Source organism: Vitis riparia, chromosome 3, assembly GCF_004353265.1.
Source record: "Vitis riparia cultivar Riparia Gloire de Montpellier isolate 1030 chromosome 3, EGFV_Vit.rip_1.0, whole genome shotgun sequence".
Lineage (NCBI taxonomy): Eukaryota > Viridiplantae > Streptophyta > Magnoliopsida > Vitales > Vitaceae > Vitis > Vitis riparia.
In genome coordinates this window covers 4611021-4683109 of record NC_048433.1, presented here as the reverse complement: position 1 = coordinate 4683109, position 72089 = coordinate 4611021, and the positions used below count along the sequence as shown (strand labels likewise).

At 32.9% G+C, this 72089-nt stretch overlaps 4 protein-coding genes and 1 pseudogene across 8 annotated transcripts; all 5 read right to left on the bottom strand.

Annotated features, from left to right (window-relative positions):
* Positions 1 to 18152: 18152 nt before the first annotated feature.
* On the bottom strand, positions 18153 to 22143 carry LOC117909443. 3 transcript variants are annotated; one of them, XM_034823500.1, is made up of 4 exons: positions 21880 to 22143; positions 20644 to 21072; positions 19681 to 19934; positions 18153 to 18401 (listed from the first exon to the last, which is right to left on the bottom strand). In XM_034823500.1, exons 1-3 carry the CDS (start codon positions 21982 to 21984, stop codon positions 19707 to 19709), a joined length of 762 nt encoding a protein of 253 aa, XP_034679391.1. In that variant the 5' UTR covers positions 21985 to 22143; the 3' UTR covers positions 18153 to 18401; positions 19681 to 19706. The 3 variants fall into 3 exon arrangements, with proteins under 3 accessions (XP_034679391.1, XP_034679379.1, XP_034679385.1); XM_034823488.1 differs by having other exon boundaries at positions 18177 to 18761; XM_034823494.1 differs by having other exon boundaries at positions 18177 to 18736.
* Positions 22144 to 25602: 3459 nt separating this feature from the next.
* On the bottom strand, positions 25603 to 29170 carry LOC117910519 (probable N-acetyl-gamma-glutamyl-phosphate reductase, chloroplastic). The gene is made up of 7 exons (XM_034824603.1): positions 28938 to 29170; positions 28755 to 28835; positions 27274 to 27353; positions 27083 to 27172; positions 26533 to 26661; positions 26297 to 26422; positions 25603 to 25866 (listed from the first exon to the last, which is right to left on the bottom strand). The coding sequence occupies exons 1-6, from the start codon at positions 29026 to 29028 to the stop codon at positions 26315 to 26317; spliced, it is 579 nt and encodes a 192-aa protein (XP_034680494.1). The 5' UTR covers positions 29029 to 29170; the 3' UTR covers positions 25603 to 25866; positions 26297 to 26314.
* A 5793-nt stretch (positions 29171 to 34963) lies between these two features.
* On the bottom strand, positions 34964 to 38925 carry LOC117909819 (annotated as a pseudogene).
* Positions 38926 to 42438: 3513 nt separating this feature from the next.
* LOC117908887 (probable N-acetyl-gamma-glutamyl-phosphate reductase, chloroplastic) lies at positions 42439 to 50807 on the bottom strand. 2 transcript variants are annotated; one of them, XM_034822710.1, is made up of 15 exons: positions 50635 to 50807; positions 50480 to 50546; positions 49690 to 49845; positions 49295 to 49402; positions 47997 to 48083; positions 47830 to 47880; positions 47635 to 47706; positions 46656 to 46775; positions 45782 to 45842; positions 45593 to 45673; positions 44110 to 44189; positions 43919 to 44008; positions 43369 to 43497; positions 43133 to 43258; positions 42439 to 42702 (listed from the first exon to the last, which is right to left on the bottom strand). In XM_034822710.1, exons 2-14 carry the CDS (start codon positions 50531 to 50533, stop codon positions 43151 to 43153), a joined length of 1197 nt encoding a protein of 398 aa, XP_034678601.1. In that variant the 5' UTR covers positions 50534 to 50546; positions 50635 to 50807; the 3' UTR covers positions 42439 to 42702; positions 43133 to 43150. The 2 variants fall into 2 exon arrangements, with proteins under 2 accessions (XP_034678601.1, XP_034678594.1); XM_034822703.1 differs by having other exon boundaries at positions 50480 to 50806.
* An 829-nt stretch (positions 50808 to 51636) lies between these two features.
* LOC117911179 (kinesin-like protein KIN-12D) lies at positions 51637 to 67057 on the bottom strand. Of its 2 annotated transcripts, XM_034825425.1 has the most exons (38): positions 66732 to 67057; positions 65947 to 66637; positions 64932 to 65087; positions 64759 to 64842; positions 63874 to 63993; positions 63657 to 63770; positions 63481 to 63573; positions 63224 to 63384; positions 63055 to 63129; positions 62871 to 62958; positions 62727 to 62785; positions 62564 to 62627; positions 62407 to 62472; positions 62147 to 62314; positions 61798 to 61902; positions 61471 to 61706; positions 61324 to 61393; positions 61168 to 61233; positions 61005 to 61049; positions 60835 to 60914; positions 60622 to 60706; positions 58645 to 60348; positions 58069 to 58521; positions 54892 to 57876; positions 54705 to 54812; positions 54478 to 54599; positions 54297 to 54384; positions 54055 to 54129; positions 53676 to 53918; positions 53465 to 53563; positions 53229 to 53303; positions 53090 to 53148; positions 52898 to 53009; positions 52694 to 52804; positions 52401 to 52565; positions 52244 to 52309; positions 52031 to 52150; positions 51637 to 51940 (listed from the first exon to the last, which is right to left on the bottom strand). In XM_034825425.1, exons 2-38 carry the CDS (start codon positions 66634 to 66636, stop codon positions 51803 to 51805), a joined length of 9348 nt encoding a protein of 3115 aa, XP_034681316.1. In that variant the 5' UTR covers position 66637; positions 66732 to 67057; the 3' UTR covers positions 51637 to 51802. The 2 variants fall into 2 exon arrangements, with proteins under 2 accessions (XP_034681316.1, XP_034681317.1); XM_034825426.1 differs by lacking the exon at positions 53465 to 53563.
* Positions 67058 to 72089: the final 5032 nt, after the last annotated feature.

The window sequence follows — 72089 nt, the reverse complement described above, 5'->3', positions numbered from 1 at the left end:
TTTACAATTTATGCAATCTTTCAACAATTCATAAATTTCCAATAAAGTGACCCTCAACATTTTGAGTGTCCTTTTATGATTCTTGATAATTTCACATGAATCATCTTTTAATTGGTTCATTTATAATTCTTGTGGGCCTTAATCATCAATTTTCACAAGAACAAAACATATAAGACATGTTACTATTACGAGAATATGAAATTATATAAAAATTCTCACATAATTAGTTTCATTTACATTTATGTGAATTCAACCCCAAAATCTTTAAGTGTCAATTTGCATTACATTGACAATAATATCCATAATGTATAATTCATATAAATAATTATCCATAATAAGACTTTGAATGGAATGGTCTTTAACCCGTAACAATTCTATATCATTATATCACCTCATTTATAAGCATTACATTGTAGGTAATCAATAATAATAATATACAATTTGATAGACACCAAACTTCAAGGTTCAACCACTTTGGTGACTAACAAACTATTTCTAATTAAGCGAATTTCAAATTGTATAACATAAATAATTATTATATAATTCGATATTCAAAACATTATATAATAATTATATAATTCAAACAAACATAGTATGAATATCAAATTAAATAAAAATTTCGATCATGTTAAACCTTCATAATACTATTATCGAAGCATAAAAGACAATTCGTCAAAAATAACTTATGATCCTAAGTTGTACAACATGAAATTTCCTCATAAAAGGATCGAGTTCATAATATAAAGTCATAAAGAATTCAATTTATTAAAATGATCTATTAACATCAATAAACAATTATGTGGCAATTAGAAGCAAATAATAATTGACACAAAATCATAATTCATATGCATATATGTTACATCAACTGTTCATGGCAATTTGAATCATATGGTACATTAAAAATTTTTATAGAAAAAGATAAACAAATCAAACAATTCAAAAACCCAAAAAGCCCGTCAAACAATGATCACAATTTATATAATAACCTTAAACCATTATAAATGATTTCGGAAAGAAATTGAACACAAAATGTCAACAAAACAGTTCAATTGCAACGAAAAAAATACAATCAATAAATTTCATTAATTCTCTCATCAAAATTTGATATCATAAGAGAGAAACATAGAATAATCTTTAGAGGAAAATCATAAGTTCTTGAACCATCACTCTAATACCACATGTAAGTAATTTTTTAATTATGCAAATCAAACCCTAATTTTGCATCAATCATAATAGAAAAGGATTTTAGAACAATATGATTTTCCAAGCTCCATTATTTAGAAAAGACGTAGCTTTAATCCATAGAGAATTCTTGAAGTAACCAAACAATAAGCGTAGTAGAAACCATGTTTCTCTCACTTCTCCCTTTTTCCCTTAGGTTTTATGTTATGCATATTACTGATATAATAGAATGCTTATTTTATAAGTTGGAAAGAGGATTAGTTCCTTTATAAAATAAGTAGTGCATTTTCCACCAAAGAACCTTTAATTTAGGAAACTCACTTATGAAAAACTGACCAATAGGATTTTAACTTTATTATTGATTAGACCATAATATTTAATTTGATATTTAAATAAATATCACATAATAATATACATGTGCGTCATATAAAATTCTTACTATATAAATAAAGATCATAACGAAGGTGCTACATGTCTACCCGATGGACCCAATGTCAGGACTCCAAATGGATGGTTGGAGTCCAATGATCATCCACAAGTTTTCATATCCTAACTAATAAATTTTTGTAACAAACTCCATTATTCATAACAAGATTCACTTTTTTTTTAAAAAAAAATAAAAATAATTGTGAGCTTTATATAAAATATAAGAACTTTAGAAACTTAAATTAAAAATAAAATGGTTTTTAAAATATGGTTACAAAAATTGTGTTAATTTTTTTTTTTTTACTATTTGAAATTTAAAAAAAAAATTAAATAATTTTTAAAGATATATATATAAAGTCGATACTTTTGTGTAAAAATTTCTATTTTTTTCATAAAGAAGTTTATATCTTTAAGACAAAAAAAAATCAGGAAGTGCATTAAATAAAGGGTGGCTATTTAATTATGAGGAGCTTTGCCTTGGACGAAATGCTCTAAGATTATCCCAAACTATTTTGTTTTCATAATCATGTCTTGGGTTAAGTTTACTCTTGCTTAATATATACCAAGAAAATGGGGCTTTTACCCTTAGGGCCGCGGATTGTGTAGCAATTCCTTTCTTCTAGGTTGGTTTGTTTGTACAGCATGTAGGTGAGGAGTTAGTTTCCATTTCTTTTGCATCCACCGGTTTGTGCAAATCACTTGGAACAGAGACCTTGCAAAAGCAATACCCGTTTCTGTCCCTATATATTCAGAATCATACCTTGGAACTTCCAGTTCAACCTCTTGCCTCTTGAGATAGGCCTCAAGGGCCATAACAGTATTGTGAATAAAAGAAATTTGTCCACATATCTAACAAAAAGGTAGGATTAATATTGAAGTGATGACTGCATGGCGACACACAATTCCATCAAATGCACCAGTTTTAGAACACAGTCTACCTGTATACCTCCATACTTATCCACAGAATTTACATGAGACCGTAGTTCATCACCCAACACTTGCTAGGATTATTTGTCTTTTCTACAAAATGGAGATGAACAAAAAGGGTGCCCGAGAAAAAATTCCTACTTCTAAGTCTACTGCAGCACCATGCACAAAAGGGAAAAAAAAGGTAGAAAAAGAATAGTTAACCAACAGGATTAGTGGAAGTAGTGAAATTCCACTATTTGTTTGACTGAAGCAGTGGGACTCTCTCTGGGATTTGGTTCGAGCTGACTATTAAACATCAGTCATTTCTCTGGCGCTTTCTTGAGGTCGATGCATGAATGGCTGATGAGGATGTCTCATCCCCAGCTTCTGACCTGATATGATGTAATGGTGGTGCCGTACAACTTCCTTGCGAGGATAATAAAGGCATGCCCGGGTAAGATGGTGCAGGCATGCGTAGAGGGTTTATGTGACCATAATATGAAGGATCTCGAAGATGATGATCTGGTTTAGGGTTGAACCGTCTAGGGGGGCACTGCAGTAAAATTAAGAGACTGATCAGATGTAATGAGCATTAAAAAAAAGGGCACTCATTGCTCGTATAGTTAATGACATTGAAAGAAACTTCCAATAAATTAAGAGCACCAAGTTGGCCTCCTGCCAAAAACCTTGGCATAAATTTTAGGCTTCATGAAAATGTGTCTGTGTAAGTTATACTACAAAATGGAAGTTACGAAACCCCTCTAAACGGTGTCGTTTGGAATCTCGCATAATGGCATTCCAAAAATTTTGTTCACGTCACTGACATTTCAGCAGATTTAGAACTCAATTTTTGGGTTTATGATGCCCTTTTAAGGAAAAGAAAATATAATTATTAATTATAATAATTTAAATAATTTATTATTGTCTCTCATTTTTCATTAATTTACACTTGATTGATTAAATATGATAGAATAAAATATGCATATACTAAATTCATATATTTTTTATATGATTTTTTTGGATATTATATTTAATAGAAAAATATTTTATGAGATGACATTTATTGATGTTTTCGGATTTTTTTTCATTTTTACAATGAGACAGATGCATCTTACTATGCACTGTTTTATTGGTTATAGTAAACTTTGAACTCATTTAGAGTTGGTTAATTTTTAGGTAGATGACAATAGAGAAATTATTCAAATTGGAAAGAGGCATTCAAATGTCCCAAAGCCATTCAAACATCTCACATGGCCTTCAAATGCCCCTTACCCAAGTGAATTTATTTGCTATCATTCAACTTGTAGTTTTTTTTTTTTTTTTAGATTTATGGAGTTTTAGTGAAACTCTTAGATGATTTTTCTGTATATATTTGGTGTTCTTATGTGAGTTTAGTTATCATTTACTCGTTGTTAAAAGTGTTGAGATTAATTAATGTTATTAAATTACAAATAAAATTAAAGAGTTGGGATATCTTGCATAAAGTATCAATTCAACACACCACAAAAGCTCTTCTCATGATTCTCCATTCATGTAGTAACAATCAAGATTGAAAATATTGGTAATCATAGATATATCGATATTTCGATTTTATGAATATATTAGAGAAATGTCGTTGGATATTTTGATATATACAAAATATCGATAGACAAAAAATTAACAAAAACTCGTGAAAATGTAAGAAAAAAACTCTTTAAAATGAAATTAAAAATATAATGGACATTTTAAAGTTGTTTGGTTGAAGAAATTAATATAATACATAATAGAATTTACAATATCCAACAATAATGTTTATAACTTAAAAGCATAATTATATATATATATATATATCTATTTAATTTGGATATATTTAATGACATAGAAGGAATGCATGATAATACATATATAAGTATTCTTTTTATTAAAATGTTGATAATTTTATTTATTAATTGATATTTATTTTGTATTTAGTTATTATACAAAAGACATGATAATTAAAATTAATTTCTTTATAATAATTTGATTCGATGATAGTTATATACACAAAAAAATAATAATATGCATATATATACTATAAAAGCCTAAATGTAGATTTTATTATAACTTTTTGCTTTTTTTATCCTTATTTTGTTTAAATATTTACCAAATTGTCATTGATCTCTCACTATAGCAAACCAATAAGGATAGCGTATATGTAATTTAATTGAGAGCCAAATGCAATGGTTTTCTCTGCTATTTGGATAAGAGACGCACCACATAATGAAACGTGGATCCCATTTACCCATTCTTCATTGCACAAGGGTTACAATTGTACAAACCCACGTCCTTGTGCACCATTGTTCAACTCTCTTGTGTAAGTTTATTGAAGTGTCAAAATGATTAAGATAAATATGAATTCTCTGATGATTTTACTTCAAATTTTTAATCCATATTCAATTTTTATTATTTAATATTATTTCTTAATTTTAAATAGTTATAATTATTTTTTATGTTAAGGTGAGTAAAGAAAGAAATATGTTGAGATGTTGTTTAAATATTTTTTTTGGTAAAATTTTTTGTATGAAATGTATGATTTTTTTTTTTAACAAAAAGGATGAATTTACTCTATCATTTAAAAAAATAAAATAAAATTAAAGTAATAAAAATCTTTTAAATACCTCTATTTGAAAAAGGAATCTCCCTGAAGAACTGAGATATATATTACTAATAAAGACATAAATTTAGTTCTAAATAAGATAAGAGATGGAATATCAGATCCTATTCTATATTTGGTTGGTGGTGGGATATGATAAGTTATTCCATCACTTATCGTATCTTATATTCAACCCAACTTAGGATATGATAAATGGTATGATATATTATCCACATTTTTTCTTTTCACCCCTTTCACATGAGATATGCTAATCTTATAATAAGATATGAAATACACATATTTCATGTATCAAATTTTTTTTTTTTTTTTTTATCAATTTTTGTTTTTTAATATTCTCATTTTACAAAATATTTTTTTATTATTATAAATTAAATTTAAGATTAAAAAATAAAAACTAAAAAAAATATTTATAAAACAATATTAATATATGATATATAAATTATTTTTATATATTAAATAACATAATATAAAAAAATATTTGTAAAGTTTAAATATTTTAATTATGAATATTGTTAAACATAATAAAATTTTCATTTTTTTAAATAGAAAATATTTTAATGTGATATAATTTTTATTTTAAACATAAAAAATAATATATATATATATATATTTCATATTATTTTTTATTTATTTCACAAATTAAATATATTATCCTATAATATATATATTTTATCATATCCTATCCTCTCATCCAAACGTAACCTAAGTTAATAATTAATAACTTAAGATGAACAATAATTTACTCAAGAAAGAATGATGTTGAGATGTTGTTTAAATAGTTCTTTTTTTTCGTAATAATTTTTATATGAAATGTATGATTTTTTTTTTTAACAAAAAGGATGAATTTACTCTATCATTTAAAAAAAATTAAAATTAAAGTAATAAAAAATTTTTAAATGCCTCTATTTGAAAAAGGAATCTCCTAGATAAATATTATTGATAAACACAAAAATTTATTTGTAAATAAGAAATGTCGGTATATACAGGTGAACAAATTTTTAGAATGTACTTGCATAGAGTCCAAAACGGCACCGATTTTTCGGAGGTTTCATAACTTCCATTTCACTAGCATGGTTCCCGTTTTCCTCCATTTCTTCCTTGAAATGTTCACGACGTTCCTCTCTATCCCTCTCAAGAAGGTCCCTTGATTTTCTTGGCTTCTCTCCTGCAAGAATTTATCTGAATTTCCAATCAGACTTGGAAGACGAATGAAGAAGATCAAGATGAGGACGAAGCAAACAAGGACGTGAAACCATTGATCGTCTCAAGATAAAGGTGGAGGAAGAAGAGGCCCCGAAATCCGCTCTTGCGCTTCTATGGTTATCCTCAATGAGGTGGTGTTGCCAGTTGTCAATTGCTTGTTGCCCATGATCAAGATTTGTTTGAACAATCTTTTTCTTTCTCCTTTCTTTATTTCTTTCTTTCTTCTTCTTATTCTTTTTGTTTTCCCTTTTCTTTTCGGTTTTGGTGCGTCCATTATCAACCCCACTTCCAAGCTTTCCTCTTTTAGTTCTCTTAATTAAGAGAGTACCTATACCTGCTTAAGATTTTTGTCTTATCTGATTTCTTCTTATAGAACTATATTATTTATTTATGTTGGAAATTTTTACTGAGCTACTAATCTCATTGTTTTATTGGGTAGGAGTGATTTTAGAAATATTCTATGCATTGTTTCCTTTATTCTTGTCCTCGATCTTGATTTTCTTTCTTGAATTCTTTAAAGTGGACTAGACAGGCCATGTTTTGTCTGGTCTGTATTATTTCATTTTTGTTCATTTTCATCTGTTGTGCTTTTTAAGTTTCTTCAACTGTTTGAAAGTAGACTCAGTACTACTAAGATAAGTTATAAAGATATCTATGACAAGTTGTGTTGATGCAGTGGGACTGTGTCTCTGGGATTTGGTTGAGCTGACCATTAAGTTCAGTCATTTTCTCTAGTGGATGCATGCATGGCAACAGTCTGTTGTGGAGAGGTTAATTTAAGAATAATTTAAGAATAAGAGTTTGCATCATTGCGAACTCTATCTTTGATGCTGCTATCTTTTGTTGGAGAGATTTTAGGATTCAAATAAGAGTTTGAATAATCTAAAACCCTATCTCTAATGGATAATGGGTGCTCCAAAGCTGGAAAAAAAAGGGAAAAAGAAAGAAATTAATAAAGCAAGGAGAAAAAACAAATTGTTCATACAAAGCTTGATCTTGGGCAACTATCATTTTCGAGGATGTTTTTCAAGACCCTTTGTGAACTACTTTGAAATTCCATCCTATCTAGCACATGATCTATCCCCTGATGCAGGGGTAAAGTTGTCAACAATTAATGTACCTAATTCACAAAAATTATGATATCATCTTTTAGAATCATCACAAGAATGATATTCATGTATGGCAATATGAATCACCACCTCATTTCTTTCTCGATTCCATTTTCCATCAAAACAAGTATATAGAAGAAGAAAAATAAAGGCTACACAAGAAATCATTTAAAATATAGAATATGTTGAGAATTGAGGATAAGTACTAGAAAAGAGCAAGAGCGCATGGGAGATTGTTCATTCTCTGGATTTCGCCTTCTTTCTCTTTCTCTTGAGACAATCAATGGTTTGGAAGGTCATCCATGCTTGCTTCATCTTCTTGTTATGAAATGATACTTGAACAACAGGCAAAAGTAGTTATATGGTAAAATCCCTCTTCATCTTCTTGTTATGAAATGACACTTGAACAACAACTCTTTATCTTTTTGTTATGAAATGATACTTGAACAACGGGTAAAAGTAGTTGCGTGGTAAAATCCCTCTTAATTACAAGGGGACCTCCAATATCCACTATGAAGACACAATTACAACATCTCTCTCAATTATGAGGAGACAACATTAAAGCTTACAAAAAGGATGAAGGCCTCCTTTTATAACACGAGGAGGTTCCTTCTTTTTGTCTTCTTTAAATGTGAGATGACTTCAATCTTAACATTCTCCCACTTGAAGTCATTCTTCTATATCTTGCCCTAACACGTGCATGTTGCTTACATTACTTCTAAGCCATAAGAGGATCTGCACCAGCTGAATTTGTCAATATTAATTGGTTTTGTCAACGCATTTGCTAGATTATCCTTTGTATGGATTTTTTTGCATATTCATGTTCCTTGTTCCACCACTTCTCAAACAAAGTGATATTTAACTCCTGTGTGTTTAGTCCTTAAATAAAAGGTGGGATTCCTTGCAATATTCAAGACACTTTGATTGTCACAAAACAAGGAAATCTTTTTTTTTTTAATTTTATTTTAATGTCATTCCTAATATATAAGAAGTCTAATTAATTTCATTTAAGAGTGATTAATAATTTAATTGCTACTTACTAACTTTAACCTTCGTCAATAGTAAGCAACATCTTTAAAAGTTATAAAGTTAAAGGCAACTTTATTATAATTCCTTAGGTAACCATATTTCATGGTACTTATCACTCCCACTAATATAAACATTCTTAGTGAACCACACATTATTAATTTTAACAATCACTCATGGTACTTCGATTGGGATTGTAAATCTTATAATATTTAGGGTAGTAAGAGATACTTGACATACTTTCAACTGAGTAGCATTAACTTACAATTATACTTGATATAACATAAGTATCCAATGTATAAAGAGTTTAGTAGCAATTATATCTAGCATTTACTACCTTAAAACATAATTGACTAACTTCATACTTTGATTCTATGTGCTTCTTAATCTCATTACATATATACCTTAAAAAAATCATAACCGTATTCATTTTTCTTTTTTCTTTTTAGTTAAAACATGGCAGGCTTGAAATAATATATATATCTTGAAACGTTATATATTATAAAAAATGATTTTGAAATATAAATATTTTACATCTCGTTGGAACCATAATCATTGGTATTAAAACCAATCTTAGAAAATGAAAACTTTAATTAAATATGATTTTAATCATACAAAAGAACAAAACTTAATTGTTCTTTTAAATTGTATTTTACAATTTATGCAATCTTTCAACTTTTCATAATTTTCCAATAAAGTGACACTCAACATTCAGAGTTTCCTTTTATGATTCTTGATAATTTCACAAGAATCATCTTTCAATTGGTTCATTCATAATTCTTGTGGGCCTTAATCATCAATTTTCATTAATTGATCTTGTTTCCTTTCAAAGAAATATGATGACTAATTCAAATATATCACACTCATTCTTAATAGTGTTTAGGATCGATTTGAAGTGGTCTATACTAAAACAAGATTACATAATAGAAAAATTCATCAGTTATTCCCAAGATCTTTAGTATTGTAGTCATATCATTTTGAAGGACTCATTTCCTATGTATCATCAAATTTCATGATGATATTAATTAGTCTTTGGATATTCTTTATTTAGAAAAAAAAAACTTAATATTGGAAAATAATTAGTATTTGAAGACAACATTGTAACATAAAATATCAGGCTTTTCATTATTAAACTTGATAAACTATAAACAAAAAAATAACCAGATTCAAATAAATAATTTAAACAAACAACATATATATTGCGACTCTCTTTTGGCAGATATTATAATATATAATAACTTTATAATGATACTTTTAATATTTTCTTTTAACAGATAACTTCATAGTCCATGTTAAAAATACATTTACAATCTTTGGATGTGCAAATAGTCTAACTAAAGCATATGATTTATCCCATCATATTCATTATTTTTAAAATGGTTAATTTACCTCTAGGTAAATTCTTAAATATCTTATGATTTATGAGCTTCAATATGGTCATTCACGAAGTACTTAAATATGTTGCAAGCATCCATAAGCAATGAGTAATTGAATAACATAAGTATGTATTACATAATCCGAAATTCATGAAACACTCAAGTTCGGCCACTTTGGAGACTAACAAACTTTATATTATATGAATTTTAAAATTTTGTAATAAACATCATTTACATCTGTTAGGAATATGAGGCTAATCCAACTTATGGTAATCACCCTAGAGAGGGGGGTGAATAGGGTGATGGTCTCTTTTTCGCAAATTTAAACAAGTGAATGCAAGAGACAATTATATGCAAGTATATAATAATCAATATATAGACAATTGCATATAAATTAAAGAGTAGAGAAGAGAGAATGCAAACATAAGAGTTTATAGTGGTTCGGCGCAACCCAACCTACATCCACTCTCCTCTAGCTTCAATCCCGAGCTTGAGGTTCCATTAATCCAAGGCTTCCAAACCAAGCCTTCAAGCAATACAATTGGATTATGGTTCCAATTCACCCTCTTGGACTTTTGGCTCCAAGCACCCTTTACACTTCTCAAGAGATATCCCACTCTTGAACAACCCCTCAAGTGATACCCCACACTTGAGAAACTTTCTCTCAAAGATTTACAAATGATTGATCTCTCAAAAATCCTAGCACAAGAACTTTAAGCTCAAATGATACAAGAAAAACTAGGATTGAATGGTGCACTAAAGATATGTAAGTTTTGAAATAATGGTAGACTAAAAAATACTCTTCCAAGACTCAAATATAATCAAGAAAGATTTGGGAAGGTTAAGCTTTTTGAACAATGAAGATTGGAGCATTTTTATAGAAGAGAAAAGCCAAACTAGCCGTTTAGGGGTTTGTCCGGTCGAGCTAGGGGTCGACCGGTTGACTAGCCGTTAGCATTAAATGCTTGGCAGATGACCGTTGGGCCTCAATCGAACCTCAACCGGTTGAGGTTCAACCTTGACCGGGAAGAGAAGGCCACTAGGAGAGAGAAACTTTTTGGCCTCCCTTGACCGGTACTCGACCGGCGAGCACAACCGGTCGACTGGTTCCTCAACCGGTTGAGCCATTTTTTGGCTCAACACCCAATCATTTTCCAACTTAAAACCGTTTAACACAAGTTTAAAAAACATTTAACACAAGGTTTTAGTTGAAAACATGAAATTATCCAATTCTAAAGATATTTAAAACAATATTATTCTTGGATGATTTTGATGCATAAATAAAGAATGAAATGCATGAAAGTCCTAGTGCACCAACAACCTTACAAAGAGATCTTATGAAGCTTGGGTCTTGAAAAACTCTTCTCTTTGAGGTGGTCTTCTTCTTCATGATTTCTCCTTGGCTTGATTTGTCTTTGTGATTGTCACTTTGGAAATTGTCTTGCCTAATCACACTTGAAATATGATCATTAGTTCTAAACCTTGTTTTGTTATCATCAAAATCAAGATTAACCAAACCTCGGTTTCACAACATCTTTAGAGGATGTTCATCAAACTTCTTGGTATGGTTACTTTGGTGACTAACACAGTATAAATGATATGAAATTCAACATGATAATACAATTATCCTATTAACATTACTTTGTGATAAATCAATATTTAATTATTATTATAAGTATTATATAATAGATAAACATATAAGTTTATTGGAAAACCATAATATTACAACAATTTATATGCAAAATTCAATTTATTATTGATACAAAATCATAATTTATATGCATATATGTTACATCAACTGTCATAAGGTATATATATATATTAAAAACATTAGCAGCATAATCTATATAAAATATATGTTATTCAATTCACACACACACACACACATATATATATATATATATATAGCTATCTATTAATAATAAAGATACAATACCATAAACAAAATCATGCTTATGATTCAATCAAAAGTGGTTAATGCATAAATCAACTCAGTAAATTTCATGAATCAAGAAAGTCATTCACTTCATATATTAGCCATTAAACATACACTATATTTTATTTAGAATTCCTTTTTAGGTCTAATGGATTTATTTTCTATCATTCAACCAATAATCTTTTTTTATAAATGCATCCAAGTTCGATTGACCCATTATTCTTATAAATGCACCATTGCACTACTCACTGATTTTATACACTACCAATTTTATAATAGAAAGAGTATGAATTCCCTTGTGCTCTTATCAATTACCTTAAAAAGTTTAAAATTTGAGATAGTAAAATTTTCCGTAAATTTTAATATTAGATTAGCTTTTAGGCACATGTTTATAAATAATTTAGATCATCAGATAGAAATGATCATCGATATAAACTTGTTATCCAAGGGAACTCATGATTCATGTGTGAGCAAATAAAAGGAATTTGTCCATATATCCAACAAAAATGAAGAAATACTCAAGTGATGACTGCATGGTGACACACAAGGCCATCAAATCTTATCTGATGAAGCTAGCCTGCACCTCCACCTGCATTATCTAAGATCTTATCCACATCCACAGAATTTACATCAGGCCCTACTTTATCAGCCAACATTAATGCTAGGATTATTTCTCTTTTTCTATAAAATGGAGATAAACCAAAAGAAGAAAAAAATAGTGGTTAACCAACACTACCTTCAGTTTGCAAGACAACAGTTCCTTGCTGCTGAATGGTTGATTGCAGCTGGAGCTTGATGCTATAGGATGAAGGGAATTAAGCCGAATTCCCAACCTGTGAGAAACAAAAAAAAAATAGAGAAAACACACGCCAAAGAAAAACAATCACACGCACAAAACAATATTTACATGGTTCGGCAATTTGCCTACGTCCACGGAGTTGCAGGGATATCACTATTATCAGGGAAGAATACAGAGTACAACTTGCGGCTACAATATTTTCTCTCTATATAAAACACGACAACCACACCACACTAAAAAAACCCTAATTACAAAAGGCGGTTCCACAATGGGCTAAACAGACCCAAAAAATATTGCACGAATATTGCACATTAAAAAAAAACCACGCAATATTATTCGGGTCGGGTCGTCAAACCAGATCAAACAAAACTAGGCTCTACAAAGCCCAACAAATCTCTCACTTAGAGACTAGTTCAATCACCAACATCAAACCGTTATCCTCCAAGAAACAATCCATCATCCCTACAACTCATCCTCCTGTCCTCAAGCTAGAAGACCAATTGAAGCTGCGTCCAGCTTCAACTTCTCAATAGTGACACCCTTAGTTAACATGTTTGTTGGGTTCTTAGATCCACAAATCTTCTCAAGTATTACCAGATTATCTTCAACAAGATAACGGATAAAGTGGTATTTTGTTTGTATATGCTTTGACTTTGAATGAAAAACCGAATTTTTGGCAAGAAAAATTACACTCTGACTATCATTGTGTAAAATGCCTGTTTCCTGCTTCTTACTCAATTCATCTAAGAAATCATGTAGCCAAATCATCTCATTTCCAGCTTCAGTTGCTGCAACATACTCAACGATCAGAGCACGAATCTCATCATCAAAATCAATTTCTACAGACGACAATTGATTTGTGATTGTAGTAAATTCATTCAGATGTTGTGCTACTGATGCATTCTCCGCCATCTTCAAATTGAACAATTTCTTCATCAGATGCACTTTATTGTTTGCAGACAGCTTTTCATACATACCGGACAAAGCCTTCATCAAATCTGTTGCGGTATTCTCCTTTACAACATTGTGTGCAACAAACCTAGACAGAGTTAACCTAATAACTCCTAGAACCTATCTATCAAAAAGCACCCATTCCTTAGCCTTCATACTCTCAGGTTTTGTCTCCAAAAGAGGCAAATGCAATTTCCTCCCATAAAGATAATCTTCAATTTGCATCCTCCAATACGCAAAGCCTGTGCCATCAAACTTTTCTATTCTAGACGTCTTTCCTGCTCCCTCTGCCATTGCTCCCACTCAAACCTAACCCTAGGCTTTGATACCAGTTGAAGGGAATTAAGCCGAATTCCCAACTTGTGAGAAAAAAAAATAGAGAAAACACACGCCAAAGAAAAACAATCACACGCACAAGACAGTATTTACGTGGTTCGGCAATTTGTCTACGTTTACGGAGTTGCAGGGATATCACTATTATCAGGAAAGAATACAAAGTACAACTTGTGGCTACAATATTTTCTCTATATATAAAACACGGCAACCACACCACATTAAAAAACCCTAATTACAAAATACAGTTCCACAATGGGTTAAACGGGCCAAAAAAATATTGCACGAATATTGCACATTAAAACAAAGAAAAAAAGAAAGAAAATTGTCGTCAACTAATGTACCCAATTTCAAAGGAATCATCACAAGTACTTTACTAGAACCAAACTATCCCCAAGAATGATCATATGTATCTATACGTACAGCAACACCACCTTATTTCTTTTTTCCCCAATTCCATTTTCCATCAAAACAAACATAACTTCCAGTACTGAAGAAGTTAAAAGCTAGCCAATAAATCATTTAAAAGAATGTAGAGAATTAAGGATAACCATAGAAGGGCAAGGGCAAGGGCACTGGGGAGAGTTCTCTTGAGATTTCTGCACTTCTTTTCCATACGTCTTTCTCTTGTGGCAATCAATTTTTGAATCTTCTCCTTCTCGACCTTTCTCATCCATGCTACATGTTGTTAGACTTTCCTAGTATGAGAGGAAATCCGGAGAAGTTCGTGCAGGAGGAAGGCCGACAATATCAAGAGACTTTCTTGGGAGGTATAGAGAAAAATGTTGCGAACGTTTAAGGGGATAAATGGAGCAAAATGTGAACCTTGCTGGTGAAATGGAAGTTACAAAACCCCCTCTAAACGGTGTCATTTGGAATCTCGCATAATGGCATTCCAAAAATTTTGTTCACTTCGCTGACATTTCTACAAATTTAGAACTCAATTTTTGAGTTTAGGATGCCCTTTTAAGGAAAATAAAATATAATTATTAATTATAATAATTTAAATATTTCATTATTGCCTCTCATTTTTCATTAATTTACACTTGATTGATTGAATATGATAGAATAAAATATGCATATACTAAAATCATACATTTTTTTCTATAATATGACATTTATATTTAATAGAAAAATATTTTATGATATGACATTTATTGATGTATTGGTAATTTTTTTTCATTTTTACAATGGGGCAGATGCATCTTACGATGCACTGTTTTATTGGTTATAGTCAAATTGGAACTCATTTAGAGTTGGTTAATCTTTTATGTACGTAGATGACAATAGAGAAATTATTCAAATTGGAAAGAGGCATTCAAATGTCCCAAAGGGCATTCAAACATCTCACATGGCCTTCCAAATGCCCCTTCCCCAAGTGAATTTATTTTCTTGTAGTTTTTTTAGATTTATGGAGTTTTACAGAAACTCTTAGGTGATTTTTCTATATATATTTGGTGTTCTTATGTGAGTTTAGTTATCATTTACTCGTTGTTAAAAAAGTGTTGAGATTAATTAATGTTATTAAAATCTAGATAAAATTAAAGAATTGGGATATCTTGCATAAAGTATTAATTTTTATATAACATAAGTATCCAATGTATAAAGAGTTTAGTAGCAATTATATCTAGCATTTACTACCTTAAAACATAATTGACTAACTTCATACTTTAATTCTATGTGCTTCTTAATCTCATTACATATATACCTTAAAAAAAAAAAAAATCATAACTGTAGTCATTTTTCATTTTTCTTTTTTTCTTTTTAGTTAAAACATGGTAGACTTGAAATAAATTAATATATATATATATATATATATATATATATAGCTTGAAACGTTATATATTATAAAAAATGATTTTAAAATATAAAATATTTTACATCTCATTGGAAACATAATCATTGGTATTAAAACCAATCTTAGAAAATGAAAACTTTAATTAAATATGATTTTAATCCTACAAAAGAACAAAACTTAATTGTTCTTTTAACTTGTATTTTACAATTTTAACTTGTACTCAACATTCTGGGTTTCCTTTTATGATTCTTGATAATTTCATAAGAATCATCTTTTAATTGGTTCATTCATAATTCTTGTGGGCCTTAATCATCAATTTTCATTAATTAATCTTGCTTCCTTTCAAAGAAATAGGATGACTAATTCAATCATATCACACTCACTCTTAATAGTGTTTAGGAATGATTTGAAGTGGTCTATATTAAAACAAGATTACATAATACAAAAATTCATCATTATTCCCAAGATCTTTATTCTTGTAGTCATATCATTTTGAAGGACTCATTTCATGACGACATTAATTAGTCTTCAATCATGGATATTCTTTATTTAGAAAAAAACAATAACAAACTTAATATTGCAAAATAATTAGTAAATTTGAAGATAATATTGTAACATAAAATACCATGCTTTTCATGATTAAACTTGCTAAACTATAAACAAAAAAATAGCCAGATTCAAATAAATAATTTAAACAAACAACATATATATTGCAACTCTCCTTTTGACAGATATTATAATATATAATAACTTATAATGATACTTTTAATATTTTCTTTTAACTGATAACTTTATAGTCCATGTTAAAAATACATTTACAATCTTTGGATGTACAAATAGTCTAACTAAAGCATATGATTTATCTCATCATATTCATTATTTATAAAATGGTTAATTTACCTTTGGGTAAATTCTTAAATATCTTATGATTAATGAGCTTCAATATAGTTATTCGAGAAGTACTTAAATATGTTGCAAGCATCCATAAGCAATGAGTAATTGAATAACATAAGTATGTATTACATAATCCGAAATTCATGAAACACTCAAGTTTTGTCACTTTGGAGACTAACAAACTTTACTTATATGAATTTTAAAATTTTGTAATAAACATCATTTACATCTTTAGAGGATGTGCATCAAACTTCCTAGTATGGTTACTTTGGTGACTAACACACTATAAATGATACGAAATCCAACATGATAATATAATTATCATATAAACATTACTTTGTGATAAATCAATATTTAACTATTATTATAAGTATTATATAATAGATAAACATATAAGTTTATTGGAAAATCATAATATTACAACAATTTATATGCAAAATTCAATTTATTATTGATACAAAATCATAATTTATATGCATATATGTTACGTCAACAGGCATCAAGTATATGTATATTAATAATAAAGATACAATACCATAAACAAAATCATACTTATGATTCAATCAAAAGTGGTTGATGCATAAATCAACGGAGTAAATTTCATGAATCAAGAAAGCCATTCACATTACATACTAGCCATTAATCATACACTATATTTTACTTACAATTCCTTTTTAGGTCTAATGGATTTATTTTCTATCATTCAACCCATAATCTTTTTTATATTTATGGAATTCTTGAGAAACTCTTGGATGATTTTTCAATGTTATATATTCGATGTTATTGTGTGAGATTAGTTATCTTTTACTCATTACAAGAAGTGTTGAGATTAATTGATATTATTAAAATCCAGATAAAATTAAAGAATTGAGATATCTTGCATAAAGTATCAATAAGATATATATATATATATATATATATATATATATATATATATATATATATATTATATATATATATATATATATATATATATATATTAATTCTTTTTTAACTATAAATTTAATTTTTTTTAATCAATATATATATATAACTTAGAATTATCATATCTCATAATATAAAAGAGATTTTATAACATATCTCATTGTTTTTGTGATGGAGTAACATGAGATAGAATAAATGATAATATGATTTACCCGTATTCAAACAACCAAACATGACCTTAATCATTTACAATCAAATATGAAACAATTCTTAGGTTACATTAGATTATACTTTCTATTTTTATTTTTAAAAATAAAAATTTCTATATAAAATATAAGAACTTATGATCTTAAAAATAATTTTCAACATTTAAAATATTTAAGGAAGTGAAAATTTCCTAAGATATGTTTATGAATGTTTTTAAAAACATTTCGCAAAAACCAATCTTCTAAAACAATTCTTAAAAACGGTGTTCAATTGATTATCAATTAAGAACAATTATCGAACATGTATCCCTCAACCTTTTGCATAAGAATCCCTAAACTTCCTATTTTCAAAAAAGGAAATATGAAAAATATATTTGTAATAGAGAGGTTTTGAGCACGAACATCCGTGTGCTACACAAAATGAAAACAGCTTGAGAAAACGAACCCATTCACAGGAACATGGAAGGCCATATTGAAATAGAAAAGGAAATAAAAGAATATTTTCTGTGACAGGCACGTCTCGCTTAGCTAGCCCACATGAGATGGAAATCTTAAATCTATAATTATACTCTTTTCCCTCCATCATCTCAAGCTCAGTCACTCGGCCTGTATCAGTTGGATTATACAATGAACCATCATAGAAGTTTTAACACAATCATCTTACACAGTTCCACCCACTATAAATGTGATCCACAGTCTGCAAAAAGATCAAATATTTAGAAACCAGAGACTCTCTTTCTGTTTCTCTATAAGAGATTTACTCATTTAGTATTCTACAAGTCTACTATAACCATAACAACAAAAGAAATGCTATCTGACAGCAAGAAGCTTTATAATCCCCTTGTAGTTTCTACTCTCAGAAGGAAAAAGAAGAAAAAAGGGAATTGCGTAAAAGAGCTCATCATGTCTAGCATTCATCAAGTTTTCCCCAGGTGCCCAAGCACTAAATTATTCAAATTCTTATCAGTATCCACCATCTCCTGTGTCAAGTGATGGATCGATCAGCAGTGTAGACTGCCCAATCACCCCAACCTTCATCAATAAAAACAATTATCACCTGTAACAAGTCAGAAAACCTCAAGGATTTATTATGCCATGAAGCTCTTAAACTACATGAGAGAAGAATAACAAATAATTTGAAATAGACAAACTTGTTTGGTCATACATATGATCTTGACCAAGGTTTCTAGGAACATGTAGGGGAATCCAAGATAGCAGCAATTTTAATGCAATGGTTGAAAAAGTTTATTTCACTAAGAGAAGCTTTTGACTAATTCACCCAAAAAAAGAGGGAGAAGGAGGAGGCTGGCAGTGTGATTTGCAAACTTAAGAAGCTAACATGTTAGAGGAATTGCTCTATTAAAAATCTACTAAATGACTTCACTGCCCATGGTTGATGTAAGGTACAAAACCATGGATCATGTGATAGTAAGATACTACAAGGAACTCAACTCACTAAGCATCATCCCAACCACTTGAGACAACCATGCCAATCATTTTACATTAGGGAACCAACTCTCAGTTCTTGAGGTTCAGTTCTGAAGATTCTGAAACACGATACAGGAAAAAATTAGCTATTTAACAAAGTAAAGAAAAGATGAACAATTTGTAATGGTGTCAGGTGGGTGTGGGGGTGGAGGTGAGGACACCATAGGTCAACACTACTTTATTATATAGTCATTCGAACCATCAGATTATCATCAGCTAGAACAAGATGTGAGGCAAGCACATAATACAAACATCAATACCATCACAATCTTCTTAACAAATATGGAGCAAGACTAGTCTATGGATACCCGCACAATACTAATAAAAGATAGAATATGTTGGTAAATGCTATGTTCTTAGAAACTGGTTCATCAAAGAATCTGAATTATAAATAAAACCAATTTATTAATGCCAACCATGAAATCTAAGTAAAGAAACATATTCATGCACACATATACACGCTCTCTTCAAGGGACAGCCTTTAATACCTGCTGCAAGGGATGTCCCAATAAAGTTAGGGTGTGTTTGGCATAGAACCACTGCCATTTAAAGATTTCTGCTGAAGAACGGTTTCACGGGGCCTTCTATACCACAAAAACAGAGACCACAGAGTCATCAATAATCCCCCATTTGCAAAGTGTGGAATGAAAATGCGGCCCCAATATGGGTAATATGGGCCTGGCAATTTAAGCAATGTGAAGAAAATCGCAATTGCAATCAGATGCCAGGGAACTTCTGCATCCTGAAAATCAAACATGTAAAACTACAGTCAAATGAATATCCAACTAGAATTTCCTTTCATTTTTACATGTAAGGATAGGTCTTAGTAGTATGCAGTCAAATCAAATGTAGGGCACTTGAAAAAAAAAAAACCTACAAGAGCAACCCACCCAAAACAAGGTACATCTCGAACCCATGGGCTTCTACAACCATCCAAGAAGACACTCAAAACTGAAAGGATAACTATGAGATACTACATGGACAGTCCATATATGGCAGACTAGTTACTTTGGTACACATAACATAATGACTATATTCAGAAGAGAGGAATCCACCATTTCCAGTGTTCATCAGAATGATCTCCTCTTTCAAAATATTGCACCATCAAATAAGATGAACCTCGACATTCTATGAGAATCCTCAGAAATATATCATATATGATTCAGGAAAAAAATAATCTGTTGCAATTAATTTAGTTGGTTTATTTTCAGATGAAGCATTATAGATGAGATCCACCAAATGTGGAAATGTAGCAACATTCACAAAATTTCTGGATACTTCTGTCAATTTCAGGTATTTAAATGTCAGGAGCACCTATTCCTCAGCATCAGCTTATGTTACTTCCCACTGAATGTTTAACAAGAAGTTTTCAGTAGATCATATTTATAAACTAACCAAACAGTGTCTTAGGCATCCTAAATATATAATTCATGGCACATAAATATTTCAACCTTGAGAAATGGAGATAGCTCCAAGGCAGCATCTTTTAGAAGCCCAGCAACAACAATGCCAATAAGTAGTGGAATTGGGACAAGGAATAATTTCTTTTCATGCGCACAGTAGGACATCTCACTGAGGGAGGAAACGGCCAGCAATGGTGCACATAAGTATTTGATGACTGCCAAAGTGAGATCAAGGATAAGTTGAATAAAATTCCCCAATGTTCTGTTCCAAGGGAAGCTTTTGACTGGCTGAGGAGAACTATCCCACAATGTTCTTGCCTTCTCAATGATAGCATCCAAATTTAACTTTGCAGGGCCACCGGACTGTCCTGCAGTCACCTTTATTTTAGACAGGAGATTCGACCTAGCATTCTGAAATTGCCCATTTGGTTTAAAACTTAAAATGCAGCCATTTGTCTTTGTATACCATGACAATCCCTGGTACAACAGAGAATCTTGTCAACTAAAAGAGATACTTCAGTATAGAAAGAAATTAAAATGAAAAGTTGAAAATAGATTATTTTGTTCCTCACTAACACATGACAAACATTATAAATGTTTCAACAGTAATGCAACATATTTCTATCCAAACAAAAGACCATACTTATGAAGAGAATCATTGAACTACAGAATGGTTATTGAAGGACCAAAGCACCATGCCCCATTGATTTTACCAGAAGACGGATGTATTAACACTCTTTGGAATAACATAAACCATGATACCTCACAAATGCCATATAGCACAATATGAAATGAATTCTACCAAGGAAAAAAAGAAAAAAGAAAAAAAAATCCAACCTACCTCCCAGGCAATTGAAAATTCAGAATGTCAGAACTCACCTAAACTAAGCCTAATATGGTTATATTAGATTCATCTAGCCGCGGTTTTCATTTACCCCGAACCCAACTAGACAAAAATAAAAGGTTCAAGAGTTTAATTCTCTACTTTTGCTACCCTTTCTGAGCAACCGAACAGAAAAATACATAAACACAATGAACACGCATAAAGAAGATATACTCTTCAAATCAATAAAATCCCCAAATAAGACCCACATATCTTTGGTTTTCTTCTCATTTCTCAGCAACCAAACAAGGCTTCATATAACAAAAGCAGGCGAGAAAAATAAAAAGAAAATAAAACTTCAAAATCAACAAAAGTCCCAAATTGAACATAACCAAGATATTCGAAAGACAAATTTACAGGCATTTATACATCAGATTTAGATCAAAAAACAAAAAACATACCTCGAATTTGGAAAGAAAAGGAGAATGGGTTCCAAGAGACATTTCAGAGGAAGGTCGACGGGGAGTGGAAGCAGTAAAGAAGTGGGTGGGATACGTAGACGACATTTGTGAGAAAGACGAAAGCTTTTCGAAGAAAAGGGTAATTCAGATGATGGGTTCAAACCAGGACGCCATGGATTGAGCTACAAGGACGAGGGTTTTTCAAGGATAAGATGCGCAGGGTTTAAGCGGTGAAGCTCCAAAATTCCCCCCTAATGTGGCTTGTTTGGTGTGTTTCTCCTCTCATTATTTTCTGATTTTACAAAATTTTATAATTCTTTATATTTTAAAAAACTACACCAAATTATGTACTTTCAATTAATTAATTAAAAGTTTTTTTCCTTTCGATTAATTAATTAATTAAAACTTGTATTTTTCTTTTTAAATTTTTATAACCTATACGAAAATTTGAGAATTGAAATATGAGAACTTGGATTTGAATACTCAAGGAAATCAAATTAGTTAAGAAATACTAATGTAAGAAGGCTTTTACTTCAACTATTAAAATAAATATTTGGTTTTACAAAAACAGAGATTAAGAGTGAATTTCAAATTTGTAAATAGAATTGAAAATTAAAATAATTATACCATTAATTTAGAATATTAATTATTTTGTATGTAAATTTAAGATTTTATTTTGAATATACAATTGTTAACCAAATCACATACACACATAAACACAAAAAATAAAAAAATATAAGATTTTTAACGTGATTCGATGATCAATGTAATCCCTATATCCACAGAGTGCATCAACACTCAATAATCCACTAATTAAAAGTAACAATAAGAGTTATAATAGTGAAACTCTCCAAAACACCTACATCAAACAAATAAAATCTTAAAATATAAAAGGGTTATATATATATAATAAGGGTAAACTTATCATTCACCTCATTAAAAAAAAAAATCTCCAAGGGGCGTTGCCCCTTTCAACCCCCATAAGTTGATCGAGCATCTCACTCCTCGGTATCTTGAGCAAAGCGCAACAAAACTAATTCAAATTTCACAATCCAATAGCATTTTCATCTTCATTATTTTATTAAGTTGCCTAAAAAAATATTAAAAAAAAAAAAAACAAATTTGAAGGTCTTATTGTATTAATGTATATTATGTATAGAACATTTGAGTCATTATCTAATTTTTTTGTTTATATTTTTACATAGACATGGAAAGTTTAAAAATTTCTATTTTTTAAGTAATATATCTATTCTATCATTTTTACACTGTTTCCATGGAAAAGGGTAACGGAACATATATAAGGCGATCCTTATTTATTATTGACATCCAATCTTCTTACCAAGCTAATAATAAAAATAATGCTAAAAATAGTAATTGTCATCACTTTGCTTGTGTCAATATGAAGCCAAAGCCTTATGCGGGGACACATTGCACTCGTGAGTATCTATGGCATGCAAAATAACGTGTCTTAGAAAATCAAGGATACTTGTGAGGCTAAGTATCACATCAATGTACGGCATAAGTGCTATTAGTGCTAGGTGTTGGCTTAATGATAACATGAAAGATGGTAATACATGGTGATGACATTATGTACATACACATTCGTGAGCGTAAAAGTATCCATAGACATCTAAACTCGATAAAAATTAAAGTGTAAGATATTACCAAGTTGAAATTTTCTATAATTAAAGAAAATTCATTAGGGTGTGTGGAAGCACTTTTAATGTATTCTCCGGTCACAATGGGAGAACCTTCAAAAGCATTTTAAGAGAGGTTGAGGCGACTCTTTCCAAGGGTGGTAATAGAATATAGGTGACAACAAGTATATCACTCCGAAAGAACGATATGAAGCCTCATATTTGAAAAAATCGATGGTGAAGGTCTTACTAGTATGCATACTAAGCAAAATACCACGAGTCTATTACAAACCATGAACACAATGTCATGGGGTATAGTTGTTTCATATGGCCTAAGCTATACATGCCTTGGAATCAACAATATTGTCATGTATATGCCAATAATGCAATTGATGTAGATCATAGGCTGAGAAGGAAGCTTGTTTTGCATAGTTAACATTATAATAAGATGTGGCTAGGAAAAGGGTTTGACACACATGAAGTATTTATACAAAAGTTGTTGGCATGGTAAGAATAAGACACATTGAGGCAAAAAAAAAATGTGACATCGGCATTGGGGGAAGCCTAAGTAGGAGGTTATTAAGTTGTCATGGAAATGATACTTGGTATGAAAAGCATCTAGAATGGAATACATGGTGGGTTGATAGGCTTGCTACACACGACACATTGGATAGGAGGCATGCAATGGTGCAATATGACCAAGGAAGGTGACATGATCAAAAGCATGAGTTGTTGAACATGAAAGAGATGGTATGGCATAAATTAAGCAATGCAACTACTTTGAAAAGTGGGAAAGTAGGATATAGAAGAAAACTATTAAGACATGAACATAATGAAGTCACGCATTGAACCAAATGTGAGTGATTCCTAAAACATGATTGTATTTGGTGTTATAAAAAGTGAACTTGCTAGGCCTTTTTTGTATCAATCTATTAAGAAGGAAATTGTGGAGTCTTGTGTCGAACATTTTCTTATAATTACTCGAGGTTGATGCAAATTTGAGGTTTTTCCCTTTAAAAATTTGTATTGCTTATGTGCATTGTGTGCATTTTATGGAGCTGTAATGGTTGGTTTAGAGTTTCTAAGCACCTTGTAACAATAATACAAGTAATATTTTATATTTCATAAATTTTATATAATATACAAGCAAATTCTCTACAATGACAAAGACATGTGGCATGACCACAGCTCTACCAAGTGGCAAAATCAGAGAATGGAATGCAATTGTTAGGATAAATGGCAATGGCCAAAGCCATGAGCCGAACCACTACCTAAAATGTGGGTTCTATTAGTAGGTTTGTACTTAAAGAGACAGGTATAGTCGTGGCGTATACTAAGTTTACTTTACCATACCTCTTTATATGAACTTACCAAGGAAATGTTGTTCAAAGAAGACCTTAGCCATTTTTTTGCAATTACTTGAGAGTTAATGCAAGTGAACGGGTTTTTCCATATAAAAAGTTGTGTTGTTTGCCAATTTTGTGGTTTTGTAAGGCTCACTTAGAGGACTCTCAATGGCACAAACACCGTAAATATTAAGAATAGACCTCATACTTGTGACACTTCAGACCATATTTAGTTATCAAAAAGCCTCTTTACTTCACCTGACTTGCAAGCACAATAGAAGGATGTAAGAGACAGCTTCTCATTTAGTGTTCTCCCCAATGAATCTATCCTCTTCTTCCATAAGACCCCTTTTCTCATGAAGCCTCCCTCCTAAGCAAACTCTCAACACTCTCCCACTCTCAATCATGGAAGTATCTCAAGAAACATTGGTTCTGAAGCCCCTGCCCATCTGAAGCCTCCCAAGGCTGAACCAACCTTAGAAGCAATGCAGCCAAGGAGAATCTTCCATTAATTAACCAACTTGTTAAATTTTGGAAACTTTACAATAATCATTGACCATTGGAAAGACGATTTTGGTTGCAAAGCAATTATTATTTTTTTTCATTTAATATTTTTTTGAAAACAGTCTGTCCTTTGTTTGGTAAGAAATGAGAAGTAAGAAAATGAAAAGCGAACAATCAGCCATTATTTTCCCATGGGTGAATGAATGTATGTTTAGAGATCAAGAAGTAATCAAATGTTCCTGGGAAGTCGAGAGGCAGAGTCCTTATTGCAATTAAAAATCATTCTAACAAAGATGAACCATTATTTTATCAACCCTAACAAGAAGATCTGGCACCCAAGATTGTTTCGAGGATCAACTGTTTAACAGCATAAATAGCTTCTAAAGGAAAAACTGTTTATAAATACATGTCCCAACAATGTTCTACAATACTGGGTTTCCATTTGCAAGCTCTTTGACCACTGCAGTGGCTTCAAGATACGGATTCCGTGCCATAGTTACCTGCAATAAACCGGTGTAGATCAGTTATGCACAACTACAACCCTTGTAGATGAACATGGCAAGGTTCAAAACTTTGGTTTCCACATCAACTTTGCAAGGTTATGCACAACTACAGACTTTGTTGATTTTGACTACGTTCTTCAAATTCAACAATTATTCTGAAATTTCAAAATCTAGTCTCTGCCCATAAGAATGAGCGATGCATGTTGAAATGAACACAACAGCATAGCCAACACGTTAGAACAACATCAATTATGCAAAATGGTTCTGGTCAGAGGGGCTACAAGGAAGGCCAAAAGGTGGAGACAGCAGAAAGAAAAAAACTCGGTGGTCTGTGCTCAACATGGACACAAAGCCTAGATCAAGTAGAGTGGTAGAAAAGGATTTCTTATTCAATAAGCTTTGTTTAAGTTCAGACTTGAATGCTTACCCTTTAAGGTAGAATATCTTATGGAAACAATGGCTGGTAGAGAAGTCCTGTATTCTCAGGCAATCCCATCATCACATTAAGATTCTGCAAGGCTTGACCAGAAGCTCCCTTCACAAGATTATCAATCTGCAGCAAGGATTTGAGACCTTAGCCAGTGATAGTAGGATTATTAATAACCTTTCATACTAGAAATATGAAGGAATTCTAAAACATGAACAAAGGAAATTTAAACATACAACAGATACTATAATTGCTCGTCCAGGGATTCGATCAGGAAAGACATTCAGAAGACAGTAATTGGATCCACGGACATTTCGAGTATGAGGAACAACTCCTTTCTCCAGCAAAATTACAAATTCTTCGTCCTGAAAAGAGCAGTGGATATGATTAAACCATCAGACTCATGGAGAAATACAAAGATGATATCTACAATTAATCAACTGCCATTTGCGTTGGGCCTTCAGAAAGGACATTAATCAGGCCAAACAAAATAATCAATCACCTAAACCAATAAAACCCCTTGAGATACAGAATAAACAAATAAATGGAACTTTTATGCATTATACGATAATCTAACTAAATTAAGATTATTGTTGGTCAGAAGATTAAATGGCAGGTGATGCAGGCAAATCTATCACTTGACAGATAATTATAAGATAGCTTCTCTGGGGTGTTTGTGCCTGTGTCATGAATTTGAAGCTCTATTCTTTGTGATCATTGGCTGTGAATCACTGAGACCCCTAAAAGTGAAACCAGTGTGCGAAAGTCACATCATGAAACAAATACCTCATAGGCAATCTTTAATTGTTTGTACAAATCCTCGATTGTGACTCCTGGGGTCATTTCCACATATATAGTTGATTGCATACCACGGCTCTGTCACGCCATAATATGAATATAATGTTTAACTGCTTTGTGAGTAAAGAGACAAATGACAATATTATAAGTACTTTTATACATCTGAATGTAACCACTACCATTGGCATTAGGTGAGGAGTGAAGCTGACAGTCACTTTTGCATGTGCAGCATCTGAAAGTCCCTGCTCAATCTCAGGAACTGAAACTCAAAAACAAAATCCAGATTATGCATCAAAATCAACCAAATGACAACTTTGAATTTTGTATCATATGCTTTTGGAGCCATTAAATTCCATGTAAAGAAAATTCTTCCTACTTCCTCTAAATTATCTTAAATAATTAAATAAGATGAACATCAATATGAGACTTCTCTAGCATAAAGTGAAGATGGTCAACATGCAATTGTATCTTTATTATAAAAAATATTGCTAGAACATCCTCTCCCATAGTTTTGCAAGATTGCTTTCCTATGCATGACTAAGAAATAATTTTTGAAGCTTTAGTTTTTCCACCCTGAATATAATCTCAGGCAATGCGGGTCTGGTGCAGGCCAGACTAATATCATATTCAAGATCCAGCCAAGCAGGCAGGGGCAGGACAGAAGGAAATCATGTGCATGTATATCTATATCTAAATGAGAGTTATAAAATCTCAACAAACCAAAAAGGTAAAAAGCCCTCTCTCTAGGATCATGTTTAACGGTTCCTATCTCTGAGCCAGGGTCCAAGCCAAAGGAGAGAGTACAAGCAAACGACCCCCATGGGACGTATTTTTCCCTCATTGGACCCATTTTCTTTTGCCTTCTTGTCAAAGGCTGATCTATTCAACTGCCAGCAAGCTAGTTTAAGAGAGAAGGGCATCTATTATCTTTGTCTTGGATCAAGAAAGAGTGATAGGTTGCAGAGAAAGGACAGTCAATAGAAGCAATCGTCAGAGGAACTTTCCTTCACTTTTGACTGAAGCTAGCCAAGGATGCAATGAAGTGATTTGGGATAAAGATTGTGATGGATTACATTTAGCTGTAGGGGTAGAGATGAGTGTGGGCTGTACAGAGATTTTGGAGAAAACTGTACCTTTATCCCAGATATGTAGGACATTCAGGGACTCCCAAGGATAAATATATAATAGCACTATAATCCGGGTGTGTGAGGGGAAGTGGGGGAGGGGATTGGCATAAACCTAAACCCATACTGACCTCAACCTGGGTCCAAAAATAGAATGGATTAAATAAAATAACCACTCATACACTGATTGCAACTTTATCAAATCCATCCCAGTAAAGACTAGATGGAACAGGTCACTTCAAAAACTCGCCCTATTGACATCCGTGAACTTTTCTTTTTATCATATTCAACATCCATAAACTTGGTAAAGCTATTATGACAAAGATCCACTACAATGATATACATTTTCCATTAAAACCATTAAGTGCCAGATTCATTCAGCATGCATCAGTCCCCACCCCACACAAAGGAAAAAGAAATCAGCATGTTAAAAGTAATCATGAAAAAATATTATGAATTTAAATGGAAAGAAAATAATTGTACATAGATAAGGATTTTGCTTCATTGTAATATCATTCTGATTTACAAAATCTTACCATGGCGATGCCTTGTAATACCATAAGAATGAATGCCTTCAGCTATTTCAGTGTACAGATTTGCCTCCTTGGCACCACGACCTGCAAAATGTACCAAATACCAAAAGCTGCTGAAATGTGCTGCAAGTGGAATCAAGAATATATACTGCTAAGAATTTGCATTAAAAAAAAAAAAATCCTAACCTGCTCCACTCACACCAGATTTTGCATCAATAATGAGATTTCTTGTTTCAATGAGATTAGCCTGCAAACCAAAGGCAAATCTGAAAAACATAGGGCACTTAATAGGGACATCTGAGAAGACGAGACCCCCAAGAATGGTCCAGTCAGAAACTATGCATGGCAAGCTTCTGTTGGCAATGGATGGTTCAGATATTAAATCTAGAGAATAATTGCAGTTACCCAAAGGGGTTTGATATTATGTGCATCTCAAACACTTCTATGTCTCCAGATGATCAAATACCTCTCTTATTTGTCTAATTTGGGAGATCAAATATTCATTAAAATCAGAGTAGTTAATGCAGTCAAGGGGATCTTAAAATTAATTAGTTCAATTTGTTAAATCATGGAAACGAAACAGCACCTGCTTAAAACAAAAATGCATGTCAAGTGCTATAAAGGCCCATCAGGTGTAGCTTAGGAGTAGTGACCTCTAACAATAAACTAGAGGCCTCTAAGTTGAATCTCCCTGGTATTTAAGGGGTACAGGGTATAGGAGCAGGCCCAAATTGCTTGAGATTTGTTTTGCAGAAGTTGGGATAAAGGCCTTGCTATTCGGATGAATCTCTCCCATTATATAAAAAGATTTAGAATTTGAGACCTAAAGCTTAAGTTTTCATGGTTAGCTACTTAANATTACATGTTCGGCAATTTGCCTACGTCCACGGAGTTGCAGGGATATCACTATTATCAGGGAAGAATACAGAGACAACTTGCGGCTACAATATTTTCTCTCTATATAAAACACGACAACCAACACACTAAAAAACCCTAATTACAAAGGCGGTTCACAATGGGCTAAACAGACCCAAAAAATATTGCCGAATATTGCACATTAAAAAAAAACCACGCAATATTATTCGGGTCGGGTCGTCAAACCAGATCAAACAAAACTAGGCTCTACAAAGCCCAACAAATCTCTCACTTAGAGACTAGTTCAATCACCAACATCAAACCGTTATCCCCAAGAAACAATCCATCATCCCTACAACTCATCCTCCTGTCCTCAAGCTAGAAGACCAATTGAAGCTGCGTCCAGCTTCAACTTCTCATAGTGACACCCTTAGTTAACATGTTTGTTGGGTTCTTAGATCCACAAATCTTCTCAGATTACCAGATTATCTTCAACAAGATAACGGATAAAGTGGTATTTTGTTGTATATGCTTTGACTTTGAATGAAAAACCGAATTTTTGGCAAGAAAAATTGCACTCTGACTATCATTGTGTAAAATGCCCATTCTCCTACTTCTTACCCAATTCATCTAAGAAACCATGTAGCCAAATCATCTCATTTCCAGCTTCAGTTGCTGCAACATACTCAACGATCAGAGCACGAATCTCATCATCAAAATCAATTTCTACAGACGACAATTGATTGTGATTGTAGTAATTCATTCAGATGTTGTGCTACTGATGCATTCTCCGCCATCTTCAAATTGAACAATTTCTTCATCAGATGCACTTTATTGTTTGCAGACAGCTTTCATACATACCGGACAAGCTTCATCAAATCTGTTGTGGTCTTCTCCTTTACAACATTGTGTGCAACAAACCTAGACAGAGTTAACCTAATAACTCGTAGAACCTGTCTATCAGAAGCGCCCATTCCTTAGCCTTCATACTCTCAGGTTTTGTCTCAAAAGAGGCAAATGCAATTTCCTCCCATAAAGATAATCTCAATTTGCATCCTCCAATACGCAAAGCCTGTGCCATCAAACTTTTCTATTCTAGACGTCTTTCCTGCTCCCTCTGTCATTGCTCCACTCAAACCTAACCTAGGCTTTGATACTAGTTGAAGGGAATTAAGCCGAATTCCCAACCTGTGAGAAAAAAAATAGAGAAACACACGCCAAAGAAAAACAATCACACGCACAAGACGTATTTACGTGGTTCAGCAATTTGTCTACGTTTACGGAGTTGCAGGGATATCACTATTATCAGGGAAGATACAGAGTACAACTTGTGGCTACAATATTTTCTCTATATATAAACACGGCAACCACACCACATTAAAAAACCCTAATTACAAAATACGGTTCCACAATGGGTTAAACGGGCCAAAAAATATTGCACGAATATTGCACATTAAAACAAAGAAAAAAAGAAAGAAAATTGTCGTCAACTAATGTACCCAATTTCAAAGGAATCATCACAAGTACTTTACTAGAACCAAACTATCCCCAAGAATGATCGTATGTATCTATACGTACAGCAACACCACTTATTTCTTTTTCCCAATTCCATTTTCCATCCAAACAAACATAACTTCCAGTACTGAAGAAGTTAAAAAGCTAGCCAATAAATCATTTAAAAGAATGTAGAGAATTAAGGACAACCATAGAAGGGCAAGGGCAAGGGCGTGGGGAGAGTTTCTTGAGATTTCTGCACTTCTTTTCCATACGTCTTTCTCTTGTGGCAATCAATTTTTGAATCTTCTCCTTCTCGACCTTTCTCATCCATGCTACATGTTGTTAGACTTTCCTAGTATGAGAGGAAATCCGGAGAAGTTTGTGTAGGAGGAAGGTCGACAATATCAAGAGACTTTCTTGGAGGTATAGAGAAAATGTTTGCGAACGTTTAAGGGGATAAATGGAGCGAAATGTGAACCTTGCTGGTGAAATGGAAGTTACGAAACCCCCTCTAAACGGTGTCATTTGGAATCTCGCATAATGGCATTCCAAAAATTTGTTCACTTCGCTGACATTTCTACAGATTTAGAACTCAATTTTTGAGTTTAGGATGCCCTTTTAAGGAAAATAAAATATAATATTAATTATAATAATTTAAATATTTCATTATTGCCTCTCATTTTTCATTAATTTACACTTGATTGATTGAATATGATAGAATAAAATATGCATATACTAAAATCATACAATTTTTTCTATAATATGACATTTATATTTAATAGAAAAATATTTTATGATATGACATTTATTGATGTATTGGTAATTTTTTTCATTTTTACAATGGGGCAGATGCATCTTACGATGCACTGTTTTATTGGTTATAGTCAAATTGGAACTCATTTAGAGTTGGTTAATCTTTTATGTACGTAGATGACAATAGAGAAATTATTCAAATTGGAAAGAGGCATTCAAATGTCCCAAAGGGCATTCAAACATCTCACATGGCCTTCCAAATGCCCCTTCCCCAAGTGAATTTATTTTCTTGTAGTTTTTTTAGATTTATGGAGTTTTACAGAAACTCTTAGGTGATTTTTCTATATATATTTGGTGTTCTTATGTGAGTTTAGTTATCATTTACTCGTTGTTAAAAAGTGTTGAGATTAATTAATGTTATTAAAATCTAGATAAAATTAAAGAATTGGGATATCTTGCATAAAGTATTAATTTTTATATAACATAAGTATCCAATGTATAAAGAGTTTAGTAGCAATTATATCTAGCATTTACTACCTTAAAACATAATTGACTAACTTCATACTTTAATTCTATGTGCTTCTTAATCTCATTACATATATACCTTAAAAAAAAAAAAAAAAATCATAACTGTAGTCATTTTTCATTTTTCTTTTTTTCTTTTTAGTTAAAACATGGCAGACTTGAAATAAATTAAAATTTATATATATATAGCTTGAAACGTTATATATTATAAAAAATGGTTTTAAAATATAAAATATTTTACATCTCATTGGAAACATAATCATTGGTATTAAAACCAATCTTAGAAAATGAAAACTTTAATTAAATATGATTTTAATCCTACAAAAGAACAAAACTTAATTGTTCTTTTAACTTGTATTTTACAATTTTAACTTGTACTCAACATTCTGAGTTTCCTTTTATGATTCTTGATAATTTCATAAGAATCATCTTTTAATTGGTTCATTCATAATTCTTGTGGGCTTTAATCATCAATTTTCATTAATTAATCTTGCTTCCTTTCAAAGAAATAGGATGACTAATTCAATCATATCACACTCACTCTTAATAGTGTTTAGGAATGATTTGAAGTGGTCTATATTAAAACAAGATTACATAATACAAAAATTCATCAGTTATTCCCAAGATCTTTATTCTTGTAGTCATATCATTTTGAAGGACTCATTTCATGACGACATTAATTAGTCTTCAATCATGGATATTCTTTATTTAGAAAAAAACAATAACAAACTTAATATTGCAAAATAATTAGTAAATTTGAAGATAATATTGTAACATAAAATATCATGCTTTTCATGATTAAACTTGATAAACTATAAACAAAAAAATAGCCAGATTCAAATAAATAATTTAAACAAACAACATATATATTGCAACTCTCCTTTTGACAGATATTATAATATATAATAACTTATAATGATACTTTTAATATTTTCTTTTAACCGATAACTTTATAGTCCATGTTAAAAATACATTTACAATCTTTGGATGTACAAATAGTCTAACTAAAGCATATGATTTATCTCATCATATTCATTATTTATAAAATGGTTAATTTACCTTTGGGTAAATTCTTAAATATCTTATGATTAATGAGCTTCAATATAGTTATTCGAGAAGTACTTAAATATGTTGCAAGCATACATAATCTGAAATTCATGAAACACTCAAGTTTTGTCACTTTGGAGACTAACAAACTTTACTTATATGAATTTTAAAATTTTGTAATAAACATCATTTACATCTTTAGAGGATGTGCATCAAACTTCCTAGTATGGTTACTTTGGTGACTAACACACTATAAATGATACGAAATCCAACATGATAATATAATTATCATATAAACATTATTTTGTGATAAATCAATATTTAACTATTATTATAAGTATTATATAATAGATAAACATATAAGTTTATTGGAAAACCATAATATTACAACAATTTATATGCAAAATCCAATTTATTATTGATACAAAATCATAATTTATATGCATATATGTTACGTCAATAGGCATCAAGTATATATATATTAATAATAAAGATACAATACCATAAACAAAATCATACTTATGATTCAATCAAAAGTGGTTGATGCATAAATCAACTGAGTAAATTTCATGAATCAAGAAAGCCATTCACATTACATACTAGCCATTAATCATACACTATATTTTACTTACAATTCCTTTTTAGGTCTAATGGATTTATTTTCTATCATTCAACCATAATCTTTTTATATTTATGGAGTTCTTGAGAAACTCTTAGATGATTTTTCAATGTTATATATTTGATGTTATTGTGTGAGATTAGTTATCTTTTACTCATTACAAAAGTGTTGAGATTAATTGATATTATTAAAATCCAGATAAAATTAAAGAATTGAGATATCTTGCATAAAGTATCAATAAGATATATATATATATATATATATATATATATTATATATATATATATATATATATTAATTCTTTTTAACTATAAATTTAATTTTTTTAATCAATATATATATATATAACTTAGAATTATCATATCTCATAATATAAAAGAGATTTTATAACATATCTCATTGTTTTTGTGATGGAGTAACATGAGATAGAATAAATGATAATATGATTTACCCGTATTCAAACAACCAAACATGACCTTAATCATTTACAATCAAATATGAAACAATTCTTAGGTTACATTAGATTATACTTTCTATTTTTATTTTTAAAAATAAAAATTTCTATATAAAATATAAGAACTTATGATCTTAAAATAATTTTCAACATTTAAAATATTTAAGGAAGTGAAAATTTCCTAAGATATGTTTATGAATGTTTTTAAAAACATTTCGCAAAAACCAATCTTCTAAAACAATTCTTAAAAACGGTGTTCAATTGATTATCAATTAAGAACAATTATCGAACATGTATCCCTCAACCTTTTGCATAAGAATCCCTAAACTTCCTATTTTCAAAAAAGGAAATATGAAAAATATATTTGTAATAGAGAGGTTTTGAGCACGAACATCCGTGTGCTACACAAAATGAAAACAGCTTGAGAAAACGAACCCATTCACAGGAACATGGAAGGCCATATTGAAATAGAAAAGGAAATAAAAGAATATTTTCTGTGACAGGCACGTCTCGCTTAGCTAGCCCACATGAGATGGAAATCTTAAATCTATAATTATACTCTTTTCCCTCCATCATCTCAAGCTCAGTCACTCGGCCTGTATCAGTTGGATTATACAATGAACCATCATAGAAGTTTTAACACAATCATCTTCCACAGTTCCACCCACTATAAATGTGATCCACAGTCTGCAAAAAGATCAAATATTTAGAAACCAGAGACTCTCTTTCTGTTTCTCTATAAGAGATTTACTCATTTAGTATTCTACAAGTCTACTATAACCATAACAACAAAAGAAATGCTATCTGACAGCAAGAAGCTTTATAATCCCCTTGTAGTTTCTACTCTCAGAAGGAAAAAGAAGAAAAAAGGGAATTGCGTAAAAGAGCTCATCATGTCTAGCATTCATCAAGTTTTCCCCAGGTGCCCAAGCACTAAATTAGTCAAATTCTTATCAGTATCCACCATCTCCTGTGTCAAGTGATGGATCGATCAGCAGTGTAGACTGCCCAATCACCCCAACCTTCATCAATAAAAACAATTATCACCTGTAACAAGTCAGAAAACCTCAAGGATTTATTATGCCATGAAGCTCTTAAACTACATGAGAGAAGAATAACAAATAATTTGAAATAGACAAACTTGTTTGGTCATACATATGATCTTGACCAAGGTTTCTAGGAACATGTAGGGGAATCCAAGATAGCAGCAATTTTAATGCAATGGTTGAAAAAGTTTATTTCACTAAGAGAAGCTTTTGACTAATTCACCCAAAAAAAGAGGGAGAAGGAGGAGGCTGGCAGTGTGATTTGCAAACTTAAGAAGCTAACATGTTAGAGGAATTGCTCTATTAAAAATCTACTAAATGACTTCACTGCCCATGGTTGATGTAAGGTACAAAACCATGGATCATGTGATAGTAAGATACTACAAGGAACTCAACTCACTAAGCATCATCCCAACCACTTGAGACAACCATGCCAATCATTTTACATTAGGGAACCAACTCTCAGTTCTTGAGGTTCAGTTCTGAAGATTCTGAAACACGATACAGGAAAAATTAGCTATTTAACAAAGTAAAGAAAAGATGAACAATTTGTAATGGTGTCAGGTGGGTGTGGGGGTGGAGGTGAGGACACCATAGGTCAACACTACTTTATTATATAGTCATTCGAACCATCAGATTATCATCAGCTAGAACAAGATGAGAGGCAAGCACATAATACAAACATCAATACCATCACAATCTTCTTAACAAATATGGAGCAAGACTAGTCTATGGATACCCGCACAATACTAATAAAAGATAGAATATGTTGGTAAATGCTATGTTCTTAGAAACTGGTTCATCAAAGAATCTGAATTATAAATAAAACCAATTTATTAATGCCAACCATGAAATCTAAGTAAAGAAACATATTCATGCACACATACACACGCTCTCTTCAAGGGACAGCCTTTAATACCTGCTGCAAGGGATGTCCCAATAAAGTTAGGGTGTGTTTGGCATAGAACCACTGCCATTTAAAGATTTCTGCTGAAGAACGGTTTCACGGGGCCTTCTATACCACAAAAACAGAGACCACAGAGTCATCAATAATCCCCCATTTGCAAAGTGTGGAATGAAAATGCGGCCCAATATGGGTAATATGGGCCTGGCAATTTAAGCAATGTGAAGAAAATCGCAATTGCAATCAGATGCCAGGGAACTTCTGCATCCTGAAAATCAAACATGTAAAACTACAGTCAAATGAATATCCAACTAGAATTTCCTTTCATTTTTACATGTAAGGATAGGTCTTAGTAGTATGCAGTCAAATCAATGTAGGGCACTTGAAAAAAAAAAACCTACAAGAGCAACCCACCCAAAACAAGGTACATCTCGAACCCATGGGCTTCTACAACCATCCAAGAAGACACTCAAAACTGAAAGGATAACTATGAGATACTACATGGACAGTCCATATATGGCAGACTAGTTACTTTGGTACACATAACATAATGACTATATTCAGAAGAGAGGAATCCACCATTTCCAGTGTTCATCAGAATGATCTCCTCTTTCAAAATATTGCACCATCAAATAAGATGAACCTCGACATTCTATGAGAATCCTCAGAAATATATCATATATGATTCAGGAAAAAAATAATCTGTTGCAATTAATTTAGTTGGTTTATTTTCAGATGAAGCATTATAGATGAGATCCACCAAATGTGGAAATGTAGCAACATTCACAAAATTTCTGGATACTTCTGTCAATTTCAGGTATTTAAATGTCAGGAGCACCTATTCCTCAGCATCAGCTTATGTTACTTCCCACTGAATGTTTAACAAGAAGTTTTCAGTAGATCATATTTATAAACTAACCAAACAGTGTCTTAGGCATCCTAAATATATAATTCATGGCACATAAATATTTCAACCTTGAGAAATGGAGATAGCTCCAAGGCAGCATCTTTTAGAAGCCCAGCAACAACAATGCCAATAAGTAGTGGAATTGGGACAAGGAATAATTTCTTTTCATGCGCACAGTAGGACATCTCACTGAGGGAGGAAACGGCCAGCAATGGTGCACATAAGTATTTGATGACTGCCAAAGTGAGATCAAGGATAAGTTGAATAAAATTCCCCAATGTTCTGTTCCAAGGGAAGCTCTTGACTGGCTGAGGAGAACTATCCCACAATGTTCTTGCCTTCTCAATGATAGCATCCAAATTTAACTTTGCAGGGCCACCGGACTGTCCTGCAGTCACCTTTATTTTAGACAGGAGATTCGACCTAGCATTCTGAAATTGCCCATTTGGTTTAAAACTTAAAATGCAGCCATTTGTCTTTGTATACCATGACAATCCCTGGTACAACAGAGAATCTTGTCAACTAAAAGAGATACTTCAGTATAGAAAGAAATTAAAATGAAAAGTTGAAAATAGATTATTTTGTTCCTCACTAACACATGACAAACATTATAAATGTTTCAACAGTAATGCAACATATTTCTATCCAAACAAAAGACCATACTTATGAAGAGAATCATTGAACTACAGAATGGTTATTGAAGGACCAAAGCACCATGCCCCATTGATTTTACCAGAAGACGGATGTATTAACACTCTTTGGAATAACATAAACCATGATACCTCACAAATGCCATATAGCACAATATGAAATGAATTCTACCAAGGAAAAAAGAAAAAAGAAAAAAAATCCAACCTACCTCCCAGGCAATTGAAAATTCAGAATGTCAGAACTCACCTAAACTAAGCCTAATATGGTTATATTAGATTCATCTAGCCGCGGTTTTCATTTACCCCGAACCCAACTAGACAAAAATAAAAGGTTCAAGAGTTTAATTCTCTACTTTTGCTACCCTTTCTGAGCAACCGAACAGAAAAATACATAAACACAATGAACACGCATAAAGAAGATATACTCTTCAAATCAATAAAATCCCCAAATAAGACCCACATATCTTTGGTTTTCTTCTCATTTCTCAGCAACCAAACAAGGCTTCATATAACAAAAGCAGGCGAGAAAAATAAAAAGAAAATAAAACTTCAAAATCAACAAAAGTCCCAAATTGAACATAACCAAGATATTCGAAAGACAAATTTACAGGCATTTATACATCAGATTTAGATCAAAAAACAAAAAACATACCTCGAATTTGGAAAGAAAAGGAGAATGGGTTCCAAGAGACATTTCAGAGGAAGGTCGACGGGGAGTGGAAGCAGTAAAGAAGTGGGTGGGATACGTAGACGACATTTGTGAGAAAGACGAAAGCTTTTCGAAGAAAAGGGTAATTCAGATGATGGGTTCAAACCAGGACGCCATGGATTGAGCTACAAGGACGAGGGTTTTTCAAGGATAAGATGCGCAGGGTTTAAGCGGTGAAGCTCCAAAATTCCCCCCTAATGTGGCTTGTTTGGTGTGTTTCTCCTCTCATTATTTTCTGATTTTACAAAATTTTATAATTCTTTATATTTTAAAAAACTACACCAAATTATGTACTTTCAATTAATTAATTAAAAGTTTTTTTCCTTTCGATTAATTAATTAATTAAAACTTGTATTTTTCTTTTTAAATTTTTATAACCTATACGAAAATTTGAGAATTGAAATATGAGAACTTGGATTTGAATACTCAAGGAAATCAAATTAGTTAAGAAATACTAATGTAAGAAGGCTTTTACTTCAACTATTAAAATAAATATTTGGTTTTACAAAAACAGAGATTAAGAGTGAATTTCAAATTTGTAAATAGAATTGAAAATTAAAATAATTATACCATTAATTTAGAATATTAATTATTTTGTATGTAAATTTTAAGATTTTATTTTGAATATACAATTGTTAACCAAATCACATACACACATAAACACAAAAAATAAAAAAATATAAGATTTTTAACGTGATTCGATGATCAATGTAATCCCTATATCCACAGAGTGGATCAACACTCAATAATCCACTAATTAAAAGTAACAATAAGAGTTATAATAGTGAAACTCTCCAAAACACCTACATCAAACAAATAAAATCTTAAAATATAAAAGGGTTATATATATATATATATATATATATATATATATATAATAAGGGTAAACTTATCATTCACCTCATTAAAAAAAAAAATCTCCAAGGGGCGTTGCCCCTTTCAACCCCCATAAGTTGATCGAGCATCTCACTCCTCGGTATCTTGAGCAAAGCGCAACAAAACTAATTCAAATTTCACAATCCAATAGCGTTTTCATCTTCATTATTTTATTAAGTTGCCTAAAAAAATATTTAAAAAAAAAAAAACAAATTTGAAGGTCTTATTGTATTAATGTATTATTATGTATAGAACATTTGAGTCATTATCTAATTTTTTTTGTTTATATTTTTACATAGACATGGAAAGTTTAAAAATTTTCTATTTTTTAAGTAATATATCTATTCTATCATTTTTACACTGTTTCCATGGAAAAGGGTAACGGAACATAATATAAGGCGATCCTTATTTATTATTGACATCCAATCTTCTTACCAAGCTAATAATAAAAATAATGCTAAAAATAGTAATTGTCATCACTTTGCTTGTGTCAATATGAGGTCAAAGCCTTATGCGGGGGACACATTGCATTCGTGAGTATCTATGGCATGCAAAATAACGTGTCTTAGAAAATCAAGGATACTTGTGAGGCTAAGTATCACATCAATGTACGGGCATAAGTGCTATTAGTGCTAGGTGTTGGCTTAATGATAACATGAAAGATGGTAATACATGGTGATGACATTATGTACATACACATTCGTGAGCGTAAAGTATCCCATAGACATCTAAACTCAATAAAAATTAAAGTGTAAGATATTTACCAAGTTGAAATTTTCTATAATTAAAGAAAATTCATTAGGGTGTGTGGAAGCACCTTTAATGTCTTCCCCAGTCACAATGGGAGAACCTTCAAAAACATTTTAAGAGAGGTTGAGGTGACTCTTTCCAAGGGTGGTAATAGAATATAGGTGACAACAAGTATATCACTCCGAAAGAACGATATGAAGCCTCATATTTGAAAAAATCGATGGTGAAGGTCTTACTAGTATGCATACTAAGCAAAATACCACGAGTCTATTACAAACCATGAACACAATGTCATGGGGTATAGTTGTTTCATATGGCCTAAGCTATACATGCCTTGGAATCAACAATATTGTCATGTATATGCCAATAATGCAATTGATGTAGATCATAGGCTGAGAAGGAAGCTTGTTTTGCATAGTTAACATTATAATAAGGATGTGGGCTAGGAAAGGGTTTGACACACATGAAGTTATTTATACAAAAGTTGTTGGCATGGTAAGAATAAGACACATTGAGGCAAAAAAAAATGTGACATCGGCATTGGGGGAAGCCTAAGTAGGAGGTTATTAAGTTGTCATGGAAATGATACTTGGTATGAAAAGCATCTAGAATGGAATACATGGTGGGTTGATAGGCTTGCTACACACGACACATTGGATAGGAGGCATGCAATGGTGCAATATGACCAAGGAAGGTGACATGATCAAAAGCATGAGTTGTTGAACATGAAAGAGATGGTATGGGCATAAATAAGCAATGCAACTACTTTGAAAAGTGGGAAAAGTAGGAGTATAGAAGAAAACTATTAAGACATGAGACAATAATTGAAGTCACGCATTGAACCAAATGTGAGTGATTCCTAAAACATGATTGTATTTGGTGTTATAAAAAGTGAACTTTGCTAGGCCTTTTTTGTATCAATCTATTAAGAAGGAAATTGTGGAGTCTTGTGTCGAACATTTTCTTATAATTACTCGAGGTTTGATGCAAATTTGAGGTTTTTCCCTTTAAAAATTTGTATTGCTTATGTGCAATTGTTGTGCATTTTATGGAGCTAGTAAGTGGTTGGTTTAGAGGGTTTCTAAGCACGCTTGTAACAATAATACAAGTAATATTTTTATATTTCATAAATTTTTATATAATATACCAAGCAATTCTCTACAATGACAAGACATGTGGCATGACCACAGCTCTACCAAGTGGCAAATCAAGAGAATGGAATGCAATTGTTAGGATAAATGGCAATGGCCAAAGCCATGAGCCGAACCACTACCTAAAATGTGGGTTCTATTAGTAGGTTTGTACTTAAAGAGACAGGTATAGTCGGTGCGTATACTAAGTTTACTTTACCATACCTCTTTATATGAACTTACCAAGGAAATGTTGTTCAAAGAAGACCTTAGCCATTTTTTTGCAATTACTTGAGAGTTAATGCAAGTGAACGGGTTTTTCCATATAAAAAGTTGTGTTGTTTGCCAATTTTGTGGTTTTGTAAAGGCTCACTTAGAGGACTCCTCAATGGCACAAACACCGTAAATATTAAGAATAGACCTCATACTTGTGACACTTCAGACCATATTTAGTTATCAAAAAGCCTCTTTACTTCACCTGACTTGCAAGCACAATAGAAGGATGTAAGAGACAGCTTCTCATTTAGTGTTCTCCCCAATGAATCTATCCTCTTCTTCCATAAGACCCCTTTTCTCATGAAGCCTCCCTCCTAAGCAAACTCTCAACACTCTCCCACTCTCAATCATGGAAGTATCTCAAGAAACATTGGTTCTGAAGCCCCTGCCCATCTGAAGCCTCCCAAGGCTGAACCAACCTTAGAAGCAATGCAGCCAAGGAGATCTTCCCATTAATTAACCAACTTGTTAAATTTTGGAAACTTTACAATAATCATTGACCATTGGAAAGACGATTTTGGTTGCAAAGCAATTATTATTTTTTTTTCATTTAATATTTTTTTGAAAACAGTCTGTCCTTTGTTTGGTAAGAAAATGAGAAGCTAAGAAAAATGAAAAAGCGAACAATCAGCCATTATTTTCCCATGGGTGAATGAATGTATGTTTAGAGATCAAGAAGTAATCAAATGTTCCTGGGAAGTCGAGAGGCAGAGTCCTTATTGCAATTAAAAATCATTCTAACAAAGATGAACCATTATTTTATCAACCCTAACAAGAAGATCTGGCACCCAAGATTGTTTCGAGGATCAACTGTTTAACAGCATAAATAGCTTCTAAAGGAAAAACTGTTTATAAATACATGTCCCAACAATGTTCTACAATACTGGGTTTCCATTTGCAAGCTCTTTGACCACTGCAGTGGCTTCAAGATACGGATTCCGTGCCATAGTTACCTGCAATAAACCGGTGTAGATCAGTTATGCACAACTACAACCCTTGTAGATGAACATGGCAAGGTTCAAAACTTTGGTTTCCACATCAACTTTGCAAGGTTATGCACAACTACAGACTTTGTTGATTTTGACTACGTTCTTCAAATTCAACAATTATTCTGAAATTTCAAAATCTAGTCTCTGCCCATAAGAATGAGCGATGCATGTTGAAATGAACACAACAGCATAGCCAACACGTTAGAACAACATCAATTATGCAAAATGGTTCTGGTCAGAGGGGCTACAAGGAAGGCCAAAAGGTGGAGACAGCAGAAAGAAAAAAACTCGGTGGTCTGTGCTCAACATGGACACAAAGCCTAGATCAAGTAGAGTGGTAGAAAAGGATTTCTTATTCAATAAGCTTTGTTTAAGTTCAGACTTGAATGCTTACCCTTTAAGGTAGAATATCTTATGGAAACAATGGCTGGTAGAGAAGTCCTGTATTCTCAGGCAATCCCATCATCACATTAAGATTCTGCAAGGCTTGACCAGAAGCTCCCTTCACAAGATTATCAATCTGCAGCAAGGATTTGAGACCTTAGCCAGTGATAGTAGGATTATTAATAACCTTTCATACTAGAAATATGAAGGAATTCTAAAACATGAACAAAGGAAATTTAAACATACAACAGATACTATAATTGCTCGTCCAGGGATTCGATCAGGAAAGACATTCAGAAGACAGTAATTGGATCCACGGACATTTCGAGTATGAGGAACAACTCCTTTCTCCAGCAAAATTACAAATTCTTCGTCCTGAAAAGAGCAGTGGATATGATTAAACCATCAGACTCATGGAGAAATACAAAGATGATATCTACAATTAATCAACTGCCATTCGCATTGGGCCTTCAGAAAGGACATTAATCAGGCCAAACAAAATAATCAATCACCTAAACCAATAAAACCCCTTGAGATACAGAATAAACAAATAAATGGAACTTTTATGCATTATACGATAATCTAACTAAATTAAGATTATTGTTGGTCAGAAGATTAAATGGCAGGTGATGCAGGCAAATCTATCACTTGACAGATAATTATAAGATAGCTTCTCTGGGGTGTTTGTGCCTGTGTCATGAATTTGTAGCTCTATTCTTTGTGATCATTGGCTGTGAATCAATGAGACCACTAAAAGTGAAACCAGCGCGCGAAAGTCACATCATGAAACAAATACCTCATAGGCAATCTTTAATTGTTTGTACAAATCCTCGATTGTGACTCCTGGGGTCATTTCCACATATATAGTTGATTGCATACCACGGCTCTGTCACACCATAATATGAATATAATGTTTAACTGCTTTGTGAGTAAAGAGACAAATGACAATATTATAAGTACTTTTATACATCTGAATGTAACCACTACCATTGGCATTAGGTGAGGAGTGAAGCTGACAGTCACTTTTGCATGTGCAGCATCTGAAAGTCCCTGCTCAATCTCAGGAACTGAAACTCAAAAACAAAATCCAGATTGTGCATCAAAATCAACCAAATGACAACTTCGAATTTTGTATCATATGCTTTTGGAGCCATTAAATTCCATGTAAAGAAAATTCTTCCTACTTCCTCTAAATTATCTTAAATAATTAAATAAGATGAACATCAATATGAGACTTCTCTAGCATAAAGTGAAGATGGTCAACATGCAATTTTATCTTTATTATAAAAAATATTGCTAGAACATCCTCTCCCATAGTTTTGCAAGATTGCTTTCCTATGCATGACTAAGAAATAATTTTTGAAGCTTTAGTTTTTCCACCCTGAATATAATCTCAGGCAATGCGGGTCTGGTGCAGGCCAGACTAATATCATATTCGAGATGCAGCCAAGCAGGCAGCGGCAGGACAGAAGGAAATCATGTGCATGTATATCTATATCTAAATGAGGGTTATAAAATCTCAACAAACCAAAAAGGTAAAAAGCCCTCTCTCTAGGATCATGTTTAACGGTTCCTATCTCTGAGCTCAGGGTCCAAGCCAAAGGAGAGAGTACAAGCGAACGACCCCCATGGGACGTATTTTTCCCTCATTGGACCCATTTTCTTTTGCCTTCTTGTCAAAGACTGATCTATTCAACTGCCAGCAAGCTAGTTTAAGAGAGAAGGGCATCTATTATCTTTGTCTTGGATCAAGAAAGAGTGATAGGTTGCAGAGAAAGGACAGTCAATAGAAGCAATCGTCAGAGGAACTTTCCTTCACTTTTGACTGAAGCTAGCCAACGATGCAATGAAGTGATTTGGGATAAAGATTGTGATGGATTACATTTAGCTGTAGGGGAAGAGATGAGTGTGGGCTGTACAGAGATTTTGGAGAAAACTGTACCTTTATCCCAGATATGTAGGACATTCAGGGACTCCCAAGGATAAATATATAATAGCACTATAATCCGGGTGCGTGAGGGGAAGTGGGGGAGGGGATTGGCATAAACCTAAACCCATACTGACCTCAACCTGGGTCCAAAAAATAGAATGGATTAAATAAAAAATAACCACCCATACACTGATTGCAACTTTATCAAATCCATCCCAGTAAAGACTATGGAACAGGTCACTTCAAAAACTCGCCCTATTGACATCTGTGAACTTTTCTTTTTATCATACTCAACATCCATAAACTTGGTAAAGCTATTATGACAAAGATCCACTACAATGATATACATTTTCCATTAAAACCATTAAGTGCCAGATTCATTCAGCATGCATCAGTCCCCACCCCACACAAAGGAAAAAGAAATCAGCATGTTAAAAGTAATCCTGAAAAAATATTATGAATTTAAATGGAAAGAAAATAATTGTAAATAGATAGGGATTTTGCTGTATTGTAATATCATTCTGATTTACAAAATCTTACCATGACGATGCCTTGTAATACCATAAGAATGAATGCCTTCAGCTATTTCAGTGTACAGATTTGCCTCCTTGGCACCACGACCTGCAAAATGTACCAAATACCAAAAGCTGCTGAAATGTGCTGCAAGTGGAATCAAGAATATATACTGCTAAGAATTTGCATTAAAAAAAAAAAACAAAAAATCCTAACCTGCTCCACTCACACCAGATTTTGCATCAATAATGAGATTTCTTGTTTCAATGAGATTAGCCTGCAAACCAAAGGCAAATCTCAAAAACATAGGGCACTTAATAGGGACATCTGAGAAGATGAGACCCCCAAGAATGGTCCAGTCAGAAACTATGCATGGCAAGCTTCTGTTGGCAATGGATGGTTCAGATATTAAATCTAGAGAATAATTGCAGTTACCCAAAGGGGTTTGATATTATGTGCATCTCAAACACTTCTATGTCTCCAGATGATCAAATACATCTCTTATTTGTCTAATTTGGGAGATCAAATATTCATTAAAATCAGAGTAATTAATGCAGCTGAGGGGATCTTAAAATTAATTAGTTCAATTTGTTAAATCATGGAAACGAAACAGCACCTGCTTAACACAAAAATGCATGTCAAGTGCTATAAAGGCCCATCAGGTGTAGCTTAGGAGTAGTGACCTCTAACAATAAACTAGAGGCCTCTAAGTTGAATCTCCATGGTATTTAAGGGGTACAGGGTACAGGAGCAGGCCCAAATTGCTTGAGATTTGTTTTGCAGAAGTTGGGATAAAGGCCTTGCTATTCGGATGAATCTCTCCCCATTATATAAAAAGATTTAGAATTTGAGACCTAACTATTAAGAGCTTGCTATTGAACTGTAAATGAATTTTTCTCATGCATCTCTGTGCATACAATGAAATTTTAGATATATTAATCCAGTTTCTAATATTTCTGAGATCTAAGAAACAAACAAAGCATTTCTCCCTATAGAAGATACTGCAAGACCTTGGCTCGTACTCAAAACTCAAAAATCAAATCAAATACATAGAAAAACTTAAAAAAAAAACAACAAAACAGGCACAAACCTTCAACAAGGGAACAAGAGGAAGCTGAATGGTTGTAGGATAACAGCCAGGATTGGCAACAAGACGTGCAGCTTTAATTTCTTCCCTCAAAATCTCTGTCAAGCCATACACTGCTTCTTTCTGATCCAAGTAAACAAAAAATTCACTAACATGATGAAAAAAGCAAGTGAAAAGAAAGTTGTGCTCAGATAGTTTTCAAGGATCATTATATTGAAGGCCTGTGTTATGTCATACCATTCCCCACAACAACAAAGATGACTTGATGACAACAGATAAATACTACCACAATTAAAATAGTTAACTTGTCCTTAGCAAGCAATTCTAAGGGAATGCTCAGTGAAATCCATCATCATATGTAAAGCACCATGCATCAAAATGCACGTTGTACCTCAAATATAGTATCCAAAGAGATTTCTCCTAGGAAATTCTTTCCATGGATTCTTGTCCTCTAATGTTGCAAAAGATCACCCACCAAATATATATGATGATGACAGCCATCAAACACTTGAGGCATTTATAATATTGATATGGAGGACAACAACCTAGGAAGATATGAACAACTTAAATAACAAATATGCATATTTGAGCAACTATAAAGACTCAAATTTGAATACAATGTCCAAGAAACTCAAAATAAGAATAAAAAGAAACTCAAAATAATAATAATAATAATAACAATAACAACAACAACAACAACAATAATAATAATAATAACAATAACAATAATAATAATAATAATAATACTTCCTACCTCCATAGTCGAAAGATTAAATTTAAATTTAAATATAAGGGTTTCCAAAGTACAATCAAAGTGAGAAAGATCATTCTCCAACCATTCGATTTTATTTAATTGAGTTTGGAAAGAGAATACCATATGGATGGGTATACAACATCAAAGCCAAAAACTCCGGAACCCAGAACTTCTGACACTGTCCTTAAAAGATATCTCAGGTGCACACTTAAGAAAACAATTACCTACCTGCAAATCTGGGGCTCTGTGTGGCTGACCATACCATTCTTCATATTCAGCAATTTCTTGCAGACGAAAGTCCTGCAGAAGCATCACTTAGAATAGATAAGGTAAAATCTTCAAATTTCTAATTAACTGCAGGACGCATGTAAATAGAACCACTTAGACTGCAAAGAAAGGTAGAAGTGTGCATCTAAAGCGTACTGCAGAAAGATCGACAATCTTTAAACTCTTGGGAAGAGCTTTGATTATGTCCTGTAAAAAAACAATCAATACATAAATGATTAAATAAAAGGAACTTAGTAAATGGTTTGTCATATTTAGAAATTAAGCATATGGCCTCATTTTTGCTGATTGAATGAGTAAAGGACCTGTGTGGTTCCATGTGGCAAACAACAAAACACAGCATCCACATTAGAAAAATTTGCATCCTTGATAGCAACCATATCTGGTAAATCCTGTAAATGTAAAGAACTGTAAGCTCATCAACATTTGCCACCATGCAAAAACATGTTGGGTGAGAGAGAGAGGAAGAGAGAAAATTAAGCTCTCTACCTAAATTTCAGGATATCATCATTAATTGTCTCCACAAAATAAAAAACTCCCAGTTTTATGCTACTGGTTTCCTTGTTATGCATAGGATTCACTTTTTAGGTTAATTTTTTCTTCTAAGAAACATAATTTATTTTCTTATACTGCTTTGGATGTGCTAAATTATTTCACATGTGACACTGATTTCCATGGCTGGAGGTAAATTATAAAATAATAGTTTTGAGAAAACCATGTAATGGAGCTACTGACAAAATTCTATGGGATCCAAATTATAGAGGTATCTGAATCCTGCTAATGTCCATTAAGGGCCAATATGGCAGGTTGTTAAATTGGGGGTTGCCCACTCTAAGCTACCAATGCCAAGAAATAATTAAAATATGAAAGTAAAGCTGAGACAGAGAACTTTGAGAAGGGCTAGGTTTGCATTCATAGCACTAGTTTAGTTTTTTGCATAACATCCATGTGCATTCATTTTTGTAGTTATATCACATTCGTTCTATCCATGCCATGCTGTCTACAACTCCCGTTTTCCAGTATTCCAAGATTCAATTTGACTCAAACACCTATATTGGTTTCGGAGAAACAGTGTTCTTTCCAAAAATCCTTCATTCAACATTCCCACCAAACAATCATTATGCAATTTTTTAATTTAAAAGAGAATGGTGGGATTTTGTTTAGGAGTGAAAGAAGATAAATACAAATTAGGAGAGTCAGTCAAATGAAATCAAGTATGTAGCAACACTCTTAATTTTGATCCTCCAAACTAGATGGACCTCAATCGCAATTATATTTTTAATTGTATTTATTTATCGATTTGACATTTGTTTTAACAATTATTAAAAAGGTATTTGGTCAAAGTCACCATTGAATAGCCAATTTAAAACATATTAGTTGGTTGAGGTGCAGATGCAGGGCATGTACATAATAAGCTACCAACTGGAATGATACATTTTTCTAAAACACTGCTGTGAATATAAATCAAATTTACCACAATTAACTATTGATTGAGTTCAATATGTTCCATGCAAAAAAACTATTTCTAATCAGTATCATTGCTGCAAAAGCAATCATTGTACCTTAAACATAAGGAAAACCCTGAAAATATAAAGAGTCATACTTGTGTGATCAAATGTGGAAATACTGATCCAATTGATTGACCAGCTTTTCTGTCTGCAGTCATGAGGGTAATGCCAAAGTGTGGATGGTTTGCCAGAAGTCTAACAATCTGCCAGGAAATATCATTCCATATATTACATGAATGAAGACAATTTACCATCACCAAGTTGAAGCCTTTTACTTGAACACTTAGAGTGTATTTGGCAGTGATTCTGAAAAGTGGTTTTAATCTTTGTAACACTTGAAAATATTCATTTTTTAAGCATTAAAAATACTATAAACACTTTCAAGAATCACTACCAAACACACTCTTAATCATCCTCTTCTTTGAAGTTCCAAAAGTACATTTCAATGGAAAGAAGTGTTATGGGTATCTTTATGAGAAAAACAGAGTACCTCTGAACCAGTGTAGCCACTGGCCCCAAGTACACCAATCCGAACTGCCTTTCCAGATTTCTCGGTTTTTGCCTCTGCAAACTGCACGCTTTGCGGGGATGAAGTCACTGATCCTCTAATATGCAGCTTCCTTCCATTTGAACTCTTTGTTTCACTCTGCAATTATGTAAAAAGAAACATGCATGTAAATAACATTTCCCACCAATTCAAATCTTAAAAGATACCAACTTTCAGTTAGCTATGGCTTGAAAACAATCACTTTTCTTGTTCCTCTTGATTTGATTGCTAATAAAACTCAGGACAATAAAAATAAAATTTTAAGTCTGATGCTTTCAGCTATTTTACTTCCAAAAAAAATGGAAAACTCCAACTCAATAACACCCAGCTTCCTTCCATTTGGAATCTTAGTTTCACTCAACAACTCAATGAAAAACTGGTAACATTATTTCCCACCATTTTAAATCTTCAAAGATAAATTTTCAGTTTAGCATAGCTTCAAAAAAAAAAAAAAGTCCCCTTTCTTATTCCTCTCGTTTGGTTGCGGAGAAAACTCAGGAAAGTACTAATAAAAGTTTAAGTTCTTATTCTTTTATCTATTTGACTTCCAACAAATGGAAAACTCCAACACAACTCAACTGCCAAGTAGCAGAACTCTGTTTCCAGTGAGCTAAATGTAAAAAAATACATATAAAATTAAGACAAAATACTCATTTCGTGTCCTTTCTTTTCTTCTCCTGCATTTTCTCTCTAACCAAACAGAACTTTACCGAATCTTGTCATAACTACCAACCTTCCTGAACCATTCCCGATCAAAACGAATCGAACTCAAGTGTGCAGAGCTCATTTTCGATCAAAATCTTCAGAATCCAACAGCGAGAAAGATGTTTCAGATTAGGGTTTCGTTTTGTATGGGGCTTCAATTATCAGATGCTCGGGGAATTTACTTCGAAGAATAGGATGCTTGAAATGTGAAATTGGGGTTTATTCCAATGATGCCTTTGGGTGTGTTGAAGAGAAAAAAAGGAAGAAAAGGGAAAAACAAAAGCTTCTCCAGAGCATCAATGGCGAAACCCTAATCTGAAGCTGACTCCACTGTAAGTGGGGAGTGAGTGTACGAAAATTCTATGCGACCTAGGTCAAAACGTGACGTGTAATGACAAGATTTGTCGCTTTAGAGCTAGATTTTAACACTTTATTTTAATATTTTTATATTATAAAATATTTACGCATTTTATTTTATCATTTATTTTATTTTGGTTAATCAGTAAAGAATCTAAATCTCGGTACATTTACAAAACAAGTTAAAAAAAAGAATTCGGTAATGATTTTAAAAAGTGTTTGTAATCATCCTAAAATTTGAAAAATTTTACTTTTCAAGGATTTAAGAGAATAAAAACGCTTTTAAAAATTATTAGTATTAAAAACAATAAAAACACTTTCAAAAATCATTATCAAACACATTTCAAATAAAAAACCAAAATTATCAACCACAAAAATGATTATACACTTTATTTTATTTTTAATTTCTTTCGTAAATAAACTTTTTTTTCCAGAAATATATATATAATTTCATGTGCCATTTTTATTATTGAATTAATTTTAGATAGATGCTATTTATGTATGATATTTTTTTCATATTTTCCCATCTTTTCACTTATTTTTCATCATTTTTATTGTCCAAACATTCTTATTATTTGGAATAAATAAATAATTTTGAATTGTAGTTCAAATTTGATGTAAATTATATTTTTAGGTTGAATCATGTGTTATAACGCATGTAACAGACCTGAGCCGAGACACGTGACACGTGCATTTTTCACATACATTTTTGAAGTAACCTAGGCTTGTCCCCCTTGACTGATTTTTGAGAAGCCTGAGGTATTGATTTGCATGGAATGTATGCAGAGCAGAGTGCAACATAAAATGGCCTGTTCATGAACACAGATGTGAAGCAAACTTTCAATTTATAATTGAATCATATAAAATATGAAAGTATTTACAAGAGCTGATATACACAAGAGGGTCAATGAAACAAAAGAATAGCCCAGCTTGGATTTCAATGACTGTTAGCAGAAGGTTAACCACTATTCAACCAGCAGCTGATGGGCCCTGTCTATCGATCTAAAGCTGAAAGAAATGGAGTTTGGGATACCCTCTGGGGAGTTAGATGGTTCTCATCTGTCCTTGAGCTTAATGGTGAGGGCTGTGGCACAAGCTCGGAGAGTCGAATTCTTTCATTCACAATCTTATTCTGCAGAAGGATCAGCAGTTTCTTAGTTTCCTGCATTTCAGTTCATAGTGAAGCAAACTCCTATTTAAAGAAGGGAAGTATTCCCCCTACCTTAAACTTCAAATCTTGTGATTCACTTTCCAGTGTTGTGAGTCGATTCTTGAGCTGCTCAAGAGCTTCTTCAGCCACAGAGAGGCTTATTTCAGACACTGGTTTTGTTATTCCAGCTACCTGAAAGTTCATTTCAGATAATAAACGGTTACTGTTTCAATCTCTGGGTCTCTCTGGGCAGATCCAATGCAAGAAAAAAAAAAATTAACAAACCTTTAAAATGCTGGTACACAAGTTCAGGAACTCCTGTGCTAATTGCAGCCTCTCCTTTTCTGTTTCCTGTTGAAGATTCAGTTGATTATTAGGTGATGAACTCCTGCTGTGGATTGCACACACATCATGCATACTGCATACTGACACTGATACCAACCTTAAGTTTGTTACTCAGCATTTGTTCCTCATTGAAATCAATACTCCTACCACAGGAAGCACGGTAGCGAGCAAGCTCTTCCTTGACACGTGAAAGAATCACCTCTGCCCGCCTTAGCTTATTGCTAAGATCTTCATTTTCAATCTTCAGTAGATTGTTTTCTTCCTGTCATTTAAATTTGTTGCTAAATGTTTACTTCAGAAGAGAGTGAAAAGGACAGAAAATATGGTTTTTTTCTTCTTTTTTTTTTTTAAAAAAAAAGGCAAACATAAACATAAATAAAAATAACTTGCCTTGATTTTGGCATGATGATGAATGCGCTGCTGGAGGTTTTGCTGTCCAGATAGCTTCTTTACTTCTCCTTCAAGTTCCATCACCTTCTTCTTATGTTTTACGTTCTCCAACTATACAGATCAAAGACAGTAAGGCCACAAAAAAACAAGAATAATAACACTAATTTTAATTTACCCAGAAGAATAAGACTAATTTATCCGAACCTTCAACATTTCATTTTCAGTTTTAAGTAACTGATCTCGCTGACGGAGCTTTTCCAGGGCAATTTGTGCAGCCACCATCTCAGCCTGTTTGCGATCAATTTCCTCCAACCATCTACAAAGTAACGCACAGAACAAACTTACACATGACTATGGACAGCCAGATTTCCCCAATTTTGAAGTACAGTTGCTTACCCTTGCCTCTCCTCAACAAACTCATGTAACTGCTGCTTTAGCTTGGTTACCTCCTGCTCCTGAATGAAGAGGACACAATTCAAGATAACAGACATGAACATACCCAACTTATCTTCACTATAATCACAGCTAACTGTACCTTTGCTTGAGATTCTATGCTATGAAGTTGAGCCTTCTCTGTTATCTTCTGCACTTGCTGATTATCCAACACCGACTACCATCACAGAATGGGAAATGTGATAAGCACAAATTATATGTATGAACTGCTGTTTTTCAAATATTCCAAGAGGACAGTAATAATAGCTCTTGTGTTATTCATAAATTCTAAGATATATCATTGAATCAAAACAATAGTATGCAACTTCATAAACTTACTGTATACTTGGTCATATCTAATTTTAATCCCAATAAATCTCGAATTACATCATGGGTCATGCTTTCTGTAGCAGCTAGTCTGGCATTCAATGCAAATATCTGAAAAAAATATATATACACACTTGATTCTAGTAAATAACAGTAATGATGCACATCCAATATGAAAGGAACTATGTTTATGTAGGAACTATATGGGTGCAGTAAGGCTTACCTCTTTCTGCCGACTTGCAGCTAAGGCTTCAAGCTCTTCAATGCGAAGCCTTCCAGCAAAAAGCTCCTCATCCTTCTCCAATTTTATTTGTTGTACCAACCCTAATCCAATGCATTTGAAAGGGGAACCAGAACCCCTAGACTTTGAGGCATTTTTCTCTGATTTATTTGATGATGAATTTTGTACATGGGTGGAAAAGCCCTCAGGCTTGACTTGTTCAACCATGGCTTCCAATGCCTTGAACTGTTTTCAAGTTTCTGAGTCAGTGGAGTTAATGGAATTTGTGATGAAACAAGCAGAAATCCCATTCATGCCTTGCAACATTATTGCAAGAGTATGATAATCAGTCTAATCTGTGAAGTAATATGTGGTGACCTACCTTTTGCTTGTATTCACTAGCCTGTGCCTCTGCATGCAAATTCAGCTCAGAGATGTGTGCCTTCAACTGGGCAATCTATTGGAAAATAACAGAAACAGAAACTCTAAGTGCTTGAGCCAAATTAAAAAAATAAAAAATAAAAAAACCACCGGGTTCAAAGTTGCTTCAGTGAAATAGAATCAACCATTGAGTTAAAAGAAATATACAAACTAGTGTACAAAAGGTGCAGAATTGAACTTTACCTCCGCAACCCTGTTAGCTATGTCTCTCTCAAGAACTTTTATATGCTCTGAGGCTTCTTGAAGGGCTTTTTCTTTCTCATCTAAATGCCTGAAGATGAAAAGGTTATTTATTGGAATTAATACAACAGTGCATCATGGTTCTGCAATCCAAGCAAACCAAAAAGTATAATAGCTTTTGAACCTTTTCATGTCAGCATCACTACTCTCAACATTTTGCATCTGATCTTTTAAAGCATGAAGCTCCAGTTCTAGCTCCTCTCTTTCTAATCGTTGTCGTTCAGCTTCCCCTTTGACAATGTCAACCTAACAAAGTAGAAATCCAAGTCACTACATGATAATAAAAATGCAAGTTCAGGAAAAAAAATTAAATAGTGGATGTTACTAACTACAATCAAGGACACAGCTCACCTTATTTTCTAGTACATTTACAGTACATTCTAGCTCTTCCACAGACCTCTCTAGTAGCCTTACCTCCTCTTCCTTATCTTCAGCATAAGTCTTTCTTGATTCTGCCATCTGACATTGATATACAAAATAGAATTAGAAAACATGAAACAAATGAAACTAGTAATAAGAAATTAGTGAAGTAAAAAACCTGTTGAGCTTCTGTAGCAATTGCTTCATTTTCATCAGCACAAGCCTGTGCTTTTTCTAGTTTTTCTTTCAAAGTAAGGACCTCCACTTGGAGATGATCCCTCTCATTAGTAAGTTCACTCAGATTGCTCTTCAAGGAGTCAATTGAATCATTCATTTGGCCGAGAGCATTACTCATTTCAAATATATCCGCCTCCAAATTGTCAATTACCTTCCTTCTCTCTGTCAACTCCTCCTCAATGGAACTTTTTGCTGCTAAAGCATCTTCAACATAAGCTCTTAGTTCCTGATTTTCAAGGGAAAGAACTTTTAGAGACTCTCTTCCCTTCGAAATATCCAACTCTAGATTAGAGATTATGCCTATTTTCTCCTGCAACTGGGCTTCAAATATTTGGCCACGAGCAACAGCCTCATCCAGCTCACCTGATCTTACAGCAAGTTCCTGTTCTAAGGATTCCAAAGAAGCTGCCAATTCTTCAATTTCATCTTTCTGATCCTTACTATTAGATGCAGACTCCTGCAGTAGGCTCAGATCAAATAGCAATCCTTTTAAAACATCATCCTTCCTCGACAACTCAGTTTGAAGAGACAAATTTTCAGACACCAGCTTTTGAGCAAGGCACTCCAAACATTTGACTTCTTCTATGAACTCAGATGTCTTTTCTAAATTTTCACAAATCTCCTGAAACATTTTATCTATAATTGTAGTGCTCTGTTTGTCCAGAGCATTACATATTCTGCTGCCCATCATATCTACAGTTTCCACTGCATCAACACACTTGACCATCTTCAAGCTTGACATTTGGAGTATTTCATACTGAATTTTCTCTTGAGAGCTAAGTTTGCCTTTCAGGAAAATATTCTCTTCCTCCAATGTATGTACTTGGTTAACATGGGTTTGCAAATCCTGGATTTTTAACCCTATATCCTCCTTAATGACAGATTGAGAAAGTTGGAGTTCATTCAGCTCCACATTTTTCATGTTGAGATCAGTCTGTAAACTGGCAATGGAAGTCTCCAAGGAGCAAACTCTATCTTGCAATCTATGGTTTTCCATATCTATTGATTCAAATTCAGACTTCCTCTCCTCCAAATCTTGAAGAACATTGCAGCATTCTGTCTTCAACTTCATTACCTCTGTTTTCAGCAGCTTGTTCTCCTCCTCCAGCAGGTTCATTTTGCTAATCTCTGCATCTTTCATGTCCAACTCTTCTTGAAGATTGCATGATGAAGTTTCCAGCAAAGAAATGTCATTCTGCAACTTTTGGTTTTGTTGATCAAGGACAGAGATTTGACTGGAAGAACATTCTAGAGCCGTTTCCTTGATCTTCAAATCTTCTTGAACTTTTCTGTATTCAGCTTCAAGCTCTTGAACCTGGATCATCAATCGCATCTTAGCTTCCATAAGCTCACTAAGTTCACCTTTCAATGCATCATTTGTACAAGCAACATCCTTTAGAAGCTGAATATCTTGCTCAAGAACCTTGTTTTCTGCATTCACCTCCGCAATTCTTGAACTGTTTTGGTTCAGCTTTGACAATAAGTCCTGCCTCTCTCTCTGCACTTCTTCAACTTCATTCTGTAGCAGGGCAACCTCAAATTCCTTGTCTGCAAAACAATGCTCCTTCAGATCTGCATCGACCTTAAGAAAAATCATTTCTTTCTTTAAGTTCTCAAAGACTGCAAGCCAACTGATTTGCTCCGAACAAGCAACAGCCTTTATATACTGAATATCTTCTTCAAGTACCTTGTTTACTGAATCCACTTCTGCAATTCTTGAACTGCTCTGATACAGCTTTAACAACAAATCCTGCTTCTCCCTATGTGCTTCTTCAACTTCTTTTTGTAGAATGGTGACCTCACCTTCCTTGTCCACTAAGTACTGTTCCTTCAGATCCGCATCTACCTTGAGAAAAATTGTTGCTTTCTTTAAGCTCTCCAGGACTGTACACCATTCAATCTGTTCCATTTCCATGTGAGCTTTCTGGAGAGCCATATGTTCTAACTCTGATGCCAAGATGAGCGACTCAATGTCTTTCGAGTACAAGTCTATCATGAAAGATTCAGCCTGAGATTTTATAACTTCATCTTTATCCTGAAGTAATTTCTGTTGATCCAGAAGCGATGCCAAAATACTTGAGTTACTCAGGTCTAACTCCTTCATTAGAACAGCAAGCTCGGAACCCATATAATTAGACCTGTGCAACATTGACTCCTCTTGGAGTTGTAGATCTAATATTTTTTTCTCAAAGGCAGTTAACTTGATTCTGAGCTCCCCGGTTTCTTCTTCTTTCCTTGAGATGCGATCAAAACTGTTCTTGATGTCAGCCAGCAGTTTCCCCTTAAGAATTCTACACATTTCAAGTTCTTGTCTGGTCTTAAAATTGTGCTCCCTCAGACCTGCTATAACAGAGTTTGATTCGCACAGCCCATGGTGAAGCAACCCATTTTCTGCATTCAGTCCCATCACAGTTTCCAATAAAATTCCCATGTGACAAAGGTCTAGCACAGACACAGCACAATCCTTTACAACTAGCTCAGACCAGATGTCCTCAAGCCATGACCGAATCAACCTTGTACACTGTAGAAGCTGGGACTTCATGCAATGGAAATCATGGGCTATAGCCATGAAATCTTCATTGAAGGCGGTATGAACCTCTGCAACAATACCCTCCATCTCCAGAACCATGCTTCTTGTTTCTGTCAAATCTGAGGCAACCTGCTTTTCAAGGTTTTCATATTGCTGATACTTCAAATCATTGGAGGATTGCAAGCTTTGAACCTCACTAATTAAACTGCCCCTCTCTTTCTTCAGCCTTTCTATCTCAAGCTTCATTGTTTCATTTGCTATCATTAGTCCATTGATCATAATATCTGCTTCTTTCATTGTGTCTTGTGCCTCTTCAAATTTAGAAAGAAAACAGGAAGCCTCTGCAGTTTTCTGAGCTGCAACTATCTTTGCATCACCAACTTCAAGCTCAAGTGACTGTCCAAAATTTGAAGAAAAAAAAGAATCAACAACAATTGTCTAATGCTGAATAAATAGATGAATGAGTGGACATTCAATCTATTTGTCCAATTATTAGTCTGCATAAATAATAAGCCTACATTCAGATTTTTAGTGTAAGTAACAGCACAGGATTTGGACAAAACAAAATTAGAAAAGATAATGGAATACCTCTTTTGTTTCAAACCAATGAGAGCCAGTCTCTTGAACAATTTGCTCAACTTTCCGTAGCTTATCATTGAACACCACCATCTTGAGTCCAGATTGTTCTTCAAAGTTCCTCATAGCTGATTGCAGCAAAAGAACCTGATCCATAAGACATTTCATGTTTTCTCGACTTTGTTTCTCCGATATCCAAATCTCTTCTTTCTCAACACGTAATTTTGCCATCTCAGCTTGCACTCCTTTTAAGCTTTCAAGGGCAGATTCTATTTCCTTCTTCAAAAGGATAATAGTAATATCTCTTGCATGTACATCCTTGCAAGGCCTGGAATCCAAAATTTTCTTATCATTGTGATAAACACTCTTGCCAAATTTAAAGGAGCACTGAGAGCTATCAGTTTTCAGGTCTGCAACAGAATGCACGTCTATGTTGTTGGTTTCTTCATCAGGTTCAGTATCTGTCTGCAACAATGTCCAGATAAGTAATGAATGAATAATATATCCTTCAAAACTCTCAAGTAGAAAATATAAGTAAATTAACCACAAGACCTCATCACTTCATCAAAAGTAAGAACATTTGCTTACCCGTCTTTCAGAACTGTCATTGGTAGACACAGACACTCGTGAGCTATCCATTTTCATAGGACTTTCAACCCGGTCCGCATAATCACCCATGCATGACATGAGTGTGGAAACACCACTTTGCAGCTCAGCTAATTTCTCTTGTGTTGTCAAAATTTCCTTTTCTTCAATATCTTCAAGCTTCTGTTCCAAAACTGAAGCACGTTTCTTCTCCTCAGAGAGCTTCACTTTCAGTTTACAGCAACTTTCCTCTGATCCTTCTAGTTCCACTCTCAGAGATTGAATCATCTTCTCTGCTTTTTCAATTGAAGCCACCTGATCTTGGAGAAGATCATCCTTCCTCAGGTTCATCCCTTCTGATTCACTCAGCTGGATATTCTTTTGCTTTAATGCACTGACATGATTCAAATTCATCTCAGACAGTCTGTTCACAATTACAAAAGCAACTGTGGCACAAACTGAAGCTTTTTGAATTTGATCTTCCCCCAGCTTAATCCTATTCTCCAGCTTTGCAATGGTAGATGCTTTTGCACTCAACTGTGATTTCAACAGGAGGATTTCCCTTTCCTTTGCATCACACTCTTGCTGATGTGCTTCAGTGATTACCATAGCTGCTCCTTTCAAAGACCTCAGCATGTTCTCCATATCACTTCTCCTATCGTTTGCATCCTCTAAACATCTGTTGAGTTCTTCAATGAATAATTCCTTTTCGGAGATGATTCTTATCATCCGGCCAACTTGTTCAGAAATCCAACTTCTTTTATGGGGAAAGGAACTGGAAATGAGGTCAACCTGATGAGAGGCATCAGTGAGAGCATCATGCCCATTGGTGAGAACTTCTTCAATCTCACAGGTTAAATGTTCCCATTCTTCAGATAATATTCTTAGCTCCTCATCTTTCTCCTCAAGCTTTTCACCTAATATTTTGTTATCTTGAGTCACATGGTATAGTTTTTCCTCCAGTACCTTTGCTTCAGTTTCCAAAAGCATCATATTCTTTTTGGTCTCTATCTCTTTCAAATTGCTATCTTGGACTTGCTGCTGAAGACTTGTAAGTTCTTCCTGCAAGCAGATAATCACTGCAGCAGTTTCAGCCTCAGCTTGCCTATGAACTTCATCCATCTCTTCTTCATTTGAGATCTGAAATGCACGATCACTTTGATACCACATATTTAGTCTCCTAGCCTTTTCAAGAGAATTTTGCATTCTCTTCAATTTGGCCTGTAAAGGGGAATCCTCACTTTCTGAATGGTTGGAAGGTGGATGATCTCTCAGTTCATGACAACAAAGCTGCTCTTTCAGAGAAAAGATTTCAAGCTCCTGCTTACTCAAGAGCTCCATATAATGACTTTTGCTGTCCCTAAGATTCTCCATCTCATTGATAGAGAGAATTTGCTGGGACTCAAGTGCTTCAATAACAGACTTTGCATCCTTCAGTTCATCCTTAGCTTCTTCACATTGTTTGCTGATTGAAAAAACCTTCTGTCCTGCCAACTCAAGCTCTCTATTTAAGCCCAACGCCCTATCCTCTATTTCACAACGAGATGACCTCTCTTCTTTCAGGATAATCTTTAGTACATCCAGCTCTAGCTGCAAATGAAGGAGTTCTTCTGTATGTTTCAGCAGATCTTCCTTCTCCTCTTCCCTCTCTTTTTTAACTGCCTTAAGTGAGTAAGCTTCAAAAGATAAATCTTCAACAGAGGATTCCTGAAAGAAATAGTTATTAGCACCTGGTAAGAGAACTAGAATATGTACATATTACAGATTTAAAAAAGGAAATAGTAATTCTAAATGACTGGAACAGGCTCAAACATATATTAAGTCTTATGAATGCATTTGATCATGTGATAATGGCAACAGGCTCATATAAGTTTGCAGTGAGAACTTTATTATGTTTCTAATATCATTTATTCCCAAATCCTTTTTCTCCTCATCCATAAAATCAGGAGAGTCATACAAAATAGCATTGAATAACAGTACCTCCATCACCACATCCATACTGTCATCTGGAACATGGGGTGCAGATTGCAGATTGTTCAACATAGAGTGTAGATTATCTATTTCTCTGCAGAAGATGCACATAAACCAAAAAAATCATGCCAACGGTTCCAGTCTGAAAACATTTAAAAAAAAATGATATTGCAACCAGGAGGTTAGACAGAGTTTAAAACCAGGAGGATTAGATTTGCTTACCTACTAAGCTTTGCATTATCCTCTAAACAAGAATTTAAGTTTCTCCTGCATTCCTCTAACTCATTGGCAGTGTGTTTCAACTGAAATCAAGAAAAAAATAAAATGAGATAAATGAATTACTTCTACAATAAGAAGAAAAATTGTAATTTTATTTGGACAGGATAAGCAACCTCCAAATGTAGTGAATCATTTTCTTTGCTGACACATACCACTTCCTGTGCCAATTAAAAAAAAAAAAGGGTTTGTCAAGAAATGATGTTCACAGAATTAAATCTGCATCATAGTTGGGTTGGGAAGGGAAGCTAAAGATATACAAGAAGGTACATGACCAACCTGAGGCGGGCTAATGAAATTTGGATGGTTGTGTGGCTTAGAGTTCCCATCAAGAAATTGAAGCAACTGTAAACAGAGAACTTTAGTTCATAGATTCTCCAAGCAAATAAATGGATTAAAAAAAAACTGCATTGTTGTTTTAGAGTCTGCAAAAACCTGATGACGCAGTTCTGATACTTCAGTCAAGAGCATATCTCTCTCCCCTTCTTCATAGAAATCTTGAAATCTATAAATGCCACAATATGTAGGATGTTAAAATTGTTACAAGATTTCAGCCTCCATTGCTGTTTATAAGAAAATTACCTTCTAAGTTGGTCCAAAAGCCTGATATTCTCCAAGGCAAACCGAGTCACTTCTGGGTTTCTGTCAACTTTAGCTTGAAGCAACAAAATCTCTTCAGAGAGTGCACTGTTCTCTTGCAGTAAATATGTATCTGCAGGTATTAAGCCACTTAGAAGTGATTCCATTCTTTGTATCTTCTCTTCCCGAAACCTAAGCATCATTTTGGTACACCTGGTGTCTTCCTCTCTTTGACGAACCTGAGAAGCAACACAAGTTAGGATAAACCACTTTTCACAGGGCACTGAAATTCTACTTCTTTCTTTAGAAATCAAAGAAAAAAAATGTTACCAAACGGTTTAACTGTTCAATTTCAGCTTCAAGTTGTTTTATAGAGGTTTCTGCCATCTGCTCCCTTCTCAACGCACCAGAAAGTGTAGTCTCCAAAGCTTTAAACTAATTCAACATAGTTTTCAGCAGTAAATATTCATTATATCATGGACAGTGACATAACATGCTTGTAATAGGAAAGAAAGAGATGAGTTGCTATTGGAGAGAGGGGGGTTCAATCCATATATAATGCTGTTTCACCATGAGGAATTAGATTAACTACCATGACCCACAAATTCTTATAGTTCATCCATATATTAATCCTGGTCATTTTATGAAACTAAGATACATATACTACAGTCTAGCATACCTGTTTAGAAGACATTCTCACAATACACTTATCATCAACCTTCTGGTGATCCTCAGGAAATTTTTCTGTGGAAGCATTTCCTTGTATATGTGTTGTGTCTCCAACAGTTGTTGAACCAAATGACAGAGACCTAGAGACGTTCTGACGTTTGAGGGCTGAGAGCTCCTCCTATTGCAAGAATTACCCGTTACAATAACAAATGCATAGTACTTCACATGTGAGATCCTGTATATTAAAATATTTATAAAATTAAACACTACCTTTAAAAGCCGTATCTCATGTTGTAGTGCAACTACATCCCTTGAAGAATCTTCATTCACCACAGCCTTCATCATGAACAACAAGAAAATGCATGAACCAAAACTTATTGATGCCTCCATGAAATTAAATAAGCATGCATTAATCTCAGAAACTTACATTATTTTGTATGAGTTTTGCTCGTTGAGCAAACTTTAGAGTGTTCAGAGTTTCAGCAGAACAGCTGCATAATAATGATAACAATAATAATAGTGTATCAGTAATTGGTGACCATATGTCTGAGTTGAAGAGAAAGTGAAAGAGTGTAATCATATTGACCAACCAGATAGAAGGGCTGACATTAGCAATTATCATTGTTTTGGAGTTTCCACCAAGGGAGTCCTGCATTGTTTTTTGTGGCAAACATGATATCATGAGACAGGATTGCAAAGTTAACAAGGGCAGAAAATAAGGAGTTAGAATTGACCTGAAGAAGAAAAGTCAGCCTTGAATCTCTATAGGGAACGTGCCTTGGCTTCCCATGTGCCACATCCAGTAGAACCATTATTACATGACTGCAATAGAAGTTTATCCATAATACTGATAAGAAGTGCTGAGAATAAAGGCAAAGATAACAATTAGTGACAGAAATTTGGTATTAATTGAAGTACCCTAGTGTAGATAATGATTTGTTAATGTTTGCAGCTTCCTTTAAACGCTCCCCTTCAGCACCTGAAGTTTTCTGCCTGTTGCGGGTGATAACGAGTCCAGTCAGTGTAACACCATATAAATATGTTATGCATTATATATACTTCCACACGCTCAGGTACAGTACATTACCTTTCTGAGCCAGCAAGATCAACTAGGTTTAGCCTGGCAAATCGTAGGTTAGTTGTGGAATCCTTTTCCCACCTACTCTCAATTACGCATGTAAACACACTATGCGAGCGACTACTCTCTCTATTCATATTTGTTGCCGCAACTTTCCTATTTGAGGAGCCCTATTAGGAAAAACCATGGATTCAAACTCACGACTCATGAAAGAGAGATAGCAGATCAGCCTTAAAATAACAAGATAAGGATCAAATGTTGATAACCTGAATTAGAAGCCTAAGAATGTCACCAACAGTCTGGACTTCAAATTCTGAGAGATTTTCAACATAAACTCCTTTCATAATATCCTCCCGCAGCTACAGAAAAAAATAATAGCAAGTGAGAAAAATAACTTCCAAGTATCCCAGAGGTCGTAGGCTTACAAAAGAATTGGACTTACTAGCAAATTTGTAGATGAAGGGTCAAGTAGATCCGTAATTTGTTCATTATAAATCTCTAAGAAAGAGCACTTGCAAAAATATTTTAATCTCTCGTCTCTCCGGCTTTCCTCTTCCTGCAACCAGAAGGATATAATGGGAACAGACACCAATCAAAACTATATGATGAGGCATATATCAAAAGCTGAACAGTGATCAAGCAAAGAGTGTCAAAATTACCGCTCTTATTCTTGCGAACAAGAATTCAAAAATACGCGGGGTCATCCCACGGTTTGGACTGGGATTGACTTCTAACTCTTCAATCTCACCAAGCATTGTATGTGTCTTTCCACTTCCCGTCTACATAGTTAAACTCACATATATCAAAATAAAAGGAGATGTGCTTGGCTTGGGATCAGGATGAGAAAAAACAAAAAAGAGAATTCTAAAGAAAAATTTAGCTTTTCTCCCTGTCCATAAACCATAAAATTGGCACATGAATTTAAGAAAATGGTAACACATCTTTCAATTTCTCCAAACCAGTAAAACCAAGAACCATAACATTGCCCGATCAGCAGATTAAGGATCCATCACATGACACATGATAGCATACTTCTACACACTGCCAGAATCGTGGAAATGTGTGGAATAGGACAAGCCTCATGAGTATTGTAATTATTTTGCCTATGAAGGAAACGAAAGTTGACCCCAGTCCCCCACCACCTTTTGTTTCACCAAGTATAGTACTCAGAAGCCCTCCCAGTTTTCATCATGATTTGTTATCTCATATTATCTATTCTGTAAGGAAAAAGTTCAGATAGAAAGTAGAAAAACAGGTGATGATATGTAAATTAGTATTTGGAAACACATCCATGATAAAACTTCCTTGTGAGTTGAGAGCAGTAATGTTAATATCCTACTGAACACAGAATTACAATTCACAGATGCAAGTAAGGAAATGAATCTGATTCTCCATTTTTTCACGCTACCATGCCTGATAAGTGGTGTGTTCTATAGTTGTTTGTAACTAACTATTCTACATTAGCATCCGAAGAACTGAAAAGGAGACTAAAAAAAAGTTCAACAACTTAATGTTTGAAAATAGACTCATATTTCAAGAAATACCTGACCATAGGCAAACATACAGCTATTATAACCTGACAAGCAATTCTCCACCATTGGAAGACCAGCCATCCTGAAAAGTGTTTCCTGCAAGATTTCAACTTTCACACAATAGTCGACAAGCTATAAGAAAGCTCAGACTCATAATTATGTTGTTTCTTTGGTTCTAAACAAACCTGGTCAATTGTTTCACATGCGACATGGTCAAATGTGAATCGCATCTCTGGTTGCCCAATCCAAGTGATGCTTTGTGCACTTTCCTGCTTCAAGCACCTGTTGTAGCCATGCATACTCCGCTCAATGCTATTGGGAGGACGAACACGTATAAGAACCTATATAGTTTAACAACCATCAGCGTAACACCCACAAACAGTCGAAAATCAGGAGTTTGCAGGAAAATTCAGAATTATTCCTCAATTTTCACAAAAGAATAAACAGGAAATTGAAGAAAAATGCTAAGGATCTTTTTGGATCATGTAAAGTTTGAAGGAGATGATGGGGAAATAAACTAAGGAGAAAAATGAAAGGACAGAAAGAGTGAGAACAATAAGAAATAAGTTCAAGATTAATAAAATTCTCTCCCATCCTTCTCCAATTTTGCTCATCTTTTATGCGGGGAATGAATCATTTGAATATGGAAAAGCTTTTTAAATGATTTAGCTTAAATTTTATTTTTCTTAAAAACTTTTTATGACAAATCAAACAAGACATTTTTTTTTTTTTTAGATAAATAAGCACGGAATGTATAACAAGAGGCAAAAAAGCCACAAAGCATACAGGGGGGGATACAAGGCAGCTAAGGCCTCACAACCAAGAGACATTGAAATTCACTTTTTTTTCTCCCTACAGCTTCCTCCAATCCAAACAGACCCTAACTTAAGTTATATTTTATCATCTGGCGTTCAGACATTTTCCTCTTATTAAAGAAACTAATTCTCTTAATTGGTTGCTGAGAAGCCTTAGAAAAAGAACAAGAAAAAATGAAATCTGAAATACCTACACATTCTGTTCTTTCAGTTCTCAAGAACACACCATGTGGACACACGTACACATATAAATTCCATTAGGCATTATTCAATTATAAGGCTCTGACCCAGACAAGGGAAAAAAACCAAACAACACTTAATTCACATAAATTTGAAAGGAAGAAATTTTACTAAGCACAAAAATGAAATTCCATATTGAGCTAACCTGTACATTATGATCCATCCAGAATGATGGATCTTCCCTGAGGTCGAAGTGAGGCACTTCAACAGTATTAACCACAGTAGATGGACCACAAGAAACTGGAATCCCTTTATACAATTGAGCAAAGTTCCCTGATCGAACACTCCCATTTCCATCAATCTTACTCCGAAGCCCTGGATTGGGGGGCTTGGTAACACTCTTTGTTGGAGTGCTTTGGGTCGAATTGCATTCAGAATAGTTCAAAGTACCCTTCCCCACTGTCCGTGTAGATCGAGGAGTCGTGTTTGGAAAAACCCCATTTCCAAACCCAGCTCCTCTGCTCATTTGACTTCCATCATCACGGGATTCAGGAACAACTGAGTTGGGTTCATTCTTCTGAGCCCACCCAAATCGATTCCTCCCTGAAAGCCCAATACCTTGTTTGTCTGGAGTTCGACCTGGCAATGCGGTATCAGAGCTTTTGCCTTTGGCCTTAGTAGGAGTTCTATCCACCTTATTCCGAAAACCCGATTCTGGTTCCACAAACGGTTTGGAAGTCTGAGTAGAATCTGGAATTGTGGTCAGCGGAGGACGCATAGCGTCCACACCAGTCTGCATTGCCGATAAATCTGTAGGATTTACAGGCACATTCTCTATTTCCTCCACGGGATTCTTTGCAGAATTCCGGCGAAAAAACTTCAGATCCCGCAACATTCTAATTCAAAAAGTCGAGAAATTGAACATCAACAAAAATGGAGAAGTGAATGTGAGAAATGCGAAAATGAGGATCAAAATGGGAACATATATACCTGAAAGATGAATTGAAAAAAAGAATCCCTAGTGGGCGAATTCCTGAAATCTTTTCCAAAAAATTTTACTGGTTCTTGCTAGGGTTTTCGGTGAGAATCATAAGAAAAAAACAATGCAAGATACTTAAAAAACGGTAAAATAATTAGATCTCAATTCAAGATGCCCATCGAATATCGCACACACTCACTCATTTTCTCTCTCAGTTTCTTTGTGGGTTCTTGGGTTTCAATTCCAACATGGCTATCTCTCTCTAACTCTCTCCTTCTCTCTCTAGATTCTTGGATTTGAACTCATCTCTCTCTCTGTCTCTCTTTCTTTCTCTCTCTCTTTGTACTTCGTTTTGGAGGGTTTTTGGGTTTGAACTCCAACGTTGCTGTGGTTTAAGAGATGGAAAATGGACGGCTCAGATGAATTCCAGATTTGAAATTCCGATGCGGGCACCATAAACTTGATCGCGCTTTTACGTTTGAATTACAAGGGCATCTTGGGAATTAAAAAGTGAAAATTTGAATCATTATAATTATTCCAACAACGGCAACATAGTCTTTGTTGTGGGCCCCAACTCTTTATAAGATGTGGGATGTCCCAGGAGCTGAGAGAAATAATATTTTTATGAAACAAATAAATTTAAAAAAAAATAACAACACCACCAAACATATTCTTAAACTTTTTTCATAAAATTTATACTTATATTTTTAAAATTTTCTTTTTTTTTCAAAAGCATTAAATTTAAAATTTAATCAAATTTTTTTTTCTATTTCTAAAATAAATAAATAAATAAAACTAAAATATATTAAATAATTTATCTTGTTTTCCTATTTAGATGAGAGTGGTATTTATAACCATAATAAATAAAAGTAGACTATAATTTCTAAGAAAAAGGTATATCCTAAATAAAAGTAGTTTTTAAGTTAATTTACCCAATTGTTAAAAACTAGTAAAATTATTTTTATTATAGATTTTTTATTATCAATTATTGAAAGTGCATTTGTTAGCATTTCTGATCGAAGTGTTCTTCATAGAAGTGTTTTTTCATGAAGAGTTTTTTTTTTTAGGAAAATCACCTATGAAGTAATTTAGAAAACATTATAAGTGATTTTTCAACATTATAAGAACCCTTTTGATAATAATTTTAAAATTATTTTTTTAACATTTTTAACACTTAAAAATTTTTATCATTTAAGTATTAAAAAGATTATAAACGGTTTTTAGAATTATTATTAAATGCATTCTAAAAATATATTTGGTATGATTTTAAAAAGTGTTTTTATTCTTTTTAATACTTAAAAAAAAAAATAATAAGTGTTAAAAATATTAGAAACGTTTCCTAAAATCACAATCAAACGCAATCTAAGACTGCGTTTAACACTAACGATTTGAATATCTCCATTTGCATCTTTGCATATGCCTGATTTTCATTAGGTGATAATGGAAGGCATATAATGTACCGTAGAAATATGAAGAATGATTTTTATCTAAGCTTCTGGCAAATTGCAAGAGCTCCTTTGAAGCTTTTCTGGCCAAACTAACACAGAAGGCCCAATAACTGAAAAGCCCATTCTGCCCACATGGGGAACCATGAGCCAGCCCACGGTCCCATTCCAACTGAACGCTGATTGTGACTTGGGCCAGGCCCTAACAAATTTTAAAAACCAAATCCCGGGCTGCTTGTACGATGTATTTGGCAGTGATCATAGGAAGTGTTTTTAATTTTTTTATATTTGAAAAATAACAATTTTTAAATATTAAAATAAGTAGAAACACTTCTTAAAATCACTTTCAAACGCACTTTTAATGATCGTTCAAAATTTTAAAAGTTTTTCCTAAATTTTGTCAAATCCTTAAATATTTAAAAAACATTTTTTAGAATCACTAACAAACGGATTCAGATTCACCAAATCAATACCAAAATGTTAAAAATATCACCGAATCAAATACCAAATGTTTAAAAATATTATAATGAGTACATGATAGAAACAAAAATAATCACAAGTTACATGTAAACTATATTCAAACGAAAAACAAGTCATCCCTACTATTAAACAATCAATTACAAAAACCAAGTCTTACCAAACTCAATTGTTTAAGCTCATTGATCTCACCCACTTTGCACATTTTCTCTATACCTCGATTGGTTTAAGCTCATTGATCTCAATGTGGATGCACCTTGAGTTCTAATCAAGGAAATCGGCTTTGCATTGAGAACCAAACCAAGATTTCATGTGTTGGTTTCTTGGAAAGCCCCACTAGAACTAGATTGAAATCTTTGTAATCTCTAGAACCTCAAGATATGAAATCTTCAATCAGTCAATCAAATACTAAATCTGATTCAATTCTTCAATCCTCCATATTCCTCAATGAATTCTTCAACAAAAGCAATTTTTTTTTTTTTTTTACATGATAGTTTTTTTTTAAAAAAATTATAACATAGACATTGTTTTTTATTTTTTATTTTTTATTTTTAAAAATAAAATAAAATGGAGAATAAAATATAAATAATAAGTAGAAATTGTTTTTATTAGTATTTAAAAATAACAGGAAAACATAAAGATATAAAAAAAAATCTTAAAAATCAAATAAAATTGAGCATAATATTAATATTCTTCTTTCTCTACAATCTAATAAAAAAAAATCTTTAAATATAATCTTTATTTAAATTACACGTGTTTTTTGTGAATTCCTTTTAACTTTTTTCGTTAAGCAAATAAATACAAGATCAAATTATACTTGATATATAAAAATTATTAATTTTTAAAAATAATTTAAAACTCAAAACTCAATTTAATTAGTATTAAAAAGTCATGAAACTTAATAACATTAAAAAATCATTTACCAAAATTCATATTGAATGACTTAATTAGTTTTTTTTTTTACATATATCATATTTTTGCAAATTTTTTCATTAGGCAGATAAACTCTATCAAATAAGACTTAATGTGTTAAGTTCATTAATAAGTCTAATAAGTTTTAAAAATAACTCAAAATTCAAGTAGTGATTTAATAAAAGCTATAAATTTATAGATAAAAATTAGTTTAAAATGACTATTATTTCTCTTCCATGTAAAATTATTTAAAAAATTTTTATCAAACAAATAAATTCCAAATTAAAGAAAAGTCTTTTAAGTTATAGAGAAAATGCTTCAAACATTATAGAGAAAATATTTTTTAATTTGAATCTTACACTTTGAGATATTATGATATTAAGATCTTTCAATTCTTTAATAGTTAGTCATCTTCTACATAAAATTAGTCTAGAAGGACTAATATAATTTTACTACCCAAATACAAGTAAGAAAGGGGTTTTTTCTTGGTTTCCAAAAATTAATCCAAAGTCTATATATATTATTAGATCAATTCAAATTTAATTTCTTTTTATAAGAATTGGATACTTATTTACCATAATAAATATTAATGATCATATCTATTTATTTTATATTTTCAATTCAAAAAAAAAAAAAACTTAGAAAAAACTCATTTGTTCCTCTTATATGTATGTTGACATTAATTTATTCACCACCTACAATGATTTTTCAATTCATACTCATTTATTGTGATGTAAATAAGGTCAATTCAATCGGTTTTTGAATTAAAAATGAACTAAACTGATATAGAAAGTTTTATATGTGATAAAAATTGAACGAACTAAATTTGGAGTAAAAAAACCAAATTGAACCAAGCCTTTTGAGGTATGTTTGATTTTCGTAAATCGGTTTTGACCCAACTTAATAATTTTTTTTTTAGTCCTAAACCTAGTTGTAGATTTGTATTTATTTTGAGCCCAAATCTCATTAATTTGAGTTTATATTAGGCCATAAGTCTAATTCGTTTTTAAAATTAATTAAAATCAACTTATATGTGATGTTAAAAATATATTAAATGTATTTAAAATTAATTTGATCATAATATAAAAATAATGAATTACTTTAATAGAATATAATATATAAACAAATTTATCAAATATCAAAGAATAATATATAAGTTATATCGGTTTCAATTAAGAGACAAGAAAATAAAAAATTGAACCAACAAAATTAGTTTTCAAAATTCTCAAACTGAACTAACATTTTTTATTTTTAAAAACCGAACAATATGATTAGTTTTGGTTGATTTGGATCATTTGTCGATTTTTTGCTTTTGTTTACACCTCTACTCATTCATTTCACATATATCTCTATAGACATTGGCTCATTCCCCATTCCCCAATGACTATTATTTTATATTCCGTTTTATCAAACTCGACCTCCACTATCATCATTGTTTTACATTCTCTTGTACAAACTCAATTATACTTTTAATTGTCTTCTATTTCTCTTCCTTCCTCATGCAAAAGAAGTTATACTTGTATATCTCATTTGTGAATGTAAATCTCTCTTTAGTGATATTCAAATTTTAACATTTTGGGATTCATGTATAATATATATATATATACCCACATACATATCTATATATTTTTAATAAAATTATTAAAATGGTTCTAAATACTTATTAAAATGCATCATCAATCAAATAATATTACTTTTATAATTCAAATCTTATTACTTTGTACCTGTATTTTATTCATTTGTATCACACGTGAGTTCTATTATTTTGTACCTTAGTTAAACCATATTGTACCTTGATCCTATTTATTTATACTTTAATATTATTATTTGATATTTTGATCTCATTTATTATATCTTGATCTTATATATTTGTATCTTTATTCAATGATTTATATTTCACCATATACATTTAATAGTCTAAATCTAAAATTCAATTGGTATTAATTCGGTACCTAATATTTCCCTAAATAATTACCTATATGCTAACTAATGTTTTAAAAATCGGATCGGACCGATCGATTTGACCACCATCCAGACACCAATCTGGTCTGATTCGATGGTTTGAGCCGGGTAGTCTTTGAAATGGGGTTGAATCACCAAAATCGGCGGCCAAAAAAACTGACCTCTATTCATATGTTTGCATAATGTTGTTACACTCATTGCTAAACTATAATTCGAAAGATAAAAGAACTTTTCATACTTATTCTATGCAATTAAAGTCAAGATATTCCAGGCATATACCATATTCTTTCAAGATTTGAAAGAAATGTTATGATTTCAGCATTAAATAATGCATGTCGATTAACAATATCGCTCATATTCTTTAGGCAAAGGTCCCAGCCTAGAGATTGATAATGTTTCTTTGAAGCAAAATGACAAAATGGAATAACACAAGAAAGCCAGAACCAATTAAGTGTCCACAGACAAAAAAATTTATTTATTTATTTTCTGAACCACCCCTGAAATTGACACCTCCCATACAGTCTGATCTGCATTTCTGTGGCACTATTTCCCTTATTCCTAACCATAAATCTG

Excerpts from the sequence above, each read along its gene's own strand:
- LOC117909443 (XM_034823500.1), bottom strand. The coding sequence starts at position 21,984 with ATGTCGTCTACGTATCCCACCCACTTCTTTACTGCTTCCACTCCCCGT. Across the intron at positions 21,073-21,879 it reads CTTTTCTTTCCAAATTCGAG|GGATTGTCATGGTATACAAA; the intron begins GTATGTTTTTTG and ends CTGTTGTACCAG. Across the intron at positions 19,935-20,643 it reads AGCTATCTCCATTTCTCAAG|GATGCAGAAGTTCCCTGGCA; the intron begins GTTGAAATATTT and ends TTTGATTTTCAG.
- LOC117910519 (XM_034824603.1), bottom strand. The coding sequence starts at position 29,028 with ATGTTTTTCAGATTTGCCTTTGGTTTGCAGGCTAATCTCATTGAAACA. Across the intron at positions 27,354-28,754 it reads TATTACAAGGCATCGCCATG|TTCCTGAGATTGAGCAGGGA; the intron begins GTAAGATTTTGT and ends TTTGAGTTTCAG. Across the intron at positions 27,173-27,273 it reads CTCCTCACCTAATGCCAATG|AGCCGTGGTATGCAATCAAC; the intron begins GTAGTGGTTACA and ends ATGGCGTGACAG.
- LOC117908887 (XM_034822710.1), bottom strand. The coding sequence starts at position 50,533 with ATGAGCTCTGCACACTTGAGTTCGATTCGTTTTGATCGGGAATGGTTC. Across the intron at positions 49,846-50,479 it reads ATCGGGAATGGTTCAGGAAG|AGTGAAACAAAGAGTTCAAA; the intron begins GTTGGTAGTTAT and ends ACATAATTGCAG. Across the intron at positions 47,881-47,996 it reads TGCCACATGGAACCACACAG|GACATAATCAAAGCTCTTCC; the intron begins GTCCTTTACTCA and ends GTTTTTTTACAG.
- LOC117911179 (XM_034825425.1), bottom strand. The coding sequence starts at position 66,636 with ATGTTGCGGGATCTGAAGTTTTTTCGCCGGAATTCTGCAAAGAATCCC. Across the intron at positions 60,707-60,834 it reads GATAATGCAAAGCTTAGTAG|AGAAATAGATAATCTACACT; the intron begins GTAAGCAAATCT and ends CATCTTCTGCAG. Across the intron at positions 53,010-53,089 it reads TTTGTTGAGGAGAGGCAAGG|ATGGTTGGAGGAAATTGATC; the intron begins GTAAGCAACTGT and ends GTTACTTTGTAG.